Raw genomic sequence first — 72089 nt, forward strand, 5'->3', positions numbered from 1 at the left:
TCCACTGTTGTTTTTATGAAATTGTTTGTAAGCAGACATTACAATAAATGTTAATTACTGTGGTTTTTGTTTCTGGAATCCTGCCTGATGTTTTCCTTTTCAAATTAAATGTTGCTGGCATGCATTAACAGTATTTAGAAGTTAAATAATGGCAAGGATGTTAGATTGAAACCTCTGCTTTGTAATGTTTACATTTTATTTGATCGTAAACAATACCTTTTTCCATTTCTGTTTTTATTTCACCCTTCTGTATAGTTCTGCTGACGGTCTGTTTTTTAACGCATCACTGTGCCTGTTTCTCATTGTTGTGCTTTTAAAGTTGCCATGCCTTAAATTCAGGCCACACTGGCAATTGTATTCATCATTACACTGCAATACCATATTGCTTAATAAGGACATTTTCCAGTGACATTACATATTCCACTGTTTCCACATCTGATTGCTAGCTTGTTTTATCTAACTTCTGAAATACAATACAAAAATGTAATGTCTAGTAAGACATTTAGCCTATTTACATTATTATCATGCCACAAAGGTCAGACTAGGTCTGCAAACTGAATTCGTATCATATATTACTTTGGCCCATGGGTTGGGCAGTGTGAGCAGGATGGCTTCGCAGGGGTGACGTCAGACCAGAAACACACTCCACAACAAGGACTGCCGTTGAAAACTGAGCCGTGGCACTCAGTATATTTATTAATACATAAACAAAAGATTTGAACCAACAAAAGACACACAACAAAAGGCGCTTTGGCCAAACAAATGAATGATGAACATAATGAACAGCAACAAAACAAGTATTGTGCTGGTGTATAAACCAGCACGCAAGCAATTATTATATTCCGTTTACAAACTTTCGTCTCTCCTCTTACACTCCACCTCGAGCGCAGACAGCTGCAGGATTTTATATTCTGGCCGAGGGGTTAACTAGCTATTAATTAATTAAGTTACCTTATTACCCCTTGACCATAGTCTGCACGAGATTAAATAAAGATGCGTGACTGACAGCTAGTTAAATAATCAGTAGCTGATCAGTCACGCATCCTCACAAGGTTTTCAAAAATAAAAACAATAACCTACCCGACGGCGTCTCGCTCGTCCGGCCAAACAATACATAATAATAACAAATAATAATATCGGACGGCTTTTGCAGTCTTATTAATACATAAATCAAAATAATAAACACTCTTGCCACACATGGCCTCAATGGGCGAGACACTTCGTTACAGGCAGGTTTACATGTTAAGGCTAAGGAGTCTCATCTTTAATCTGATTAATATACTAAAAAAGAGGATGGGACTATGCAGATATCCGCAAAAGTCCTAGCCCTTTGTGTTTGTAATAGGTGCTTACATGACAGGTGATTTGAATAAATAAAAAGGCAGCTTTAAAAAGTATTTTTTTTTAAATTTTTTTGCATTGTTATAGCACTTTTTCTACAGCAGTACCTCAAAGCACTGTACAGTACACAGTAGAAAATCAAACCACAATGCATTTGTACAACATATTACACATCTACCACAATCATACAATTTAAATAACATATTTAAAACAGTATAATACTATATATATATATATATAGATTATATATATATATATATATATATATATATATATATATATATATACCACAGGAGTGGTTTTTATACTTTTCCTCGTTAAATAAGATTTGGTTCAGGTGATCCCCTAATCAGTACCTCATTCAGTAGAATGAGGTGTGCCTGTGTTGGAATTCAACAGACACTGGAATGGAATGGCTGCCATACATGTAGAGATGCTGATTTAAGAAAAATTTGCAGTGGTCTCTTAATTTTTTCCAGAGCTGTATATATATATATATATATATATATATATTTACGAAAAAGTTATATCTATATATATTAGATCTATATATCTATCAATATATATATAGATATATAATCTCTTACGAAGAATCCCTTATACACACATACATGTATACATAGATAAATACACTAATCACATAATATATAAAATAAAAATAATAATAATAATAATAATAATAATAATAATAATAATAATAATAATACTAATAATATGCATATAAGTCCATTAATAATAATAATAATAAAAAAGGAAATAATACATAATGCAAAATAAAAGTTACATTAAAGCTGACTAAGACAGGAAAGCCATTTTATTAAAATATGCTTTCAGTCATTACTTAAAAACTGTAATGATTCCAGCTTCCCTGACACATGCAGGAAGAACATGCCACAGTTTAGAAATTTTATATGAAAAAGCCCTCCCTCCCATGGCGATTTTGTTGACCGTAGGAATAACCAGTAGCCCTGCATCCTGTGATCTCAAAGTGCGATTCGGAAGCTACGGGTTAGGTAACTCCTGCAAATAACTGGGTGCTAATCCATTCAGTTAACAACATCTTAAAATCAATTCTAAACTCCACAGGAAGCCACTGCAAAGAGGCCAAAACTGGGGTAATATGTTCACTTTTCCTGGTTTTAGTCAGAATTCTAGCAGCTCTATTCTGAACAAGCTGTAAGTTTGAAACCACACCTTTTGGAGTACCAAAGAAAAGTGCTTTGCAATAGTCAATTCTTGATGAAACAAAGGCATGCATTAGCCTCTCAGCATCAGGTACAGAAATAATAGGTCTAAGCTTAGCTATATTTCTCAAATGACAAAATTATACTTTAGTAATTTTCCTAATGTGATTCTCAAATGATAGATCAGGATCAAAGATGACCCCAAAATTTATCATTTCTAGTTTTAGTTCCAATGAGACACTGCTAAGGTCTAGCTTATGTAAATTGATATTTTTAGCTGATGCTGTGGGCCTACAAGCATGACCTCCATTGTGTCAGAATTCAACATTAAGAAGCTCTGTGACATCCAACACTTGATGTCAGCAAGGCAAGCAGCTAATAGCAGCCCAGCATATGGGTTGCCTGGATCCAGAGACAAGTATAGCTGAGAGTCAGTTCACAGTGAAGTTCGCAGCTTCAGATTTTCCTTGTTTTACATGCAATACTTGAAAAACATTTATTTAATTTTGATTTTCATCTTTCAAATCAGTGTGTTTACTTTTATCGGCCTTCCTTTATTTATTTCATTCATTCATTCATTCAATCAGGAAAAAAAACCCATTGTGACCAAGGCCTCTTTTACCAAAGTGTCCTGGCAAGATGACCAGAAACCGACAGGAGTAATTTCACAGCACTAAAAACAACATCACTCTAAAAGACAAGATCATCATACACGCAATGTGGGATTAGAAAAATGTACACTTCGATAATTCTTGGAACCTACTCATTAAAATACATTTAATTATTATTTAAAAAAAGAACACAATTTTAAAATATAAAATTGTCCAACATTGTCAGCTTTCTACAATGTATCACCTCCCGCTGTAAATCCATTTCAATTTTGCGTGCAGCTTTGTGCCAGTTTCAACACATTGCGGTTTTGGGCATTCTCCATCCCCACTTGCAATAAACCCATATTTTATATATGTGGCATCATATTTTCGGTTGAAGGCGGAGCACTTCCTCGTCTTTTTCAACCCTTCTTCCCTTTCACTGCATTCCTCATTACACTCCTCATCTCTATTACGTTTACCTGAACTTTTACTAGTTCCTAAAAACCGATCCAAAGGCCCTCGCTTCGACATATCTGATCAAATAAAAGCAAATCTTCTGCTTGCCGCTCTCTACTACACAGTACTGTACTCTTTTTCTGTTGAAGGTTTGCGCGCCAACATCGTTATGTTCAACAAAGACCCGGAGCGGAGCTCATGGAGTGGAACCTCTTTACTTTGAGCAGTCAGTAGGACTTTTGAGAGAATGAATTTCTGTATTTTGAGTCCGTTTTTTTTTCACCTAATTTTTTAAAATACCTTAACAAAAAAAACCTAAATTTTTTAAATAAAATCTTACACGGACTGGCTGCCAAGGACCGGCGCCGGTCAGACTACTGGTCTATAGGACAGGACTGGTTCCTGGGAAGAAGCTGTGAATAACCGAAAGTTGTTTTTATCAGGGTTGCTAATAACCGGCATCTACTGTATATGTAAAATCAAAATTAGGACACACCGCTTTCGCTGGACCGCTGAAACACTCATTCAGGAAAGCTTGTTTAAGTTTATAAACTTACTCGAACCAGAAAAACCACGTGGGCTGGAACTCTTTCACCAGAACTTCCACCGCACGTGGAAATATTGTGCTATTTCTTTACCGTGGCTAGTCTAACTCCTCCATCACATCCAGGGCTAATATTGTATTTCTAAGAGCCAAGGTTTTAGCAATGCTCCCCCTGACATGAGAGTGACAACTGGCATGGGAGTGCTAGGCTTCTGTAGCTGCATAAGGTAAATATTTAAGGTTTTTTGTTTTATTATTAAACAATAGTAAGAGCTGTGAAGAGTTAACCCTATTTTATTGATTACATTTAATATACAAACACTAGCGGTCAAGACATCAAACATTGGTTCTTCGGGTGCGGTAGAAATGTAATGAAATCGGTGTTATTGTTTATATTTGCATATCGAGGGAATTGTCCAATTGTGTGTATTTGTATATAAGATTTATTCTAATAAACCTAATCAAATCTATTAATAAAATTATGTTGATTAACACTACAACATTTTAAAAGAAATAAGCTACTTTTAATACCAACCGTATGAACTCTGTAAACAAGAATGCTGGCATGTCATGTGATCTCGTGTCTGTCCAACATGATTTTACAAAGACGTTGAAATCGTGTAATGTATAGTGTTTACCACATTAAACCACCACCGCTGTAATCCACAGCATTTTGTGATTGATGTTAACTAGTGCCTTTAGCACTTACAGCCACAGCAATGGAAGGTTGTTTTATTTGTATTTGTTTGCACTAACTCTCTCTCTCACTTAGATTCCAGATGTGCAGCTTTGACCTACAACATAACATTCCTAGTTCTCTTGCACTGGTCCAACATATTTCCTCCCCACTTTAACTGTTAAATATCCAGATCTAATAAAACAAAGAGCTCCTTTTTTGCATGAACATGGCTGTTAATCACAACAGGAGCTGTACTGTATATTAGAGATTTCAGTGGTTTTATTAGCAATAGTCTGGAGTTGTGTATATCTTGACCATTATGATGTATTTGTAATTTTGTAAAGTACAGGAGCATGAAATCTAGGGCTGCACCGAACACGTGCGCATGGAATTTGAACAACCTCAGACAAGTCCTTTGGAGCTCACACATAGAAAACTGATAATGTGGGAAAGGGTGTTGAAGTACTGGCTTTACTTTATTTCGTGCATGTGTGTATAGGTTACTTTTAGTTTTACATTTTCACTGCCATGTGAGAATTTCCAGCAACATTATAGATAAGCAAGGTGTCTAAAATAATTTCTCTAGATTTTTAAAGTATTCTTTTTTTGTTTTCATACTTCATTGCACCTAGCTTTATTTGTTTTAAAGTTCAGCAATAAGCATTTCTAATCACAAAATTTACAACAGGGTTACATGAGATAAGGAAGTGTATTTCTGTCTCAGTAAGATAGCAATTCTTAAATTTGTCCCTTGATGTTAATCATACCAAACTGGCACTGGCCTGCCGTGCAGGGACTCCACGCTTAGAAGGCGCATCACCAAAATCCAGAAAAGTATAGCACAATGACGGGAAGATGACATCAACATTCTAGATTAAAAAAACGTTCCATTTTGTGTGCCAGAAATCATTGTAAACATTGCCACTTGTGCACTTTCCAAACCCGTTTTTGGAGGATTAAATTAAGTGATTCTGCATTAGCAGTAAATGGATAGCTGGTCATTAATTATGGCTGTAAATTATGTCATTCTTCACAGTTGGCCAGTACTTGGAGTTGTATAATGATGGATGTAGAATGTTTAGAGAATAGAAGACTATTTCATCCATCAACTGTCTAAAAAACTGTGAAACGTCCCCTTTAAAGACACATTCTTTTCAGCGAAATTCAGTAATAAACAGGCTGCTGCTGTTTTTTTCTCATCCATTGGCTTGAAGTCTATACAGCATGGCTGCAAAGCTTGCTGCAATACCTAAAGTGACCTTAAAATGATAACTGAGTTCGGCCAAGCCACCCTGGGAGAAAGATGTAATTGTGGACCCTTCTTCATTCCTGAGAGAGCTATGTTTATTTAATAATCAGGCAGGCAACCCACGGTAGAAAAAAAAAAGAGTCAGGGGTATGAAAACCATACACATTCCTTTTGTGTTTGTTTCACTGCACAGGTTAACAAACTGTATCGATAAAATCCAGAAATAATAACGGTATCTCAAAGGGCTCCAATGTGCACCTACTGTTTCTTCATCAATATCTTTTTTTTTTTTTTCTGCAAGGAAGGCTGTTAAATTTGATCTGGAGCAAAATCTTTGTAAATTGTACCCTTTGTCCTCCATTTAGCTCTCATGCCATATCGGACCCAGTAGATGCAATGTTTGAGTTCAAGAATAACAGACTAAACTTACTGACATAATCATTGTAGCAGCACGTTGCTGTCAATTTATTTACTTTATGTATTTACTTTATGTGTGTGTGTGATAGTCCCCGGAGAGAATGAATTTCTGTATTTTGCTGCAGAGCTCCAGATATTTTATTTTGAACTCAGTACCAGTTTGGGATATGGAAAACAGATTCTTTCTTCATGTCACTCTCAACATATAAAATGTTTGCATAAAATGTGTTCTATCTAGTTGCTCCTGCAGCATTTAAAAAGAGTTATCATTTTTACAAAACAGTATGAATGATATTCACATCTATTCCAAGCCTTGAAAACGGCATTAACCTCAATGTAAAAAACATTTCTTATTTAAGGACATGCTGTTTTAAAATTCACAAATCAGAAAACCAACAACTATTAATGAAGGATCTTGTTGAAATTGCTTAAAATAGTAACTTAACAGCCCAATAGCAAAGGTACTGTATATCTGGAATTGCCCTAGGGCGTCTAGATTACTGTGAAGCGTGGGTGCCTGTTTTATGAGATAAAAATCTGATTTGTAAAGTGATAGAAAAATATGTCCTGATTTAAACCACCTACTGTAAGTTTAGTAATGAGTTTAAAGGAGTAAAATAAGATAACTGAAATGCAGAGTATGTAAAGAAAATATTCATCAGTACTTTTAGCAGTCGTCCCCAGAAAAAGGTTAGACTTTAAGGACAAAGTGAATAATGTATAAGAGAATGCAGAACATGACCTTTGCAAATGTGAAAGGTCATATTCTTACTTTTACAGTGATACATTTTAGTTATTATTTAAACCCTCTTTTGTATTAAACAAGAAGTAATTGGCAAGAGCCATGCTATTTTGAGTAAGAGGTTGACATGCAGAATTCTGAATGCCTTCATGTGCTGCTTGATTTAGTGCTGATTTAAAATGTTAACAAGTTACATGGAGTAGAGTTTTTCTGTACTATATAAAAGAATTGTAGTAGCAGCATGCTGCTAAGTGCTACTACTAATTCCATAATACAATATACCCCGATAAATAAAAACCTTATGTTTCTTTTAATGATCTATCTTTACAGTGTCGGACCACCTAGTGCGAAAGGAAGCCAACTGTTGGAAGATTGGTTGCTACCTCCATCAGAGAGAGGAAAAAGAGACTGGCTTTGCCCCATGCTGTTTCTGACAATACAATTAAAACGGAAGCCCTCTGAACTTTTACAGAGCCTCCCATTCAAGACTTCAGTAACTCAACTATGGTTCAGATCATGGGCCGTTGTATGGAGGTCCTAAATAAGTAAGTATCTACAGATAAAGAAACAAAAGAAGAAACTATTGAGGCATACAGGTTCATTTCTCCCTAAAATTGCATCCCACTGCTGAGGCTGCAATTGTAAAATGCACCATAGTAAAAGCATAGCAAAGTGTAATATTGCAAATATTGCTGGTATAGTTTTTTTCATATGATCACTGTTCCTGGGACAAGCTTGCAAGCTGGGTGCTGAGCTCTTTTAAAAACAATAAATCCTGGTTATTTGGAACACACCTTCTTCCTTGCAACTGACAATTGCAGGACGCAAGATTTAGTTACAGACAAACGTGCTAAGCACCAGGTTAGCCAGAAAGCTCCCATAACAGAACCGATTTATAAAAATGCTATTGCATCAATAGTTTAAATATGTTGTATTTACGTGGTATTTCTTTTTCAATATCTTTGTATTTTACCTACTTCTTCATTTGTGATATCCACAAGTTAATTTTATTTGTAGGCTTTGTTCTAGCCGTGCTGTGTCATACTTCCTAGACGAGCACATTATTGTCATAGCCTGTGCAGAGTTTTCCTTGGAACTGGCAGTTGGACAAATAGAGACAGCCTTCTCCCTGTTCAGTTATGGTTATGTGCTCTTTGGAGATAGATGTAGGGGCTCTTGTCAGAAACATCGGCAGTGTTCTAAATGCCTGTTTTCCTCTGAGCCAGCTCACTGATGAAAGTCATCATTCATAGGGTGTAGACGAACTGTCACCGGTCACCATAGGCAGTCATTGGCCTGTGAAGGGTATGTCTTCATAACCACCTCTGCAGCACCAAGTCAAAGGCATTGATTTAATGAGTTTAATTTGGAAAAGTCCTCAAGCTAGAAAAAAGGTTGAGGTCCGAGAACAAAGTGACAGTTTATTTTAGTGCCTGTCTGGAAGGTATTAATAATCTGATTTAGAGTATGCATTTAATTATTATAGCAGCCATAGTCTAATGATATCCCTTAAGCAGCCATATGCTGATAGCTTTCATTTTAAAGTACTTCTATACATAAAAAGGTTACATATGCAGGTAATTTCACAGACCCTGATCAGCACCAGACATTGACTACTCTGCAAAAGATAACCTTAGACAGCCCAAGATTAAGATCAATATCTTCTGAATACATGTTTTTTGTTTTGTTTTTATAAATCGGAAAGACAACAATCTTAACAGACATTGGTATGGGGGAATATGCTTAGCTGACATAATCTACCAGCTGGAAAAGGTTATACTACTCTATGGGCCATTCTAAAGAACAGACTTCACCCCCAGATTCTCTAAAGGAGCTCTAAAGGAGGTTCTCTAAGAGAGGTTCTCTCAAAGGGCTTGCTAATTCCATCACAAACTCCCCCCCCCCCCCCCCCCCCCCCCCCCCATGTCGAACAGGTTTTGGACCCAAAACCTGGGAATTAAACTCTATCAAGGTCTATTCAAGCAATTATGGAAAAGAATGAACTCTCAGTTCAAGACACAGTATATATTCCTGTGACTACCAAATGCAAGGGGTAGTGAATCCACTGAATTCTCTATTTTTGAGTAATGTGTTGAAACATCTGGAACCCTGTTCATTGCAGAACTGGCTTCACTCGATTACCCCTGCTTCATCGTTTAACCACCCAGCTGCCCATTTATTTAGCCAATTTCCATGTCAAAAAATTGCTTTTTTTATATATACATATTTTTCATTTTTAGCCGTCAAATAAGCAATTTGGACAGTTTTCTAAATTTTTGCTTTATTTTAAAAAATACACACTTATTATTATGAAAAATGGAAATATATTTCAATAGAACTTAAATAACAACAACTTTTCAGAGACATGGGGTCTGTTTTCTTTTAAACAGAATAAATGGACAGATTCAGGGATTGCAGATGCAAATGGAATATCTGCTTTTTATTCTCTTTAACACTCTGTCCCTATGTGCTAAGACCACACCAAAACAATAAACCCCCTTGCTTATATAATGTATCACTATAACCTGTCAGTACCTGCTCCCTCTATCTCCTTCCTACTACAGTCGCTCTCACAGCCATATACCCAGCTCTCGTTCTGGCTAACCCACATAGGCTTATTTACTGCAATTGTAATTTTTTGTCTTCTCTCAACCGTTCTCATTCATCACTCTCCTGCTCTGATGTATCCCCCTGCCTTATATGCCTCTAGCCTAAGCCCACACCCCTCCCAACCCACTCTCTCACCAATCACTGCAACACATCACTCACCAGCTGCCTGGCAACCACGGGAGCTGCACCATTCCTCACCGGACTGGACCAGTATAAACTCAAGAACATTCACCACAGACACAGATACACACACACACGCCCTCCCCCACCAGCATGGTCCCATCCCGGACAATACATGTACCTATTCAATAACAAACAGACAAACAACATAGAAGAGTCCCTTCAAGGCGCAGTGCCCTCTACAGTCCCTCACGTCGCTACAATCATTTATTTTTTCCAGTGGCAGCATTATACAAGTATACATAACATATTTGTTTTTACACAACTGCAGCATTATAATAACAGTGCAAGCAAATAATTGTGCAGTCACATCAGTTTTTAGAAGTTATTTTTTGTGTGATAGATTTCACAGCAGACATCCTTGAAACTCTCAATGCTAAACTTTCTTCGCAAATTTTTAATCAAGTCATTTACCGGGTAAGATTACCACATCAACGCACCAGATCATTGATGTGGTAAACTTACTTACTATCTCGCTATTATATGCATCATTATCTGTAAAGAGTACTTCATCAGCAGAATAAATAGGTAATTTTGATCAGTATCAATCCTGACAAGGAAATAAATACCCTTATATCATTCTCTGAGCTGGCATCCATTTTTTACTTGCCGAATGTGGCAGCACAGCTGTGCTTACATATGGATGGATCGGTCTGTCAAGCTCATTTCTTAGGGACTGCTGCCATCTGCCAGTGAAAAACAAAACAAAAGGTGTTTAGATACATTTATTTAGTGAAGCACGTCTAATAAACTTTGCAGATGCACATATAACACCCTGCATGCTATTCTCATGGGAGTGACAAATTTGAGTCTATGAGTGTGTTGTTGTTGGTAAATAAATAAATACATGTGTAACCTTCCACTGAGAGAAAAAAGTAGTTCCACAGCAACGAAAATTGTTAGCTTAACAATAAAACATGATTTTAAACCTTTTTGTATAATATTTTCTTTTTGTGAAAGCTTCGATAATAGTTTCTTGTTTAGGCTTTGTATTGTATAAAGGTCTAAAATATATATGCAGTCAAAAAACATTTAGCAAATAATACAGATAGTACACAGCGCTTTATTATGGAAAGTTTTTTTTATTATTATTATTATTTTTTTTTATTTGTGTAATGCTATCTTGGTTTTTGTTTCGTTTCCTGAAGTTTATTTTATTACATTTTTTAATGGCCAAATGAGGCAGCACTTACAGTGCTTCAACACAACCTAAAAAGTTTGTGGAAACTCAATTTAAGAAAGCTGTTCAATATCAATAGGCATGCAGAGTCAAATTGGAACTCTCTGGAATATTTAAATATACCCTCCTGTATTGTAATATTAATTAGGTTATTTGCATTTCAAAGAAGAATTTCTCTGGCTAAAAGAAAAATAAATGGAAACACACAAACCTGTAAAGACTACCAAAATAGAGGGAGAAAAAGGTGAGACTTGTTTTTCTTTTTCTATGGAAACTGCCCCAATGATTGCAGACTACTGTAGTATAAAACTTGCTAATCCACACTCTAAATGCGTCTGTTTAGTGTCTTATTTGTGTGTCCTAATTAATCTTGTTGAAACTCTAAATCGGCACACTAACAAGGAAACAAACTTGTCATTGCTACTCCGAACCCTTATTCTCCCTTGTGTTTAGTGAAACAGCTGTTAAACCTGAAAAACAGAGGAACAGAGGAAACGTACATACAATTGCATTTAAATAGAACTAGAGACATTCTCATCAAATTGTAATTTAATTTGATATAGAAATTCTTAAGCACAAGTTTTTGATTGGATCAGCATTTAGTTCTTGGTGGCCAGCTTGTGCTTGAGTTCCAGACTTTTTTTGGTATTGACACCTAATTGGCTTACCAATTAAAGGCTATATCTTGGGGATCACTTGTTCCTCCTAAAACTGCATGGAGTTTTCTAATAATATGCTATTCTGTGCATACTGTTGGTGTCCTGTAGGCCGCAGTGATTCTTTCATACATTATGTTTAAACCCTAATGACATCACTGTGTGTTACTGTGACAGAAATATAATGAATCTTGGACGTAATTCTCCCTCCCGACCTGTGAGGGAGCTAAGCAGCGAAAGTAGAGTCCTTTGGACGGGCTGGCTGACAGTTCTTTCTCGGGGTTGGGAAGTCGGTCAGTCTGGAAGAAGGAGAGACTCCGTTGCAAGAACGTATTGACACGGAAGGGAAACGACGTAGCAGCTGCAGGTTGTAGAGACAGCTGCACTCGTTTACCAAGGGCTCATGCGTGACAGCATAAATGGGGACGGAGAATCACAATGGTTTTTCACATGGTTTTTGCATATTGAAACTAAAAGGACCGTGAGAGACCCAGAGAAACCTATTACAAAGAATATTCTTGAGTGTTTTGTAGTTTGTGTTTGTTAGTAATTGTCTGTGTTTGTAAACCACCAGATGGTTAACACGTATCCGGAGCTGTCACGTTGGGTCAGCACAAAGCCGGAGCAACACTTCACCACAGCAACTATAAATAATTGTTATCACCCACCGCGAGCACTACTGCACGCACCCGGACTGGTGACCGTGGCTAGTATTATTGTGGGGCGGATAACGTGTATTTATTAGTTGGGCTGCAATCCTTGTCTTTTCTACCTCTGTGCTTTACACATTGGTGTGTATTGCCGGAGCCTATTGTTTGGGCACTAGACCGGGAGTTATAAAATAAAGACCTCTTTCCTAAACGAATTACAGTTTCCTGTCTGTGTTGGTTTTTGCACTGCATCACCTCTGCACCTGTTCTCAATCAGCAGCCACTTTTCCATGGTTACTGACATACTTCTTACGACAGAATGGATCCTATTCTAAGAATATGTCTAAATGACAACCAATTCAACTGATCTAAAGAACTCCAAAGCTAGTCTGTTTTGAGTGAATCAGGGGGTAGCCAGGCTATTCTGAATCCCCAACCATCCCCAACACACAAATAGAGCTCATAGATCAGCGAGTGTAATTTACTTTGTTATATGTGTGTCTTTATACATAATTGGCATAGCATATCCACGAGGATTAATTTGCAAGGACTCATTTCCCCCCCCCCCCCCCCCCCCAATATGCATGAACAGGATTAAATACCAGTATTTGGATAAAAAATAAAAATAAACACTGAGTGAAATGCATTAAGAGATAGACGGATAATCCCTTTTTAGTTATTATCTTTATGGAACATGTAACATGAAAAGTATATGGTATATTATGTTCATTAGAAGGCAGTAAAAGTGAGAGGTTTCAAATATATATCACAAATCACAAAATAGCGAAAAGGAAAGTCTTTGGATGGGCTGGCGTGACAGTTCATTTCCAGGTTCGGGAAGTCGGTCAGCCTGGATGAAGGCGAGACTCCTTTGCAGGAACATATTGACCCGGAAGGAAAACGAGGTAGCAGCTGCAAGCAGTAAAAGCAGCTGCAATCGTTTACCAAGGGGTCATGTGTGATAGCATAAAGGGGGCCAGAAAATCAGTAATCTTTTCCTTTGCTTGGTTTTGGGTTAGAAACTGGAAGATGAGAGAAATTTTTGTGGTTTTTTTTGTTTGTTTGTCTGTGTCTGTTTAGTAACTGTCTGTGTTTTCTGATTATAGCACTAGACGACTAAACACAAATCCAGAGCTGTTGCCAAGGGCAGCACAAACCGGATCAACACTGCACTTCAGAGTCACGATTAACATCGTTATCACTGTCGTTCACAAATAAAGCACGGATTATATTGTACTGCAGCACAAGCACTGAGAGCACTTACTTTGGACTGGTGATGGTGTGTGTGTCAAATTGAGTGTGTTTAAGTACTGTGTGTATGATCTACGGGACTGCAACCCTTTTTCAATACTGTGCAATACACATGGTTGTGCGTTACAAGCTTGTCATTATTTATTGTCTGGTCATCAGACCCTTGGATGATAAACAAATAATAAACAAACCATTTCACCCGTACTTTGTTGTCTGCTGGTTTCTTTGGATTATTGCACCAGCACCGCACCTGCTATACACCTGTTCACTATCAGCAGCCACCTGCTATACACCTGTTCATTATCAGCAGCCATTCGGCCACAAGGTGACATGCTTGTTAGATACAGAAGTCCTGGAAACCTAAGATCTGCTTTTTTATCCCATCATAACTGAAACTAGCAAACTTGAGATGCAGCTTTCATATATTACAGGAATTCATGTCAGGGAAGCCATTTGCATTAAAGACTATTTTATTCATATTAAATCATCACAGCTGTGTTGATTTTTTTATTTATTTGTTTTTACTTTCTAGTTTTATAATATCATAGTTACTTGTATATCAATTTCTAAAATATAATTGTGTTTTTCTTATTCGCAGCACACTTTAATTAAGAATGAATTAGGCTCCGTGTTCCTTATTAGTGGCATTCAAGATATTATACTATGGTTCATTTGTAAAGTGTATGCATTGAGACAGATTCAAAATTTAAAAGCAATGTTCGATGTATGCCTGAAAAATAGTAATTTTTTTCTTTATATTAAATAGTTTCATGAATTTGGTGTTCTACCTTCTATATTGAACTGAGTAGTGAAACAAATTATTCAAAAAACTCTAGAGCAAACAATGGGATTCTTTCTTTAAGGAACTAAAACCTCTTAATTACAGCTTTTTTCTAAAACCACCATTGTTCGGTTTTCAAATTAAAGATTGACAATACTGCAGGCATATTTTCCATTCCAAAGGTCAGCCAGGGTGTCCTTTGTTTACCGTGCACCAGCGACCCCTGTAGTCTTGCCCACTTTTTACTATCTAATTTAAGCCTTTTTATGGGGATAGTAGGTTTCAAAAGTAAATAAGCTTATGGTTAAAATGTTTTTGTTGAATATAAAACACAGACTGATCAACAAAGGATGGATTAAACAATTAGCATGATTGTGGGACACTGAGGGGTAGATGTACCAAGATGAGCCAGTCACAGCGCAAACATACTGCAATTTGCAAAGTATACAGTCATATGTACTAAAAAAATATGTTAATGAAAAGAGCCACAACAATTTAAATATCTGCTACGTCTTCTTGCCAAATCTCTAGCAATCAAATAAATAGCGGGAGCTATTACCTACTATTAGCAATTTTAGGAGCCTAGACAATTAACACAAAATAGGTTATGGTCCAGAATGTGTTTGTAAGTTTAAGTACACCCAGCCTTTAGTGAAAATCAGGTACCTTGGTGTTCGCCTCAAAATACATTGAGCACAATTGGCAACAAAAAGGAAAAGCAGACTAAGAAATGCCAGCAACAATTGCAACTGATTAAGACATGCTTTCAAAATGTCTTAAATTGATGCAATTGTAAGTGTCGCAATTGCTGGCAGCTTTAGTACATCTCATAATGAGAGAACCCTGATCTCCACCCCATTTATGAATTTATGTAGGCACGCCCATAATTACATATTAATCCAAGGTTGAACTGCAAAGAAATCCTGCTGGAAAGCATTCCCTAAAGTCACCAATAGCATTGTGCTTGTTTAGTACATTTCACTCTAGACGTCCAACTCTATTGCGACAGGCGCAACATTTTAGAACATCTACCCCTGAAGCTTTAAGTCCTTAAATAGTATTACAAGTAAACACCAATTAATATAATGTATAACAATTAACACCGATACTGGGTATGAATTCTCACACGCAACAGCATAAACCTGACATTAACACTATATTATAACCAGAACCTAATAAGCTGGTTTTCATGCTTTAAAAAACAATAAGTTAGGACTATATTAAGTAACTGAGAATACATAACATTTGAGTCCTCCCAGCTTTAACAGTTGTAGAAAATAGGTCAATTAAAACACAAGAAAGCAAAATATTCCACTGCTCTGTCACTTTCAAAACATAACGCAAGATTCAAGGAAAATGGAGATGTCCTTCAATACTTGTGGTACAAAGGGTTCACATCAGTTTCTGCTATTTAAAACACAGTTTTGGAGACAATCATGTAATATTAACAGGCATTATTGATTGAAATGTGCAGTAAGGTTATGTTAAGGAATATTAGTAAAGGGATACATGGCAAATTGCACTACCTTGTTTTTGATTAATTACACCCACCCCCACCCATTTATAGATGTGACAGGATGACAGAGGGCTGAGGCTCAGAAACAATGTAAAGTCAAAAATAAGTTCTTTATTAAACAAAAATAATCAAATAAATAGGCACAAGGGCCAACAGAAAAGAGGTTCAAACAGAAATAATAAGTGAACTTACAGAGTAAATGGTCAGGTTCCAAGTCTTTTTTTTAAAAACAAGACACTCTTCTTCCAAAACACAAAACTCTCCAACACAAAGCAAACTCCCAAACAAAAAAACACCTCCCAGCCAGGCCCTCTCCCCTGGCTTTTATCCCTTGCGGCTGGAGCCCAATTAATCAATAATTACTAATCATTCAATTAGAGCTCCAGCCACATTCTCACATGTTTTCCTGGCAGGGAGGAATTTAACCCCCTCCCTGCCAGTTCCAAACACATTCATATAGACGGGGCAGTTCCCTGTCACAACACAACATATGTGTGAATGTTTGTATTCATGTTGAAGGTACTTATGGTTCATGCAAGACTAGTTCTGGTCAAACAAATGTTTTAAAACACAAACACTAAGACCTCATGCGGTGGCCTTCCTTAAAAACATAATGATCAATCATGTCTTGGAATCTATTTTAGCAATAGCATCCTTGTTTTTTAAAAAGGTCATACCACGCTAATGATGATATAGTTACACTGTTATTTCTGTTCTAAACCAAGACTTCTTGAAGCTACTTAACTATGTGTTCTATGAATAGTACTGCTGTCCTGTTATACTATAGATATACTATAATATACATGCACTGTATAATGTAGTTTAAATGGCTATTAAATTATACACATGGGGAAGACAAATATATACATATACTGTGCATATACGTTAACACCTCTGTTATCAGAACTAATTAGGACTAGGGGGTTTGGGGATAATCTGATTATTTGGAAAATCGAATTAGAACTATTAAATAGTTGATATGACTTTCCTAATCAAGAAAACTAAGATATACTACCACCGCTTAACAACAAACTGTGCTACAGTGTTCTGTTAATACTGCAAAAGGGCATTTTTAATGACAATAGAGCAGACATGCACTGCACACAACAACACAAGTTACGAGGGGGGTTGTTTGGATACTAGAGGTGTTTGGATAATTGAATTGAAGTTTGGATTATCAATATTTTACTGTATATGTTTTAGAATATGTCAATCAGTGGAAGCTCCTTTAGCAAGCAAGGGAGGCAGTGACTCTTCAAAAAAATTTCTAAGTAAACAAAATATATATGATCTTTGCCTGGAAACAATGTGTTGGTGCTTGGCAAGGATACGGTTAATTTCTGTCCTTGACAGAGAAAAATGTTTGGGAGTAGCAGATCTGATCATGGATTTTAATTGGAGGAGCCCCAGAGAGGTTCTTTTCTCAGAGGTAAGCCTCTATTAAACTCATTTGCTTTTAACTACAGTACAATGGCAGTAAATACTAAACAGATACAATCTGTCCAAATTAATGTTATTATCCACCAAAAACAGCCAATCAATACTTTGCATTGACTTAAAAAAAACAATCCTGTACCTGCAACTGCCAAGTCAGCGAATCACAGCCTGTCAGCTCGACTGGCGCTCAGACAGAGTCTTTTAACAGCAACAAACCGAGAGACATGGGTAGTTCAGTTATATTGTTCCATTGAGATATCTGGCTCTGTTCAGATAAACTATAAGTAACTCTGACCAGTAAAAAAGTTATTTGTTTAATAAAGTGGGTTTTTTTTTCTCGAATTTATGATCCTTTATGAAAACTTTTGGAATTATTTTCCTAAAACTTTTCTTAGCGGAAGGGTACCCAACAAATCACTAAAAGTTGAAGATAAATGTAGATTTTAAAGTGGGTTTTTTTTTTTTTTTTTTTTAAAGAAAATAATGAGAATGTTTTTTTGATAGTGATAGTTCCCTCATGAAAACTCTGCCGTGTGGTAGTTGACCTTGCCTTTCATTAGCCTTCGACCCAGGACACACAACTCCAGTCATGGTCAACTACCACACGGTAGAGCCTTCATCAACAGGTACTTAATTGCATCATTTGGTTTTGCATCTAATTTATCGAAGGAGATATAAAAAAGTGACCAGAAAAAAAGGAAATCCATCATAATGGTAGGAGCATTTGAAAAGCACAATATATTTAAATATATTAGGTTACCACATCCCACTGGATTTTCCGAGTTTATATTGGGAACATTGAAATCATCCATGATTACGTCAAATAACAATTTGCTATAATTTCTATCATGCAGTTCTATATTCATCTAGGCAAATGAGGGGGCTCTGCGGGTCAGCGAATTCACCATATGTTGCTCTGTGATGTAAGCTCCTGATACTATGTAATAATGTTTTTGTTAAAAGGATGTCAATTGCCTGCTCAGTTGTGAATTTTTTAGCCTCTAGTGCCCATCAGTACCGGAGACTCAAATTGATTAAAGGATGGTCATTTTTAAAGTACAGTGTTGTGACTAAATAATACAAATAACACACTGACCTGTGTGTTACTTTAACAAGCAATTTACTGGAAAGTTTGTACAGAACTGCAGGAACTCACAGTCAAACAACTTCTCACTCTTGCATTCAGCACACATAAATGACACCCACCCCACACATCAAGTGCCTCACATACTTTTAAAGATACAGTGCAAATTAACATAACCCTTGAAACAAGAGCATAACACAGTAAACTTCCACTAATTTGAGCTCTGGTAATGCGAATTGAGCTGGAATCTGAACCTGCTATCAGTGTTGACAACCTTGTATTTACAAACTTATATGATAAGTGTGTGAAACATTTACAGTTATCTCTGTTTTATTCAAAAGGATATTACTGGTGTTGATGAAATATAAGTATAAAAACAAAAAACAAAGTCTATACAAAGCCTGGTACAGGTTACAGATGAACTGATATAACCTGGGGGTCCTGTCTTTATTTCCATGTTACTGCTTCAATGGCTGTTTCCTCATTTCTATTGTAAAACCACAAGCCTGTCTGAAAAAACCAAACATGAAACTTTACTTCTGCTTAAACGAAGCAATAGAATCATAGAACTCCACATCTAATTGGAGGGGGTGGGGACTTAGTTATTGGTAAGAATTACTGGGTTACACCTTTTTTGGGTGGAACCCCAGATCCTGTGGGATATAACCTGCCTAGTATATCAATGCCTGTAACTATTGTTATTTTGCTTTGTTCCTGAATAAAAATCTGTTGATTGAAATTACCTGAAGAAGACTGATTTATTATTGTTAATTTATTATTGTTAATCAAACCTTACAACACCAAAATTACTAATTTATATTAACAGAGTCTACTGTATATTCGAGTACACATCATTTGCTAATGTCTTTTTTAATATATATAAATTAAGGGTAAATATTGTACAGCATTATAAAAGCCATAGGTAACCATAGTAAAGAACAGAAAAAAAAACATATTATATGCAGGTTAAAAGTGTGGTGCAAAATACAAAATTGCCATGCAAATGAGTTTTGTATGAAAAAGTTCCACTGATGATACTGGAGTGCTGATAGTTTTCATATCCTCAATGGTGGTTTCTTTAACACAAATCAAGCCTACAGTATAACACATTTAAGTATGATTTAACTTTTAAAGCGAACATACAGCATGTCAGTCTACTGTATCTAGAAAACTAAATAACACAAAATTGTTTGTCTGTGAATCTAAATAACTATCTGAAATGTTCAAATGCCCAAATGGAAACTTTTATCATATGACCTCATGGATACAAGGCAAAATTAGATTATTTATGGTGAAATTATTGCAGATTGGATTACTTTGTTTCATATGCAGTTCCACTGGGTATCCATAATACTGAGGCACCATAACATTCACCTGAATAGACAAAGACTCTAGTCTCTTATCACTCGTCAATATAAACAAGGTAAATGATAACATACTACCTGGTTTTATCATGCTTTATCACTTTTAATTTCTTGGTAGAGGACAAGAGTTCAAAGAAGAGTTCAAAGAAGATTACTCTAGTTCCCTAAATGCTATCTCTTGATCCATGATCATTGATAACTGATAGTCTTCTATGCCTTCTATTGTCAATGGGGTCACAGATACTGCAATTGAATGAGACCTTCCTTGGTATTGTACATTTTTTTTCAGACAGAAATATAAGAAAGAGACATAGTATTTACATTGTTAAATATTTGTTATTGGCACACAAATGCCCTATTTCAGTGATCAAACCAGTGACAATATTACGATCTTTAGATCAATTGAAATGACTCATTATCCCAGCCAGTAAACGTATTGGCTCACTATGATAAAGCTTTTTATTGCTATGCTATTTTACATGCAGTATAATTTGGAAATTCAAAGAATCTGGTATTTCTGGCCGAGATATGATGTACTGAGAATTATAGTTCTTGGAATTTTATCAGTAATATATCAGTAATCTAATGCATACTCGTAAGTGCCCCTGATAAAATAGCCTGTCAATATATAAATACAGCCAAACAGAGACCCTTTTTTTACTTGTACTGAACTGCATGTCTGCTACTGGGAATAACAGTGCTTGTGCCCTTTTTGCACAATCAGAAAATGGACTTGCACAAGTAAAATGGATATCACACCCACATAATACCACTTTAAATGTATAATTTTAAAAGTAATTCTATAAGTCTGAATAAGTTCAATTTTTCTACAGTAAGAGAAAAAAGATGTATGTTTAAACTTTGAACCATTTCCACAAATATGTTTTATTACATTTCTTGATTTATAATTGTGCATAATGTCTCTTTATTGAAACATATACAAGTCACACTGAGGTTTTATAAACAACATCAACTCAACTTTATAAAAAACATCAGTCTTCCCAGCGACAGCGAGTGGAAGCGACAGCGAGTGGGAGAAGTACAGGCGTGGAAAAGTACAGAGCAGTTTCGAAGCAGAAAGGAGAAATTGCATCTTGAATTGCTTTAATCAGAAAACAGAGGACATTGGGGAAACACAGCAGCAGCTCAAAGTCAAACAGCCGCGTGTGTTTTTCTGATAACAAACAAGCTGAAACTCAGAGCAGCTGATTCAAATTCAGCGCCGTTTTGAGACACGGGCGAGGGGAGGAGCCAACAGCACAGCAGAACAACGCAGTTAAACGAGGCAGTCTTCCCAGCGACAGCGAGTGGGAGAAGTACAGGCGTGGAAAAGTACAGAGCAGTTTCGAAGCAGTTTGAAAGCAGGTTGACGGCTGCAGAAGAAACTAAACTTCAAAAAAAAAAAAAAAAAAAAACCCTCAACATGGTCTTCAAGCCAGTAATCTGTGACACCTGCTTGATGTGGGAAATCCGAGAAAACCCAGCGGAGCTAAACCAAGTGTGCGTAAAGTGCCGCGCGATCCAGGATTTGCATAAACTAGTAAGTATGCTAGAAATGGAGCTGGAAGAAGTGAGACAGCAACAGGATCTTGAGGAACTGGCACACCCACAATTCATGGAAGTCTGCATCTCCCCTAACAGACTGAAAGCCACCAGGGAGATAGAAGGTCAGAACAGCTGGGTTGAGCTAGGCAGAAGCAGGGAAAAAAAGAAACTTAGTCAAACACAACCACCAGAAATCAAAACAACCAACAGATTTGAGTCACTTCAGAATTTTGATGAGCAGAACCAACAACAAGAGAATGAAAGGAACAACATCCAGGACCCCATTGACAGTGGTGACCAAACAGCAAAAAGAAGGGAGGTCATGATTGTTGGGGACTCCATATTGAGAAACACAGCAAGTTCAATTCGCAGTTTGGACCCCCTTACTACAACAGTGTGCTGCCTTCCGGGAGCCTTGGTCAAGCACATCACTGAGAACGTGGACAGGCTCCTAGAACGAACAGGAGACGACCCGGTAGTAGTCGTCCACATCGGTACAAACAACATTGGAAGAGACAGACCAAAATCCCTGCAAAACAAATTCAGAGAGCTAGGAAGGAAATTGAAAGAGAAAACCAAAACTGTGGTATTTTCTGGTATACTACCCGCACCTTGCAAAGGACCATATGGACAGCTGGAAATAATTAATCAAAACGCATGCCTGAAGACATGGTGCACACGGGAAGGCTTCACCTATCTTGATCATTGGACCACATTCTACAACGAGGACTATCTGTATAGACGGGGTGGACTGCATTTAAATAACAAGGGAACCAGTCTACTCGGAGAAAAGATCCTCGAGCAGGTTCAGAAGCATTTAAACTAGAAAGGAAGGGGGGAGAAATCAACAAAAAAACAGAAGGGAGACCGCATCAAAACAAGAACAACAACTCAGGTAAGACAACCATTAAATGTATTTATCTAAATGCTAGAAGTATCAGAAACAAAATTCTAGAACTTGAAGCTACTGCACTAACAGGTAACTATGATGTGATAGGTGTTACAGAAACGTGGTTGTCGGAGAGTGATGGAGACGAATATAATATTTGTGGGTATACACTGTATAGGAAAGACAGGCAGGACAGAAGAGGAGGAGGGGTAGCACTATACATAAGAAACAGTCTTGAAGCCCAGCTGTTAAACCTGGACAAAGAAAATAAAACCGAATCAATATGGGTTAAAATAATGGACAAAAATTCAAAGGGCATAATAATAGGAGCATGCTACAGACCGCCAGATTCAGACAGTGAGCACAATAATCTGTTATACAATGACATTAGAAATGCGTGTAGCAAAGGAGAAGCCATACTAATGGGGGATTTCAACTTCCCCCAAATAAAATGGGAAAACCCAGTGGGTAGCATGAAGGATGAAATAGAAATGGTGGAAATGACAAATGACTGCTTCCTAACACAATTTGTCAAGGCACCGACTAGAGGGGAGGCATTCCTTGATTTAGTCTTTTCAAATAACGAAGATAGAATAACTAAAACAGAGGTCAGAGAACCACTGGCAAACTCAGACCACAACATGGTCTCATTTGAAGTGTTTTTTAAATCCCCAAAAGTAATGACTAAAGCTAAGGTTTACAATTTTAGAAAAGCAAACTATGAAGGTATGAAACAGAGACTAACAGAAGTAGATTGGAGTAAAATAGAGAAAACACCCACAGAAGAAGGATGGTTGTTCTTCAAAAATGTAGTACTAGAGGCGCAAAACAATTATATCCCTAAAGTAGACAAATCTAAATGTAAAACTAAATTGCCAAAATGGTTTAATAGATCAATTAAAAAAAAAATTCAGCGAAAAAAGGCACTTTACAGAGCATTAAAAAAGGACCAAAAAGAAAGTACGCAGAAAGAGTACACAGAACTGCAAACGCAAGTCAAAAAGGAAGTTAGAAAGGCCAAGAGAGAAATAGAAATAAACATTGCTAAGGGAGCTAAAACCAATTCCAAAATGTTTTTCCAATATTACAACAGCAAGAGAACATTCAAAGAGGAGATTAAATGTTTAAGAGATACAAATGGCAAAATCGTAGATGAAGAAAAAAAAAATAGCAAATATATTAAATGATTACTTTTCACAAGTTTTTACAAAGGAAGATACTGACAACATGCCCCACATGTCATCCAGTTCCTATCCAGTTTTAAATAACTTTAGCATAACTGAGGCAGAAGTGTTAAAGGGACTAGGAGCTCTTAAAATAAACAAATCCCCTGGGCCGGATGAGATCCTCCCAATAGTACTCAAAGAAATGAAAGAAGTTATTTACAAACCGCTAACCAAGATCATGCAACAGTCTCTTGACACAGGGGTTGTACCGACAGACTGGAAAATTGCAAACGTAATACCGATCCACAAAAAGGGAAACAAAACTGAACCAGGTAACTACAGACCAGTAAGCCTGACTTCTATTATATGCAAACTTATGGAAACTATAATAAGATCCAAAATGGAAAATTACCTATATGGTAACAGGGTCCTGGGAGACAGTCAACATGGTTTTAGAAAAGGGAGATCATGTCTAACTAACTTGCTTGATTTTTTTGAGGATGCAACATCGATAATGGATAATTGCAAAGCATATGACATGGTTTATTTAGATTTCCAGAAAGCTTTTGACAAAGTCCCGCACAAAAGATTAATTCTCAAACTGAACGCAGTTGGGATTCAAGGAAACACATGTACATGGATTAGGGAGTGGTTAACATGTAGAAAACAGAAAGTACTGATTAGAGGAAAAACCTCAGAATGGAGTGTGGTAACCAGCGGTGTACCACAGGGATCAGTATTAGGTCCTCTGCTATTCCTAATCTACATTAATGATTTAGATTCTGGTATAGTAAGCAAACTTGTTAAATTTGCAGACGACACAAAAGTAGGAGGAGTGGCAAACACTGTTGCAGCAGCAAAGGTCATTCAAAATGATCTAGACAAGATTCAGAACTGGGCAGACACATGGCAAATGACATTTAATAGAGAAAAGTGTAAGGTACTGCACGCAGGAAATAAAAATGTACATTATAAATATCATATGGGAGATACTGAAATTGGAGAAGGAATCTATGAAAAAGACCTAGGAGTTTTTGTTGACTCAGAAATGTCTTCATCTAGACAACGTGGGGAAGCTATAAAAAAGGCTAACAAGATGCTCGGATACATTGTGAAAAGTGTTGAATTTAAATCAAGGGAAGTAATGTTAAAACTGTACAATGCACTAGTAAGACCTCATCTTGACTATTGTGTGCAGTTCTGGTCACCTCGCTATAAAAAAGATATTGCTGCTCTAGAAAGAGTACAAAGAAGAGCGACCAGAATTATTCTGGGCTTAAAAGGCATGTCATATGCAGACAGGCTAAAAGAATTGAATCTGTTCAGTCTTGAACAAAGAAGACTACGTGGTGACCTAATTCAAGCATTCAAAATTCTAAAAGGTATTGACAGTGTCGACCCAGGGGACTTTTTCAGCCTGAAAAAAGAAACAAGGACCAGGGGTCACAAATGGAGTTTAGACAAAGGGGCATTCAGAACAGAAAATAGGAGGCACTTTTTTACACAGAGAATTGTGAGGGTCTGGAATCAACTCCCCAGTAATGTTGTTGAAGCTGACACCCTGGGATCTTTCAAGAAGCTGCTTGATGAGATTTTGGGATCAATAAGCTACTAACAACCAAACGAGCAAGATGGGCCGAATGGCCTCCTCTCGTTTGTAAACTTTCTTATGTTCTTAACTTGGCTGCCCAAATAAAAAGGTGTATAGGGTTGGATAATTATGCAGTACCAATCAAAGATAAGTTCATGTCTTACTATTTTTATTTTTTGTTGTTGCCATTAAATGAAGGGCTTCAATGTAATCATGGAAAAGACAGTCATTGTTGTTTTCTGTTTCATTTCTATAGAGTTTTGGTTGCTGATAAAAAGCGTCAGCAGAACCAAGCCTCTTCCTCCCATCTTCACAACATCAGAATCCGTCCCAATGTCTACTCACCTTTGTAATGTTTTGACACAAAACTGCAGCATCTTCAGGTCAGTTGATAAGTACAAAAACTAGAACAATGACCTTGGTAACACACTTCAAGATGTGCTGTGAATGACTTGCAAGTGTAATTTACTCTTAGCCAAATTACACTGATCTGTAATTTTTGACTGGCACATGTTCATTCCATTGAAATGCCAAGAATAGAGTCCAGCGAATGGAAGTTATGCAACATTGAGTAAGACACTATACACAACATGACCATTCTTACATAACAAATATGCTCCCACTGTGACATTGTTTTGGTGTGCTGGAAACAAAAAGACAGTTCAAATGATAAATACTGCACTTTGATAAATAGACCATGCACCCCCCCCCCCTCCCCCACTTGCACCTCTGCTCAAACAACACTAGTTTGGTATTTTTGCTTTTTATAACATGAAAACTCATGTGGAAACTGATGTTGAGAAATAGTTGTGACGCTACTTGATAAGAATATGTACTTAAGTAAGAGATATGTCCATCAGTAGCGGGTGTGCCTTGGGTTGTGTAAATAAATAAAACCTTCGGATCAGAAGCCGCAGCAATCCTTTATTGGTCTGCAATAGTTTAACACAGAATAATTAAATCAGTACTCCAGGTTACCATTCCAGCTGCACAACAGGCCTCTAGCGCTTCCACTGGATTTGGCCTTAATGCATGTAGTATCAATAAAATCACATATTAAAATAACCAATCATAAACACATACATTAATATATTAAAACAATGTTTGCCTCGTTGAACCCTTTTTAGAAATAATAGTTTAAATATAAAGAATAGGTCATAAAATGAGTACTTTAGTCAAGATACAGTATTCCTTTGAATTTAAGATGCAGCTCAAATTTACCACCATCAATTTGAGGAAAAAAATAAAACATCAAATAAATATGCATTTACAAAGATACAACCTCAATTATACAATAAAATGTGGAAAAGTCCGAGGGAGGTGAATACTTTTGAGAGCCACTGTGTATATATATATAAAATGTGCCATATAAAAATGTGAGAAACATCATCCATGTGTGTGTCCATCTTGCTGCAATTATTGTTCTTATACAGTTCTACGGTTATGCACCTGTGACAAAGTGCCCGCCCCTGTGTATATTATCTGTTATGTGTTGCGTGTGGTGTGTTTAAATGTTGGTGTATAGACATTGGTACTCGGGATATAAACGGGTCTGTGCAACACGAGTGTTTAAAATGTATATGTGTATTGAGGCATGAGGATTGCACAGCACTTCACGTGCAAGTAAAATGTAATAATATATGAGCACGGGGAATTGCACTTGATTAATTCACAAGCAGTTGTACCGAGACTCGAATTGAATGATTGATTACCAGTTGAGTCTCGGTACAGCTGCATAAAAGGAGCATGCTGTCACATGCGCGGGGTTGTATGTTCGGGAGTGGAGAAGGGTGGGGTGGAGGGGAGAGAAGCGTAATTAGCAAGTCTCAATTGTTTTGGTTTAGCGTTCGTCCACTCTATGTTTTGTCAGTGTATTCGTTTTGTTTGTCTATTTATTTTGGCCTCATGTGCCGCGTCCTGTTTTTGTATTGTTACAAACCTTTTATTTTCTGCCTGTTCATTATTGAACTGCGCATTAGTGCCTTCACCATTTCAAAGCATGTGTTCAGAGTCAGTTCCTGTTTCTGGTCTGTCGTCACCCACTCCGGCCGTCTTTGTGACAGCACCATACAGCACTGTGAACACGGTTTATATTTTCTGCACTCTTAAATTCAGGATAATTTATACACTAGTACAGCCAGGGTGGAATCATATGCAAAGTTTGAAATGTACACATGTTTCAGCACCAAACAATAATAATGAGAAATTCAATTAGATAAATTGTCTGAGCACTTTATGTCAGTTTTTTTTTTTTTTTTTCACTTGGGTCAAGGTATGTGATTAATAAGGACAATTACAATTAATGTACATTACTTTTCATCTGCAATCGACAACACAATGGGGGAAAAACATATAGTTTATTTACTTATATATATTTTTTTCATATCATTTTGTTTAGAGTGGGGGAGCGGAGCGGAATGAAAGAAAGAGCCGAGCAGAGCAAACAAAGAGTGGAGCAGAGTGGAGGATACTATGAGCGGTGAGTGGAATTGTCATCACTTTGCTCCGCTCACATTCTCTGAACATAACAGTTGCTCACCATTAAAATAGATTGTCTTTAACAGGATTTCCATATCACAGGAGATTAGAAGTGAGTAAACTCTGTACCCTTATATGAGAAGTGGGTAAACGGTATATTGCTCAAATTCAAAGTGGGTAAACACTGTTTACCAGCATATACCTTCCACTACACCACTGAGTAAAACTCCAAAGAAAAGTTTAAAGTACCTGCTATTGCCAGGCAGTCTCCCATCGTATACCAACCAGGCCTGAAAATTATTATTTTATTTCTTAGCAGACACCTGCTGTGAGTTCAGTTTTATTCCCAGTTATTAATCTGATTTGTGTCTATGTTATTTATATGTTCAATATGCATTGTATAATATGCTTCAGCTAAATCGACCAAAATATAATGGTCTAAGGGATTTCAGTCTTTGAGTCTAATCTCACGCACCTGGGTTCAATACCCATAGTTTATAGTACTGTATCACCTGGAATGGAACAAACCCTTATTTCAACCTGTGCAGATTGTTGACATATGTTAACCTATTGGTGGGGTTCAAGGGGCGGAGCTAGGCACCAACAACTTATCATCTCCTGTCATCAATTAAATCTACCTTATTTAAACATTAGTCACCTCTACCTAGCTGTCTTGTGTTTTTTCGTTTTGGCATAAACCTAAGTGTTTTCAAGACCCATTAACTTTCGTATATCTCAATAATGGAATACTTACAGCAGTCGTCATCGGATTCAGAGGATTCCCAGGATTTTCTGTCATTACCAGATCATTCTCCTCCAGCTTCAATCCAGGGTCCATCCAGTCTTTGTTTTTTCTGCCCTTCTGGTATTTCAGTTAAATCTGATCAGGCTCCTGATCAGGCTCTCGTCCAGGTTCCAGTTCAAATGTTGCCTACCGTTCCTGCCACTCAAACATCGAATCGGCGCAGATCCAAGCGACTTCGGCCTCAGGACGCCTCTCCGGATCGATTGTTTTGGAAGAACTGGCCCATGAATAAATTGATAAAAACCCTCTTTAAAAACGGTAATGCGATTCCAGCAGGGAGTGATAGAGAGTCTCTATTCTCTATTGCAATTCAGTCTCAGCAGAACCAGTCTTTCCTCTGGAAAAACATAATCAGCCGCGCCCAGCCATTCAGCATCCTAAAACAGGCAGCAGGCAGTCTATTCCGGATCAAATCACCCCCACAACTAGCACCGCTAACCAGCAGCCAGCCATTGAAATCCAACATTCGCAAATATTTAACGAGATAAATCATTTATGCAGCCTTTTGCCGATACTCTATCTTCAGTCAGTTCTCAACTGTTGGATCTAGAAAAAAGGGTGTCTAATATGGAACAGGGAAAACAATCTACAGCGCTGTCATTAATTCCAGCATCAAATACTGCAACGCTGCCTACAGTTTCTTCCGGTCCAGCCCTAATTTCAGCCAGAGAAGCAGATCCTCCAATATACAACCTCGCTACTGCCTTTACATACGGATCCTCCTCTTCAACTACAGCTAGACGTCACACTATATCTCCACAAATCAGACGTAACATTCTCGAAGGTAAGGACATTAATCTTGTTTCACTATTAATGACGACTTCGGAATTCTTGGACCATAGAGTAGTGGATTGCAGAGATTTGGCAGTAACTCTAAAATCCAGAGATCCCAGACTGCTTAAAAATCTTACATTAGGGGAATTTGACCTTGCTTTCTCCATATTCAGAGATGTGTTATGCTCGGTATATCCTAACCGCAGAGCTGAATTGGACTCCTACGAATACTACATCGTGGAGCTGTTTGTCAGATACGGAGGGACTATGTTTTTTGAGTATCATAAAGCAAAAGCAGCAGCGATATTGGCAGCACATAATCACATCATCAATTGGGCACAACCTGACCCAGATCTATTTAACAGAATTTTTGGTGGTCTAAGAGCTAACGCATGTGGGGTCTGCGCTTCAACAGCTCACTCAACATCCCTCTGCCCTAAAGCTGCAATTGCATCCACTTCTAAAGCACCCGGTTTCACTACTAATTCATACAGATCTTCAGTACCTAATCCTATACATTTTTCAGCTCCCCTCGATCAATCCACAAGGAAAGACAAATACAGGCGCAGTATCAGATCTTCAGGAGGAAGACAAATCTGCAACAATTTCAATACTGGCTTCTGTTCGAATAGGCAATGCAATCGTATCCACATGTGCAGCAATTGCGGAGACGCTCACGCTAATACAATCTGCCCTTTAAAACGCAAGTGACTTTCCCTGATGCTCACAGTCTTTACTCCTATAAACATCCCGGCATTATCAAGTAAATTACAAAATCATCCCAACAGTAATTTAATCAATTACCTGATCGACGGATTAAAAAATGTTTTTTCAACCGGTCTGACTCAAATTCCTTCTTCCTCCTATCGGCATTGCCATGAGGAAAATGTCAGGGGGGGGGGGGGGGGAAGCATCTCATTATTGATTTATCAGCACCACGGGGGTCAAGCACCAGCAGCATTAACTCATTAATTCCCCAAGATCAATTTTCCCTGCATTACATCACTATTGCAGACGCAATACATTCAATTCAATTAGCAGGTCGTGGTTCCTGGTTAGCAAAAGCAGATATATCAGACGCATTTAAAGTAATGCCAATCCATCCGTCTATCCGTCACCTGTTTGGTATATGCTGGGATGGGAAGTTTTATTTTTCCACCCAATTGACTTTTGGTTGCCGCAGCAGCCCGAAGATATTTGATACCCTGTCGGAAGCACTATGCTGGATTCTTCTTAATGTCTATCATGTCCCTGTAACAGGGAGAGATCTGTGCTGACTCTGCTGGCGTGTTCACGGGCTGCAGGAAGAGGGCGGCAGTTGCCCAACAACCGCCTGTGAGTCATGGCAGTGACACGGGGAGGTGGGAAAGTGGGTGTGTGGACTTTCCCCCTCTCTGAATGGCCGAGAGGCGGGTCTTGGGTGATTGTTGGTCCTATAAAATAACGCTCTGTTGTTTCCTCAGGTCTGCCCACTTAGACGCGCCAAGAGTGCGGAAGCTTTGATTCAGGACCGGGAATCAGCCGGGAGAAAAATAAAGATTCACAGCGAGACAGAGAGAGAGAGCGGGGAATCCTTGGGCAGACCCCCGCGTATTGTATAAGAGCAGGCTAGATAGCCGATAGAATAGGACGGTGATCTGGGTCGTGCGGGTAGTGGCGACCGGGATAACGCTGCCGAGTGCAGCACCTTTTATTTGTAGTTTTATTACTGTTTTATTTTCCCTTGTTCTTTTCGCCTTCTGTTTTCATTATTATTTCTTTGAGCACCTGCGAGTGCACTTGCTGTTCGTGTACCAGCAGTGGTATTTCCGTGGTGCTGTCTATCATCGTTGATAGTCAGCCCACGGTCAACAGTGCCCTCTGCCGGAGAAAAATAAGAACCGGTCCAAAATAAAACTGGGCACCTGTGTGGTGTTTCCAAGTACACCTGTCTGTCTCCTGGTCAGTGAATTACCCACACCCCTTCCACAGTCCCATTCTTGCTACACTTGCTGGACGATTTTTTAGTAATTTCTCCTCCTTCAGATGCACCAGCAGAAGCGATTTCCAATCTCAAAAGCTTATTTTCTGAAGTTGGTGTTCCGCTTTCAGAAGAGAAATCAATTGATCCCCTTCATTCTTTGGAATTCCTTGGAATCATTCTAGATACAGAAAAGTTTGAAGCTAGCCTGCCTGAGTCTAAACTTAACCATATTCGTTTGCTCATTGAGGATTTTCAGATCAGTAAAACAAAAAACGGGCACTGCTTTCATTGCTGGGTTATTTTAACTTTGCAATACGTATCATTCCACAGGGGAGGACGTTTATATCTCGACTGCTAGCGCTGGCAGCAACAGCAAAAAAAAAAAATCTGGACTCCTATATAAATATCTCCTCAGAAGCTCGGAAAGACATTAAAATGTGGTCTACTCTTATTCAGCACTGGAACGGTCTCTCTATGTTTTATGATGATTTCATTTCAGCTCCACACGATATGGCTTTATTTCTGATGCCTCATCTCTGGGATTCGGAGGTCTATTTAACAATCAATGGTTTTGCAGTACATGGCCTGAGGAAATCAAAAACATATCTCCTCATCTAAAATCCACAGCTCTGCTAGAGATATACCCAATAGTAGCAGCTGCCCAGCTATGGGGTCATCTCTGGTCTAAGAAATCAATACTATTTTACTGTGATAATTCAACTACAGTGCATATTATAAATAAAGGACGTTTCTCTTCTCCTCTTATCATGCAATTGCTGCGACAGCTAGTATGGATTTCAGTCTCTAATAATTTCCTAATACAAGCTCGCCACCTACCAGGCAATTTTAATAATGCAGCTGATGCTCTTTCTCGTTTACAAATTTCCAAATTCCACAGTTTGCTGCCCACAGCTTTGCAATATCTAGCAGCAATGCCACAGTTCAATCAGCTGATTTTCAACTAAATCCAACTATTAATAAACTTCTTAATTCAGCTCAAGATTACATGGCATCAGCACTTGCCCCATCTACCAGATCCTTGTACTCTACAGGTTGGGCATGTTATATAACTTTTTGTTTACAAAGCAGGAGTAATCCTACTCCATTCAACCAGGACTGGATCATGGCGTTCATAGTGCATGCAAAGGACTCTCTACATCTGGCACCAGCTACAATCAGACTATATTTGTCAGGAATTCAGCATCAATTTCGCTTGATGTCCATCAATTCCCCAACTCTATTATCAATTCCAGCGGTTCGTCTCCTTTTACGAGGAATTTCCAAGTGCTCTCCGGCTCCTTCTGCTCACCTGCCTATTTCTATAGACTTTCTCAGTAACTTGATTTCAATTCTGCACCATGGCTGTTTTTCTCAATTTGATGATTTAACTATGGAATCTGCATTTTTCGGGTTTTTGAGATGTTCTGAATATACAGTACCTTCTATTACCATCTTTCCTACCCTCGGTATCCGCTGCAGTGACCTCAAGCTCATCCCAGATTCTCATTTCATCTTATTTCTTCGCATTTCAAAAACAGATCAACTGCGGCAAGGACAACGTATTCAGCTTTCTAAGATCAACTCTTCTCTGTGTCCCTTCACTTCCATGTTGAAGTACATTGCAGAACGCAAGGCCATTTCATCCTCCGACCCTTTGTTTATCAATTCAAGCTGGTCCATTGTATCAAGGCATTGGTTTTCAACACACCTTTCCACCGTGGTGTCCAGAGCAGGTCTTCCTTCACAATTCTACACTCCTCATTCATTTAGAATAGGGGCAGCTACTTCAGCTGCAAAAGACAACATTAACCAGCATTTAATTAAAAATATGGGGCGCTGGACTTCATCAGCAGTTGAAACTTATATTCGTTCTTCATCATCTGAAATATCCTCCGCACATCAGTCCATTGCTAGTATGTCCGGAGTGGGGACGACCTTTCTGCCTGAGCCACCAAAGATTTCCCCCTAAGAAATAAAATTAAAAGAAAGGGTTTTTTTTCTTTCCACTGTGCAGAGGGTCTTCACACAGTCATTAGGGTACAGTCTACTAACCCCTTTGTCACGTTAAGTGTTTGTTTTCTTTCGTCTAAATGTTTTCTCTTTTCTTCTTTCTTATGCATTGGCGGTTCTCTCTTTTTTCTTCTTCATGTTGCATCAGCGGGGAGACGGGGGTCCATCTTTTGAGGGGTTAGTGATTCCACTTTCTCCAACCCTTTGTTAAGCTCCGCTTCATTTACCTCATAGCGGAGGGTTCTCCATGAGTCAGAGGGGACCCCCGCCCAAACCCTTCCATCTGCATGTATGTTTCTTTTGGAATTCTTCTTTCAGGTCTGATGCCTCTATGTGAGAGTCCTCAAGCGGTGGCATCCCTCGTGTTTGTCGGGTCTCTCAAAGATGGTGGCCCCTCTCCTGTTTGTCGGGTCTCCTCAGCAACGGAACCCCCCTTCTATTATGTTGGGCTTTGAAGAGGCGGAACACCATGCATTATATGTTTTAACAAATACTAACTTTATGTTTTCTTTCCAGTTCGCGAGCCTCTTCGTATGTCGGGTAACCTCAGAGACAGTGCCCCTCTTGGTATGTCGGGTCACCTCAAAGATGGTGGCCCCCCTCCTGTTTGTCGGGTCTCCTCAGTGACGGAACCCCCCTACTGTATATGTTGGGTCAGGAAGAGCCGGAACCTCTTTTGTGTTAACAACACCAATTCATGTTTTTCTTTCCGGTTCGCGAGCCTCTTCGTATGTCGGGTAACCTCAGAGACGGTGGCCCCCCTCCTGTTTATCGTGTCTATCGATCAAGGAAATGTTGGGCCTTGACGAGGCGGAACCCCTCTCTCCATGCGTATATGTTTACTAACTCTGTCAATAAACACTATCAGGGACCATAGCTCCGCCCACGTGAAATTCAGAACTGGGCAGATACATGGCAAATGACATTTAATAGAGAAAAGTGTAAGGTACTGCACGCAGGAAATAAAAATGTACATTATAAATATCATATGGGAGATATTGAAATTGGAGAAGGAATCTATGAAAAAGACCTAGGAGTTTTTGTTGACTCAGAAATGTCTTCATCTAGGCAATGTGGGGAAGCTATAAAAAAGGCTAACAAGATACTCTGATACATTGTGAAAAGTGTTGAATTTAAATCAAGGGAAGTAATGTTAAAACTGTACAATGCACTTGTAAGACCTCATCTTGAATATTGTGTGCAGTTCTGGTCACCTCACTATAAAAAAGATATTGCTGCTGTAGAAAGAGTGCAAAGAAGAGCGACCAGAATTATTCCGGGCTTAAAAGGCATGTCATATGCATACAGGCTAAAAGAATTGAATCTGTTCAGTCTTGAACAAAGAAGACTACGTGGCGACCTAATTCAAGCATTCAAAATTCTAAAAGGTATTGACAGTGTCGACGCAAGGGACTTTTTCAGCCTGAAAAAAGAAACAAGGACCAGGGGTCACAAATGGAGTTTAGAAAAAGGGGCATTCAGAACAGAAAATAGGAGACACTTTTTTACACAGAGAATTATGAGGGTCTGGAATCAACTCCCCAGTAATGTTGTTGAAGCTGACACCCTGGGATCCTTCAAGAAGCTGCTTGATGAGATTTTGGGATCAATAAGCTACTAACAACCAAACGAGCAAGATGGGCCGAATGGCCTCCTCTCGTTTGTAAACTTTCTTATGTTCTTATGGTCTTATGAAATTATATATATAATCTTTGTTCACTAAATAGAATGCTCTTGCTGATAAGGAAGTTTCTTCCATAACTAATTGCATTTAGTACTCTCACATTCTTACAACATAATATGCAACTAAGATTCAACCTCTTGGGATTAGTATTAGGCAAATTCAAGCATACTCTTAAATTAACTTTTCAAAATAAACAACACATTTTAACACATGTGCCCACTCAGACATTATGCATTTAATTGAAGTTAAATCAAACCACTGCTAGTAAGATTGTTCTAGTGTAGCTTATTTAACCATGACTGCAACCACCCTACTTGGCAAATACATTTTTAATAAAACTCACTTTGTTGCATATATTTATATTAACTTCTTTACAGTGCACTTCACACTAAGAGTGAAAATAATATAATAAGTATTATGTTTGTCTTTTATGTGGGTCAGATGTTACGTTGGCTCTTCTGTTCACATGCAGTGGTTCAGAAGAAACTTTGAAGCTCTGTTATATTCCCTTTTCTTGAAAGAATGGAGGTATGTTCCTACGAGTGCAGCTATTCTAAATTCACTATATCCAGCTCCAGCGAAGTTACATACTGCATATTTGCAATTGGTAAGATATCCGTTTGTAAGATGTAATTAACTAATGTTATCTACTCTGATATCTCAATTCACCCGGTGTTAATTTGGATATGGTATTTTACTGGTGGTTTTACTCATTTGAGCAAGCTATTATGTAATAAATGTCCAGCAGATGATGTAGTCTGACTATTAGTTCTGGATGTAGTAACTCTAATCAGCCACTAGGCTACTGTAATTCTAAATGTTGACGCAACTACATTATTTTATTTAAGTCGCTTAATTCACTGCTGTTCCTTAAACAAGTATAATAGGTTCTGGAACCTGTATAGCCAACTCTGACCAGTTTCAAAGAGTATGTAGTGGAGTTCCGAAAAAATACACGTTTCACATCCCCACATGTTGCTACAACTGTTTAAGTAATGTACCTGTCATTTTACTTTTCATTGTAAACATCCTGACACTTTTTTACACTTACAACTTTTCAAAATGGCTGCCTTAGTGCACTGGGGTTTGAGTGCACCAAGAGCAAGTGCTCTGTCTTTTCTGTTCCGTACCACATCATGGATCTCTATTGCTGTGTTACCTATTTGACAATGTGGGAAATAATCCTTACACTATCAGTGCACTAGAGCTAAATATTAACAATGAAAAGAAAAATTACATGTACAGTGCCTATAGTAAGTATTCACTCCCCTTACGTTTTCACAATTTGTGTTACAGCCTGAAATCTTGATGCATTTAAATGGGATTTTTTTTTTCTTTGATTTACACAAACTACTTAACACTTTGAAGAGGCAAGAGAATTTTTATTGTGAAACAACATTTAATAATAAAAAAACTGAAACGTCTTGGTTAGATAAGTGTTCACACCCCCTGAGTCAATACTTTGTAGAACCACCTTTGGCAGCAATTACAGCTTGAGTCTTTTGGGGTAAGTCTCTACCAGGTTTGCACATCTGGATCTTGCAATATTTGTCCATTCTTCTAGACAAAATTGTTCACGCTCTGTCAAGTTGGATGGGGATCGTTGGTGGATAGCAATCTTCAAGTCTTGCCACAGATTCTCAATCGGATTCAAGTCCGGGCTTTGACTGGGCCACTCTAGGACATAAACTTTCTTCTTGTTAAGCCACTCCAGTGTCGAAAGGTGATTCTCCGTTCACAGTCTTAGATCTTTCGTAGACTGAAGCAGCTTTTCCTCAAGGGTTTGCCTGTATTTAGCTCCATCCATTTTGCCCTCTACCCTGACAAGCTTCGCAGTCCCTGCCAATGAAGAGCATCCTCGTAGCATGATGCTGTCGCCACTATGCTTTACAGTAGGGATGGTGTTACCTGAGTTGATTTGAAAAGCTCCTTGGACTTCATGGTAGTATCTTTGCTTTGAATGCACTACCCAACTGTGGGACCTTTACAAAGACAGGTGTATTTAATCTGAAATCATGTTAACCACTTTTATTGCAGACAAATGGACTCCATTTAACTTATTGTGTCAATTGCTTGTACCTGAGCTTATTTAGGAGTGTCATAGCAAAGGGGGTGAATACTTATCTAATGAAGACATTTCAGGTTTTTATTTTTAATTGATTTGTCCCCCCCCCCATTTTTTTTCACACATTGAAAGTTTTGATTAGTTGTAAATCAAAGGGAAAAAATATCACTTTTAAATGCATCAAGGCTTCAGGTTGTAACACCACAAACCGTGAAAGCGTCCAAGGGGGGGGTGAATACTTCCTATAGGCACTGTACATTATTTTAACAATTGTAGCAACATGTGGGGATGTGAAATGCTGCTACTTACTCTTTAAACCTCTGTTGATACTGTGACCATGTGGTAACTGCTTATTTAATACTACACAATAGGGTTAGCCAATGCTTGGTATGTTAATATTTAGGTCAAATGAGTATTGGAAAGTGCTGGAATTTGTACAACACGTAATTACTGTAAATCGTGCCAACATGTGTTGTGTTCTCAATACCCGCCTTCAAGTTTATACTTGCTCTGAATGATTTTGAGAAGACTAGAACAAATACATCTCCATGACATAATCTTGTTTGTTTGTTTTAATTTGAAGTAGCTCTCTGAAATTATGCAAATGCACAGTGACTCTGTAAAATACAATAAAGAATACTTCTTTCCGCTGCTGGCACTGAGCACATGTTGTTGCTTTCACTTGCACTATTAGTCTGGATACGTTCTACTGCCATGCCAGGTCACATCTATGCATAGTAACAAGCATAGATCTTACTGTGCTCTAGTAAAAACCTGGACTGGATTGCAAAGACCATCGGAGCTAGTTTTTGCTATACTGCATTCACTCATTCCTAGTTAATGATTACAGCTTTCCTGTACAATCTCATTATTTTAGTCCACTATTGGTACAGTTTGTGTGTCAGTGGCATAATTTGTATGCTTGATTAAATACTGCATCTGTAAAAATCTCCCAAGCAAGTGAACATTTCAACATATGTAAGTGTTTTTACAGCTGCTAACAAAGGCTGCATTAATTAAATAGAAACTAAGTGATAAGGTCTAAAGAAGATGAATGTCTCGTCTAGGCAGTGAGCATGTATAGAAATACAGTTCCTGTACAAAAGCACACAGGCTTGTATTTCAAATAACAGGATGTAGAACATGTCTGGCCTTGGAGAGAGATGAAAGTGCACTGTAATACAATCACTAGATGTGGGGGGGGGGGCTTTTCTGTAACTACAACATTTCACAGTGGGTGACAGAAGCCAAATGAAACAGAAAATTTAAATAAAGCTGCAGGCTATTTAGTGACAATGATTTAAAAAGCAATTTGGCATAAATGGAATGGATAGCCTGTTACTGAACAGGGATAGAGTATCAGAAAAAAGCTGCAGTTGTTAAATGTATTTCTTTTAAGTCTGACCTTCTAATCTTTAAGTGGTTTTGAAGTTATTGATGTTAATACAAAGGACTTCTCTGCACAGAAACCTTTTATATAGGCATGTACGATGAATACAGATTCATCGCTTCTGTATCCTCTTTGGTGGCATAGAAGCAACAGTATGATATGATCATTTTGACTTCATACACCTTTTTCTAGTCCAATATTTTGCTCAAATAGACTTATATTATTGATTGAGTACTATTATTATTATTATTCATTTATTTGGCATCACCTTTATCCAAAATCAATGACTCAGGGGAAAAAAAAAAAAAAAAAATCATTGCCTGCCACTTTGATTTTTTTTCTCTGTTGGGCCAGAAATTATAAATTAATTATAAATTAATTTTATGCCAGAACAGGGAGTGATCCATCTAAAAAGTGCAAGCACTAATACAAAATAAATCTGGCCTCTACAGCAGCTCCTTATGGTGTTTTTACTGTATATACCTCCATTGTTTCTTTCAGGAATAGAACATTTCACAGAATAAATCAACTTAAGCTGTTCAGCTGGACTTGTACAAAGGTCCTACTGTTATTTAGATGACACATTATTTAAACATGCATTCATTTGTTTAAGATAATCTGGCAGTTCTGTGAACGGGTGAGTATTTGGCCTTCTAAAACAATTAAGATGTATGACCTCAAATCACTTCAGCAGCAACAGACCAACATTTTCTTGCCAGAATTATGCTATATTAAGCGATCCAGTACAGTTTCAAATGCTGTTAAAACCCTGTTACTGCTGTAAAAGTTTCAAGTTTTTACAATTCCAAAGGTGTTTTCGCACAGAGGAGTTATGATGGCTCAGAACTGCCACTGAAGTGGCTTATAGGTCTGGGTGAATTGCCTATACCTCCATGAACGGTCATAACTGCCTGTGTGAAAGGCTATATCGCCACTGAAGCCTGGATTGAAAGTCATCACGTGTGACTGTATACCAGACCTGTTGGGTATTTTTGTCGTTGGTGTTACACGCTTTCATTTTTTTCAAATACAATGGATAGTCAAGAACGAGATAGTAATTGGAGACCACAAGCAACCTATATTAAAAGTAATTTTAAAAAGTGAAAACATATTACATAGTTTCTTTAACATACTTTCAAATTAATACATGGCACATTCATATAGGTATATTTATGTATTTATCTTTTTTATTTTTAAATAAGTCTCTCTAGCAAGTAAAACTGTACTGTTAAATTTCTGTCCAACTATTCCAGTATAACCGTAAAAAAGTGTAGGTGATAGTATAGCTTAAAGCGGTCTGACGATTGAATCAAGGAGGGGTGAGGTCTGATGTCTGACAGTTGAGTCAAGGAGGGGTGAGGTCTGAGGATGTACTAAAATGAGACCGTACCAGAGATTGAATAGTGTTTGTTGGGTTGGTTTTCTAGTAACTGAAAACATTGTATTCTGGGAGATTTAGTTGTTAGTGGAAGTTTTAGTGGAGGCAGGAAAATTGCTATGCATATTAGATATTATGCATTAGATTTAAATTAAATGTAAAAAACGGCAGGTACTCTGGTTATCTGGAACGTTGGCTCTAACAGAGAAATAAAGGAGCAGTTGAATAAAATCCCCAACTAGGTAGCACTCTCATGGGCAATTTTGAACAAAGTTATTAAAGGATATATGTACTGCTGTGGAATTAACTGGGAACATTTTTCTAAATTTAATTTATATCCTGAACATTTTCCAAACTGTTCCAGAGTGGACAGAGTGGGAGGGAGGGAGGAGACAGGATGATAGGGAAACCTTTTTTTCCCACCCTTCCCAAACTATCCTATGAATATCACAGTTAATAAGAACCACATAGAGCAATCACTATAGATAGGTTCATTTCTACATAGAGGTAGTCTTTGTTACTGGTTTAACTGCATAGTTATCCATTTGTTCGTTCAAGAATATCTTAAATTTTAGGAACAATGGAACAAACAAAGAGATGCTACCCACCCACCCCCTAGCCTCATTGTTTTTGCCAGTTGCTGCTTCGGAGTGATATCATGATCTGGCTGCCCTGTCTGACCCACTTTGCCTGCCAGCCGCTGCAGTGCAGTTACACTGAAATTTAGTTCACTCTAAGTCGCTGGGTTCTGGTACTGCCAAAGTACTGCCTTAAAAGGTAAACCTTTCTGTACCCTTGTGGAGACACAGATGGCGCACACATGTACTGTACACCCACAGATTGGTGTATTCCACTCTTTCAATAAAGCCCCTTTTAATAATCGTTGCTTGGCCATCACATTTTTATAGAGTGCAAATCTCTTTCTCTCTCAGTCCAGATCCTCAGTGTGTTTAGACTGGCAAGAGTGTTCCACTATGTACATCAGCCTTTTTGTTTTTAAAGACAAAACCATGCCAGGTCAATTGTATGCACTGTTGTGAACAAGTTGGCTGCAGTGGTGACGTCAGACCAAAAACGAGGCAGGACACAGTAAAGTTCAGTGCAAAGACTAGTTTTATTAAAAATCTAAACAAACAGTGGACGAACAACAAAATAGTATTGCAAGTATTAGCAATTGTTATATTAGTGATAATTGTCTCTCCCAACTCGCGCTCTTCACTACGAACACTCAAACTTGAGTGAGTGCTTTGTGCCTCTATATATACAGCTGTGCCGAGATTTAATTACTATTTACTCATTCACTTGAATCTTGGCACGTGAACTAATTTGTGTAATCCCGTGCTCACATACTATACACATTTTAATCTGCACGTGAAATGATTGTGCCATTCTCGTGTTTAAATACAAATATACATTTTATTACACTTGTGATACATAAACCCCACATTATATGCAGTGCACCAATTCATATACACCAACATTAATACACAGCACGCAACAAACAAACATAAAATACACACAGGGGCGGGGCGCACTGCCACACCCGTTGGGGGGGGGGGGGGGGACAACAAAAAAAGGATTGAACAAAAAGCTACATTGATCAGGTGCACAAGGTTAAAAAAAATAGCTCCAACGGTTTCCCTAGAAACACAGTAATCTGTGTTTCTGGAGTAAACAAAGCATTAAAGCACCAAGCCATGCCGACCAGTTTGACTTACAGTAGAGTGCTTTCAGAGAAACCTTCTCTGGATGACGGCTGCCAGAGCACATGAACAAACTTTACCATTGTATGAATAATGTGCTTAAGGGAAGGGCGATGCTGACTTCCTTGGCTCAGTTTCTGTGACAGTAGCCTACTTTTTAGCAGAGTAAGTAGTAAGCAAGAACTATAAACTCACTAAAATTCAGTATGCATCTCTGTAACTCCGATGTTGTTATTATATCTTATCTGTGATGCTTTCTTAAATATCAAAATATTTTGAATTGTGATTTAAGAATACTGCAATACATTTATTTGGTACCTCTCACCCAGAGGATCCTCAGAAGGGGAAGACTGTTAATGTTGCGCCTGGACATTGCTGAACGGAAGAGAACTTTACCTGAATTTCATAGCCTTTGAAAATACTGCATAATACATGGGAATTAGACTGATTTGTCTATAACCATGAATAAAAATAAAATAAAATACAAAGAAGTAATACTTTTTAAATCACTACACCATATCATTTCTCATTCATGTCCTGGAATAACCCTAATCCATCCTGTAATGACTGTAAATAACAAAAAAAACCCTTGTAGCAAAGAACTGTGGACAGATTTTACAGTGTGCTGTTTCTGTCTTTGACTTCGGGGGGGGGGGGGGGGGGGGGGGGGTGTTACCTCAATAGATTTTAAACTGAATGAAATTGTGGTTGAAATGATAAGAACATAAGAAAGTTTACAAACAAGAGGAGGCCATTCAGCCCATCTTCCTCGTTTCGTTGTTAGTAGCTTATTGATCCCAAAATCTCATCAAGCAGCTTCTTGAAGGATCCCAGGGTGTCAGCTTCAACAACATTACTGGGGAGTTGATTCCAGACCCTCACAATTCTCTGTGTAAAAAAGTGCCTCCTATTTTCTGTTCTGAATGCCCCTTTGTCTAATCTCCATTTGTGACCCCTGGTCCTTGTTTCTTTTTTCAGGCTGAAAAAGTCCCTTGGGTCGACACTGTCAATACCTTTTAGAATTTTGAATGCTTGAATTAGGTCGCCATGTAGTCTTCTTTGTTCAAGACTGAACAGATTCAATTCTTTTAGCCTGTCTGCATATGACATGCCTTTTAAGCCCGGAATAATTCTGGTCGCTCTTCTTTGTACTCTTTCTAGAGCAGCAATATCTTTTTTATAGCGAGGTGACCAGAACTGCACACAATAGTCAAGATGAGGTCTTACTAGTGCATTGTACAGTTTTAACATTACTTCCCTTGATTTAAATTCAACACTTTTCACAATGTATCCGAGCATCTTGTTAGCCTTTTTTATAGCTTCCCCACATTGTCTAGATGAAGACATTTCTGAGTCAACAAAAACTCCTAGGTCTTTTTCATAGATTCCTTCTCCAATTTCAGTATCTCCCATATGATATTTATAATGTACATTTTTATTTCCTGCGTGCAGTACCTTACACTTTTCTCTATTAAATGTCATTTGCCATGTGTCTGCCCAGTTCTGAATCTTGTCTAGATCATTTTGAATGACCTTTGCTGCTGCAACAGTGTTTGCCACTCCTCCTACTTTTGTGTCATCTGCAAATTTAACAAGTTTGCTTACTATACCAGATTCTAAATCATTAATGTAGATTAGGAATAGCAGAGGACCTAATACTGATCCCTGTGGTACACCACTGGTTACCACACTCCATTCTGAGGTTTTTCCTCTAATAAGTACTTTCTGTTTTCTACATGTTAACCACTCCCTAATCCATGTACATGTGTTTCCTTGAATCCCAACTGCATTCAGTTTGAGAATTAATATTTTGTGCGGGACTTTGTCAAAAGCTTTCTGGAAATCTAAATAAACCATGTCATATGCTTTGCAATTATCCATTATCGATGTTGCATCCTCAAAAAAATCAAGCAAGTTAGTTAGACACGATCTCCCTTTTCTAAAACTATGTTGACTGTCTCCCAGGACCCTGTTACCATATAGGTAATTTTCCATTTTTAATCTTATTATAGTTTCCATAAGTTTGCATATAATAGAAGTCAGGCTTATTGGTCTGTAGTTACCTGGTTCAGTTTTGTTTCCCTTTTTGTGGATCGGTATTACGTTTGCAATTTTCCAGTCTGTCGGTACCACCCCTGTGTCAAGAGACTGCTGCATGATCTTGGTTAGAGGTTTGTAAATGAAATACAAAATGCCTCTATACATAGGAGGTATAGTCTGTCACATAACAATGAAACACAAACTTAACTCTGATCACCTACTAGAAATAAGTAGTCTCCCACTGCTAAAATCTTGTATTTAGAGAATATTAAATAATTTTGGTCATGCTTACCTTGCAATACCTAAAATCAATGTTACTGTAAGACTAAATCTTAATTTTAAATTAACTACAACATTTGCAAGGTCTTTAATACACTGTACATTGATTGTACTAGCATAAAGCCATTTAGATAATCCCTTTCTAGATGAGAGAGGAGTTTTGATGTTAAACTATCAGTTATCTTGCCTTTGATCCTCTTCATGTGAACTTCCAGACAGTCTGGCAGTATCCCTCTCATGTGTTAGGGCTCTGGGACAATTTTAGGGCAAGATTTAGAGTCCGCCTTTGAATTTCATCGATCATGCTATTATAGGAGTAAATCAAAGCAGTTAAACTTGGCTTCTCAGAGATCTGAAGGTCAAATTTTTAAAAGAGGAAAAAAGCTAAACAAAATAAAGCTTTGCTCTAACTAGAGCATTGGATTCACCTTGATTCACCCCACACGTCTATCTGTGAACAAGTTGTGAGTAACTCTATACAAGCACTAATTATTCAAATAGCGTGGGTAACTCTATACAAGCACTAATTATTCAATATGCATGCTGGTCTGGATTCTGGCCCCTGTTCTTTTTTAGAAGCTCGCTTTGGGATGTGCACTGATGCCGCCTTCGGTGAAAGTTTGAAGGTCAAGATAAAAACAAAATGTAATGTACTCAAGAACAGCTTGCCTTGCCATACTTTCTTTCAGGCACTTTGTGGGAATTATTTTCACAGTATGGTGAAATTACATTTTCAGTAGAAAATGTTACAAGCTTTTTTATAGGCAAAGGGTGAATGAAGCAAGGCTTGGAACAATGCTGTAGTGCCACAGGTTTAAGAGGTTAGTCAAGTTAAGAGACATACTGTATACTGTAAGACACCTAAAGTTAACAATTGTAAGGCAGGCACCTTTAAACGTGTAAACTGCTTGATTTAGTTTACTAGTAAGAAACATTTAGAAAATCCATAAACTATAAAATGAATAAATCATTTAAAACTGGTGTATTTTTATATCATATGGTAATCACCTACTGACAATGGCATTTCAGCTCATTGTTAAACAGACTGACTTTTTGGTAAAAAAAAAACAAAAAACTGTCTGGCTGTAAATGTACCAGCACTCATATACAAACACTTGTTAAGAAACTACAGAGTCCACAATGCAGTAGAAAGTACTGCACTTCTTGTCAGAGCCTAGCTTATGGAATTTAAAGGGCCTTGTATGCAGTGGCACTGGAACCATTTTTAAAGTTGGGGTGCTGAAAGCCATTGAACAAAACTGTAACCCCTGTATATGATGGAAGCAAAGCACGCCTAGTTCCAGCATCCATGACTGTATGTCATCATGATGCAGTGTCAACATTTTAAAATTATTTTTCTCTGTGTGAAACAGGAGACGGTATAGGAAAAGGTAGGCAAAGTTTAACAGTTGTTGTTTTAAATGACGATATATTCAACCTCCAATACCATCACTCAAAAAGTAAGCACTTTTTTTTTTAGTAAATCTAAAGCAGTTTTATTGCCAAAATAATATTTGACTATTTGTATTCTTAGTTTGCTTTTGTAAGTTACCTGTTTATTTGCAGAATGTTTGATAATTGTGCTTACAATCGTGCTTTATGGTAACAGGCCATGAGGTTTTCTGAATGCTGTGTATTAACCCACAGAAGTACTTTAGTTCAGATAAATGTCCTTATGTGTCCACCATTATTATTTTTTTTTACCACCTTACAAAAACGGTGTACTGCTTGGTTATGTAGCAAATGTGATACTATTTTAAGTCAGGAAACGTGTTTTTTTAATTTTAATTTTTTTTTACTTTTGCTAAATTGCATTACCTTTTACGTTGCACACAGTTCTGTGCATGGGTAATTGCGACAATGTGCCCACCCCTGTGTGTATTGGTGTGTTATATGTTGCGTGTGGTGTGTTAATGTTGGTGTATAGGTATTGGTGCATGGGATATAAATGGGTCTGTGTAGCACGAGTGAATTTAAAATACATAGCTGTATTTAGGCACAGGATTGCACTTCACATGCATTTAAAGTATTTACTAGTATGTGAGCACGGGGTTGCACAAATTAGTTCACATGATTAATAATTGAATCCTGGCACAACAGTATACATAGATGCACATTTCACTCGCTCTGGGTTGTGTGTTAGGTGAGAGGAGAACGGGTGAAAAAACAAAAAAAACTAAACTAAATATTACTTTTAACTCACAATATTTGCCTGTTAGTCCACTGTTTGTTTAAGTGTTAGTCCGTTTTTTTTGTCTATTTATTTTGGCGTCAAGTGCCATGTCCTGTTTTTGTTTAAATCTTTTATTTGTTTCATTAAAACACTGAGCGTAGCCATTGCATTTCAATTTCAACACCAGTACTGCCTGCTTGTGTGATTCTTTCTGGCCTGACATCACCTCTACAGCCAGCCTGTTCACAGTAATATATTTAGATTTCATTTTGCTGTTAGGTCGTTAACAGGGAATTTTACATACTACTACAATACATATGGATATAAAAGTATGTACTGCATTAAAGTCCATGTGTCATCTCTTTTGGCAAGTGTTATTTTCAGAAGTATATATTTCTGAATTACATTCTTCTGTTGAAAATATAGTACTGTACCAACAAAACCAATATAGTACATCTAAATGGAAGCCTACTTATTTTAAAATACTGTCCTCTCAGATATGTATATATGGCGAGATGAATGTATCTGTGCAACTGAAAACAGTCTACTTCAAATCACTAAGGGGCTATTCAATAATTCCATAATTCTCCTCAAGTGGGTTGGAATAAACTTCAGTATACAATTGCTTAGAAACCGCAGGCAATAGTTTCAGCAACCATGCAAATATATTTTGAACATGTTAAAAAAAGCATGTTAACTTTTGCAACTACAGCCCAAGTCCATTATTTATAACCAGTGTTGGGCAAAAAATGGAAACACTTGAGATATGCAACATGTACTTTTGTGCAAAGGAACTATCCCTCTCATAATTCATTTATTTGTATAGAAAATTGAATTCCTGAGCTTTTCTGCAATATATAAAATCTTCACCTCCCTGTGTTTCCATATTCAAGAGATGGCAGTGAGAAACATAGCTCCCCATTTAATTTGGCTGGTGAACATGGTAGACTGATTAGTTTGGTTGCTCCTATTCAGTGAGGGTAAGGTCTAAGCCAACATACATTTATGTTAAGGCTAGTTTTACACGCACTACAATGAGCACTAGTTTCTGGCTTCTCAAGGCTTACAGGAGCAAGCTAAAAGTATGAGGCTGATAAAAGGTCTGGTTTAGGCTGTGTAAATAGAGTGCAGGAAGACGTTAATGGTCATTTATTTTCTTTTTTTAAACATATATTGGGTAATCATGATAACAAAATCAAGTAGTTTCTGTATGCATTGACCACCTGAACTAGATGGTTGTTTTTGTGAGAAAAATCATCCTACATGGAGTAAGCCAAATAAGTCACATGATCTCAGTATTAGGCTAGAGGTTGAGGACTCTGGCAAGTTTTGCCTGGTTTATATAACCCTGCACATGTTTGGTATAGATCTGAATTAATCTGGAGGATTATATCTACCGTAAAGGGCAGCGTTTGATAAACATTATTCAGAAATGTGCCTACGGCTCAGGCTTACCTGTCTGACCAGAGCAACCAGCCAACATATAAATTGCGCCCCCTCTTTTTCTACACACTCCACTTTCTGTTAGAGTGCACATATAAATGCATATTGTCCTCAAGCTGATTACTATACTTTTTTGTCAGGTTACCTTGAGAGTGCTCCAATATGAATATATTTTAAAATATGTAAATAATGTTATGTAAATCCAGCACCTGTCTGTAGAATCTGAGTTATTTTAAATGAATAAGCATCTTGGTATTTTACAGCTACAATCATTCATATTCTTCATGTTTTGTAAAAAAAAAAAAAAAAAAAACACCTTTGCTTTTTAGGAAATGAGCAATTTCAAAGCCCACATGTATACTGCAGAAATAATACTACCCCCATATGTGCCCCTTACTAATGTCCATAGCAGCCAGTGTTGCCAGGCAACAGTTAATGCAGTACTTGGTCCACAAAAATGCTATGTTCTTAAAAATTAACATTTCTGCTAAATCTACTCCCCACATATTAAGGAACTAAATACCTTTTCTGTACTGTTAGAAAACAAAACAAACTGTTTCAGTGTTGAACACATCCTATCATACACTTAAAATGGTGTATATCTAGTCTCTGTAGCATTACATTTAATTTATTCCTAAATGATTCATTATAAAAGAATATCATTTACAAATACATGTCTGATAGCGTGCCTTAAAATTGATATGGTTTAATGCGTTCTAATAGTAGATGAAGTATTAAAGACAGTGTTACTATACAGAATGCTTCAATCTTTACATCTATGTTTCAAGATGTTTAACTGGTCATTATTTAGATGGCAGTTTCGTCTTAAATTCATCCATTTTCCAATCCGTTGCATACCATATGAAATCCAAATGAGAGCAATCTTTAAGTCATACCACATATTCTCAATTGGATTGAGGTCTGGGCTTTGACTAGGCCATTCTAAGACATTTAAATGTTTCCCCTTAAACAACTCGAGTGTTGCTTTAGCAGTATGCTTAGGATTATTGTCCTGCTGGAAGGTAAACCTCCGTCCCAGTCTCAAATCTCTGGAAGACTGAAACAGGTTTCCCTCAAGAATTTCCCTGTATTTAGCGCCATCCATCATTCCTTCAATTCTGACCAGTTTCCCAGTCCCTGCCGATGGTGTTCTCGGGGTGATGAGAGGTGTTGGGTTTGTGTCAGACATAGAGTTTTCCTTGATGGCCAAAAAGCTCAATTTTAGTCTCATCTGACCAGAGTACCTTCTTCCATATGTTTGGGGAGTCTCCCACATGCCTTTTGGCGAACAGCAAACGTGTTTGTTTATTTTTTTCTTTAAGCAATGGCTTTTTTCTGGCAACTCTTCCGTAAAGCCCAGCTCTGCGGAGTGTAGGGTTTAAAGTGGTCCTACGGACAGATACTCCAATCTCCGCTGTGGAGCTTTGCAGCTCCTTCAGGGTTATCTTTGGTCTCTTTGTTGCCTCTCTGATTAATGCCCTCCTTGCCTGGTCCGTGAGTTTTGGTGGGCGGCCCTCTCTTGCCAGGTTTGTTGTGGTGCCATATTCTTTCCATTTTTTAATAATGGTTTTAATGGTGCTCCGTGGGATGTTCAAAGTTTCGGATATTTTTTTATAACCCAACCCTGATCTGTACTTCTCCACAACTTTGTCCCTGACCTGTTTGGAGAGCTCCTTGGTCTTCATGGTGCCGCTTGCTTGGTGGTGCCCCTTGCTTAGTGGTGTTGCAGACTCTGGGGCCTTTCAGAACAGGTGTCTATATACTGAGATCATGTGACAGATCATGTGACACTTAGATTGCACACAGGAGGACTTTATTTAACTAATTATGTGACTTCTGAAGGTAATTGGTTGAACCTGATCTTATTTAGAGGCTTAATAGCAAAGGGGGTGAATACATATGCACGCACAACTTTTTCGTTATTTATTTTTTAGTATTTTTTTAAACAAGTTATTTTTTTCATTTCACTTCACCAATTTGGACTATTTTATGTATGTCCATTACATGAAATCCAAATAAAAATCCATTTTAATTCCAGGTTGTAAGGCAACAAAATAGGAAAAATGCCAAGGGGGGTCAATACTTTCGCAAGCCACTGTACCATGCAGATAAGTTCAAGTGAATGTTGTGTTCTGTGAGGCCTACAGTATTCCACTGAACACAACAAAAGGAAAAATGAACTGAAATCTCAACATTTATTATCTATGTATATAAGACTGGTTCAGATTAGTTGAATAATATGTTAGTCAGTTTACAACTTTACTTATACCGTATGTTTTCTCTGGAGTGGTCAGTTTTATATTATAAAAATCATTGTGGGGGCAGATAAAGAGTGTCTTATTGATGGGATTCATTGTGAACAAGCCCTTGAACATCCTGGTCAAGACTTTTTTCCTTAAAATAGAAAACATTTAAAGTACCTTATTTTTTGTCTATATAACAATGTCTATACAACGGGGTGAATAACAGCATTGTTGTCATTCACGTATTTGTCACTAGTATATATTTTTTTTTCTTCATTTGATTAATGCACCTTTGTCGCAGGATGCGTGAAGGCATCCCCGGGCAGCCTGTAAATTGACTTTCCAATGGTAAGTATTCAGCTGCCGTTGGTAGCTGATCGCTCTGATGTTCCCTCCCCTGCACAGAAAACATATGTTTTGATTTCACAATGGTCAATGTATTATTATAATTATTAGTATCCTCTATTATGCCTGGTTAACAAATCGTACCCTTACACAACTGTACCCTTCACAAAGCATTTTCTAAATGGAGATATTGCAGTTTTGTCTTCATTGATTAAAATCACTTTTGACAAATTCTAATTATGATGACCTGTTAATGGAGTCTGTAATTGATCACTTGCTGTAATTGATAGTTGTGATTTATATATAAGGATATTGAACAATGTGTTGCTGCTCCTTTTAAATGTGCAGTCAAATAAAAACTCATTGATTTCATGTGTATCTATTGTCTGTGTTTTTCTCGTTGACACTGTTCCCTGTATTTTAGATCTGTATCTAAATAGAGCCTGATAAGTGATCTAATATTTTGTTCTGTGCTCTATTGGACTGAACTGGCATAGTTGGACTACATATTAAAAATAACCCCTCTATTTGTAGCGCCACGCTATGGATATACTGGACTATACCACCCCCTTTTAGTATATAGCAGAAGGGAACTTCTAAGACTAAAATTTAAGACCAAAATCCCCACACAAGAACCCTTCAAATAAATGAAAGTACAAAGGTCGGTACAGTTTGAAACAGAATTTATTTATAAAATGGGAACAACCCTAAATTGAATCAAACACAGGTTAAAAACAATTACAAAGCACTCTATTCAAATAGGGAGTATTTAATGGTAGCAAAAGCAATAATGTTTAGTATAAAGGTTCAAATAGATAGTATTTAATGGTAGCAAATTCAGTAGTATTTAATTGTAGAGATTGTTGAAGGCAACCAACCACCAAAAGCCAGGAGAGCAATAGAGCCACCTTGTGAACAATCACACACAATAAGAAAAGAAACACTCAGTGTTAAAAAATAAACAAGGAAACGAAAATAATCAAACTCATACTACAAAGTTATCAAAGGTGCATAAATCAACCAAGAATAACACAATATAACTTGCTTGGTGCAGTGCTCCACCCAATACCAAAATCCAAAGCAAAACACCCTGTGGCCATCACTGTCCAGGCAATCGGGAGTGAACCGTCCTCACAAAAACTCCATAAAAGGTATTGTTTCAATATAAGCTATGGACAAACAGTACGTAAAGCTATTCACAGGATTCTCATGCAGCCATTAAGAGTCACACACGTTTATAAAGTTGCTATAGGAAACCTTATAAAAACTATCTAAGAAAAACAGTGGAAGGCACTCACTGTCCTATGAAAAGAAAACAAAGGCTTGCAGCGTCTCCACACACAAGTGCTATAAATTTATCGCTATACAATTAAAAAAATCACAATACCTCAGGTGAGCTGCAATCTCTAGAATACATAAACCCACCCTACACACTAAACAAATAAAATTACCTCCGGAGAGTCCACATTCAAATCATCTGATTGCCCGCCCTACAGATACCGGAACTAAAATAAAACCGCAATTAAAAATAATTCTCCAAGTAAAAGAATCGCACTGAGCAGAGGGGAAATATAACCAACCTACCTTAATTCGCCAAACGCTAGACAGACACCCGGGAAGACAGCTACCATGGGAAATGTGTACTATTGTATAATGAAGGCACACACTGCTTTTAAAAGGTAAGTCTAACCAATGAATCAACACATTTGTGTGTGATCTTGAAATCTATCACACCTGTTAATTGTGCAGATCAATTGTGCTTGTTAAGTATGGTAAAATCAATAGCACCTACTACATGTTACATCGACCCAGAGAATGCTGATGAGCAGGTAAATGGGCCTGCAACTGAGTGCCTACTTCTATCAAAGTCGGCTATCTTTTATATATGAAATTCATTTCATGCTACTTACATAACAAACAAAAAATAATGTGCTAGCGGTATATATCACAGGTGTTTCACAATTCTTTTCCAACCCCTGTATTTCTGTATGCACAGGTTTTTATGCATGTTTGTAAGTGCAGTCAATTCTCATAAGATCAATTTCCTAATACTACAAATTTTCTGCATGGTCCCGGACAAATTGAGCAGTCGCTTATTGTAAATTACTTCTTATAATACGAATTCATGTAACATGAATTTCCTGTTAGTGCAAATTATTTTTGTCTGAGTCCCCCCAGGAAAGAAAAATTTGAATAAAACCTATCACCCTAGTTCAAACACTTCAGTGCAAAGAGTATTTGGAGATGTATTAACTTGCATCCAGATTAACACATTTTTTTCTGTATTTTAGTGCTGTTTTGGGACTACTGAAACTATGATGCATTTTGAGTTGCCATAGTGCTCACAGATCAATGCCATTTCCATGAAGCAGTGCAAAAACTTGCACTATCATTGTAGACAAAAGTGGAGGTGGTGAAAGTGGTGAATGATGCAGCACTTTACAAGAAAAAGAAAGCTGTTGCTGCAGATAAATACCTGGATACAATAATATAGGCCTATGAACAGCAAACTGTGGATGTAAGTCGTAAGCATGTCTGATTTGCTCAATACCTTAATAATGAACTTTTACCTCTGTGGTTTAAAACTGTCGTGATCAGAACGGGGCATCCAGGTTTCAAGTGCTGGTCACTTACAACTGTATTTTCAATAAAATGCACAGTACTTATGTATAATACTTTTCATGGTTCTCTAACTGAAATTTGACTTCAGTGTTAGAGTAACTTCAATAAAAACTGATGGTATGCATTAGACTCCCAATAATACAAATTACTAATGATAACATTTTTTTGCTGGTCCCTAGAAATTCGTATTAATGAAAATTGACTGTATGTATGTATGCAGTATGTATGTACATAGGTATTTATGAATATATGTATGCAGGACTCCAGATACGCTGTGTACTGAATGAACCAACGTAGTACAAGAAGCTGATAACATGCAAACTCAAACTGTGCAGCAAAATCGCTCTGCATATTCTTTATACATTCAATTTACATAGCATACCTAATTCATATGAGCCACAACATTAACTGACCTACTGGAATGAGTAAATAGAAATATGCATTTACCATAGTTTAGTGTATTAAGGTATTGATATTTGTTTCTTATGTGATAAGAAATGCAGAACGTAGGTGCTTTTTGGCTTTAGTGAGTTGCTGTAGTTCTAGCAGAGTCAGAACAAAGCACAAGTCTGTAGTAAAACAGGATAAGTCTGTAGTTCAGTTAATAAAGCTGTGTTGATGAAGACTGTTGGAGTCCATTTCAGTCAATACACAACAATTAACTAATTTCTAAATTAATTTCTATTTCTGGAAAAAAGAAATAGAAGGACAGACGGCAGCGGGAATAAAATAACTACAGTAAATCGACACAATTTGGAAGGATTGATGAACTGAAGTTGGATACTGAAAGTGGTCAGCTTATGTAGAATGCATTGAACAGTTTTTCATTGCAAACAGTATCGAAGATGAAAAGAAAGTGGCGACTTTACTCAGTGTATTGGATGCTTCTACCTATGGGTTATTGGTAAACTTAGTGCAGCCACAGAAACTGCAAGATAATACTTTCGATGAGATTGTAACAATCCTCCAGAGACATTTTGAGCCGAAGTTAATTGCCAAGTGCTTTCATTTTCATCATTGCAGCCAAAAGGTGGGTGAATCAGTCACTCAGTAAGCAGCTGAGCTGAAACAATATTCAGTGCATTGCGAGTTTGGTGCACGCTTGGATGAAGCACTACAAGACCGTTTTGTTGGTGGAATACTAGTTGAAAACACAGCCACGAAATAAGGAAAGGTGCAGCCTAGTAAACAATCCAAATAGGTTGATGCGGAAGGTGAAGAGGAATATGCAATGTTTTCTCTGTCGGGCACTGGAGAGAAATCCCCATTTAAAGCTAACTTTAAAGTTGCAGAAAAAGATTTCAATAATTTTGCAAGAATTGTGTGAAGATGTATTTTTCCTCTTGAGAAAGCTAATGAAAGACTGAAGACTTACACTGGAGAGGCAATGCCAGTTTTGGGAAAGTTTTCAGTGGCAGTAGGTTATGGTGAGCAGGAGGAACATCTTCCTTTAGTAGTAGTAAAAGGGGCAGGGCCAGCTTTGTGTGGGAGGAACTGGCTACAAAATCTTAACCTTAAACTGGAAGCAGATTCAGTTGGTGAGGCAGGTTAAGATGAATGAGCCCAAGACAATTAAATATCTGTTGAATTTATATCCTGAAGTTTTTAAAGATTAATTGGGCACACTGCGGGGTGTCAAGACATCCATACAGATCAAACCCTCTGCTCCACCAAAATTCCTCAAGAACTGCCCACTGCCTTTTGCAATGAAGGAAGCTATAGATAAAGAGTTGTAGAGATTAGAAAAGGAAAACATTATTACACCAGTGAAACATAGTGACTGGGCAGCTCTAGTTGTGCCTGTCTTAAAAAAAGACAAGCCAATTTGCTTGTGTGGAGACTGCAACACACATTTCAATCAAGCAGCAACCAAAAATTGACTTGGCTGCAGTATACCAGCACGTTTTGCTAGACAATAATTCTAAAAAGTATGTCTCAATTGACACGCATCGTGGTTTGTTCATGTACAACCACTTACCTTTTGAAGTCTGTGCTGCACCATCCATCTTCCAAAGGATAACGGAAAACCTAATGAAGGACTTGAAGGTAGTGGTATACTTAGAAGATCTGCTTGTCACTGGATGCACTGAGGAAGAACTGAGAGAAGCTGCAAATGGTGCTTCAGAGCTTACAAGAGAGTGTTCTCCGTGTGAAGAAGTCCAAATGTGAATTTGGGAAGAGGCAGGTGGAATACCTTGTGCTATGTGCTGGGCAGCTATGGAATTCATCCATCACTGGACAAAATACTAACTATTAAAAATACACCAGCACCCACCAATGTTAAGAAACTATGTGCATTTGTGGGACTAGTTAATTGTGGAAGATTCATTCCAAACCAAAGCACACTGTTAGCCCCACTCTACAATCTGCTGAAAGAGCAAGTCACTTGGCAATGGAAAGGTGCAGAGAAGGATGCTTTTAACAAATGCAAAGCACTGTTGACTTGTGACATTATGACCTGAATCTGCCAGTCAGCTTAGCTTGCGATGCTTCAGCTTATTGCATTGGAGCAGTGATTCAGCACATCATGCCATCGGGTGAAGAATGCCCAATAACCCAATAGCCTATGCTTCATGAACTCTGGCTCCAGCAGAGAAAATACTCTCAAATTGAAAAAGAAGCCTTAGCCTTGATTTTTGGAATGATGAAATCCAATCAGTATCTGTGGGAGAAGCAGTTTACACTAGTGACAGGCCACAAACCTCTACTTAACTTATTTGGAGAGCATAAGATTCTTCCAACAATGGCAGCAGCACACATTCAGTGTTGGGCTATAATTCTGTCAGCTTATGACTACAGTATTGAGTACCATTCATCAGAGCACTGTTGTAACGCAGATGCACTGTCACGCCTTCCTTTACTGGATATTAGTGATGCTGGCACAGAAGCAGTTTAAGTGCACATACATGCTGTTCTAGATGAGCACTTTCTAGAAGTACCAGTGAACGCCAACCAGAGTCATCGTGCCTTCTAAGCTTAGAAAAGCAGTGTGAAAGGAAATACAGTGCCTATAGAAAGTCTACAGTCTACACCCCCTTTCAAAATTTTCACCTTATAGCCTGGAATTTAAATATATTTATTTTTCCATTTATCTACACATCCTACCCCACAACTTCCAAGTGAAAAAAATATTCTAGAAATTTGAAGAAAATTAATTAAAAATAAAAACATAAATAGCTTGGTGACGATTATTAAGAAGTGGAAGGTGTATGGCACCACCAAGACCCTGCCTAGATCAGGCCGTCCATCCAAACTGGATGACCAAGCAAGAAGGAGACTGATCAGAGAGGCAACTTTGCAAGAGCTACAGGCTTTTATGGCCAAGTCTGGTCAAGGTGTGCATGTGACAACAATATCCCAAGCACTCCACAAATCTGGCCTGTATGCTAGGGTGGCAAGGAGGAAGCCATTACTTTAAAAAGCCCACCTTGAATCCCATTTGAAGTATGCAAAAAAACATTCAGGAGATTCTGTAGCCATGTGGCAAAAAGTTCTGTGGTCTGACAAAATTAAAATTGAACTTTTTGGCCTAAATGCAAAGCGTTATGTTTGGTACAAACCCAACACAGCACATCACCCAAAGAACAACATTCCTACTGTGAAGCATGGTGGTGGCAGAATGATGTTATGGGGATGTTTCTCATCGGCAGGGACTGGGGCACTTGTCAGGATAGAAGGGAAAATGAATGAAGCAAAGTACAGAGAAGTCCTTGAGGAAAACCTGCTGCCGTCTGCAAGAAAGCTGAAACTGGGACGGAAGTTCACTTTTCAGCATGACAACGACCCAAAGTACACAGCCAAAGCTATACTGGAGTGACTAAGGAACAAAAAGGTAAATGTCCTTGAGTGGTCCAGTCAGAGCCCCAACCTAAATCCAATCGAAAATTTGTGGCATTACTTGAAGATTGATGTCCATCAACGCTCCCCAAGGAACTTGACAGAGCTTGAACAGTTTTATAAAGAAGAATGGTCAAATATTGCCAAATCTAGGTGTGCAAAGTTGGTAGAGACCTATCCCAACAGACTCACAGCTGTAATTGCTGCCAAAGGTGCTTCCACGAAGTATTAACTTATGGGGGTGGAGACTTATCCAATTATGATTTTTCAGTTTTGTATTTAATTTTTTTTTGTTTTCTCAATAAAAACTTTTTTGGAGTATGGGGTGTGAAAACAAAATATGAAAAAAGTTCAAGGGAGTATAGACTTTCTATAGGCACTGTACATGCTGGGCACCATACACGCAAGTATGTATGGTGGCCAAACATAGACAACGATGTGGAAGGTGTTTGCAAAGATTGTGATAGTTGCCAAGCTGAACAAAAGGTACCACCTTAAGTTAAACTAAAGCTTTTGTTTGTTGATTTCTGGCAGGTACAAATAAAATGTTTTCTCTTTTGTAAGCACTGGTACACAAGTTCACAAACAATTGCAGAACATTACAAAGACAGCTGTTCAGAAAGACAATCATCAAGTAAGTGACCATTGATTAATTTTTCTCTGACAACAGCGGAACCATTTAGAAACCCCATGTGGCAGAGCAAAGCTCTGCCCTTTTTAAATTGGCAGGGATGGGGTTAATTTCCCCTACCTGCCTGGGTTTATTATGTTCAGGTGGCTGGGGTTGATTAGTTGATTAGGTTAATTAACGATCAATCAGCACCCAGCCACCTGACATAAAAGGAGGCCTCTGCTTCTCATTTGGGAGGAGGGAGCTGAGGAAGCAGGTTGGTGTTTGTGGGGGTTTTTGTGATTTGTGAATTCTACATCCAGTGAAGGCATTGCCAAGCCTGGAAACCTTTATTTTTGTAAGTTTGTTTTTTATACTGTTTTTTTTGTATTTAAATCCCTTTATTTGGCCCTTGTGCACTTTTATTTTGTGTTATTTATAATAAAATAGTTATTTTTTTGAACTTCAGACTGTCTCTGGGCCTCTATCCACCTGCCAGCCTGCCACACCCCAATACTTCTTTTTTTTTCTTTTAATTTTTTTTTACCAGTCTTAAACAATTTCATACCATTTACTTTTATATCAAAAAAATTAAAATTTATAAATAGCTGCATCTATAAGGCACTTCATAAGATATAAAAATGATTACCATAAATTTGTTTCTTACCCTGTGCACTAGTGCTCAATAATACTAGGCCACTGCACATAATCAGTTATCTGCAAGTGTTGCATTTGTTTTTTCAGATGTTAGATATTATTATTATTATTGTCATAATTACTATTATACAATATACCATTATCAAATAAACTCCATGGCCCAAAACTACCCAAAGAAAATAAGCATGAGCACGGCTTTCGTATTGCTGACTTAAGAACAATAACGTCTGAGTACAGTAAACCAGTACAAACACATTGTGTGATCAAGATTTGTGATAAAGAAATCAAAAGAATGAATCCACTCGTCCAGCTTTTTTAGGTAAGCTTTTGATTTTCAATTTTATTTTAAAAGTAATTTTTAAATGCACATTACTGGGTAAGGGCATCTGCCAAGAAATAACAATAATAATAATAATGTGCAGTTCATAAGGAGGTTAGGCCTATTTAATTTCACAAAATCAGGGAAAGCATAAGTGTTTATTTCATGAATGAAGTTGAAGAGCTCTGCGTGACCGTGCAAGTCATCTCGGCCCTGTAATATAAACAATGCTTTATTATAGAAGTGGATGGGAAATGGTAAACACTATTTGCAAAATATAAATGGTACAACAAACCAAATATAGAAATACACTTTTTTTATTGCCATAAATGAACTGCTAGCCGGGGTTATCTGTATACCAGAACAACATTCAGAATTGCCGACCTGCAGACAAGGGGGAGTGTTGTTTGCATTCCTGATGCCAGCGTGGTTATTTTCTCTTGCTGGAAGTTCAAACCATTTTGGAATCGTGCCTCAAACCACTTATTCTTCCTCCCCACAATTTATTTCATTACACACCACACTCCTGCTGTCCTTATTGCAATACAGACTACTCAAAATGTCGGAGAAATTCGTAGTGATCATTTTCACAGTCTGAAGCCATGTATATCTCTCATCTGTTCCTGGTATGTGTTCCCCTAGTGATGTCATGCCGACTTCGTGCATTGTGCATCGGTGGATTGTCTGTATTTTCCGGAATTATTGATAGCTTTATGTCTCTCAGTGCCGTAAAATTGATCATGGAAATTAAATTTCTTGCTCGTTGTGAAAGTAAAGCAAGTCCAACCCCAAAGCCAAAAAATGATTTTTTATGTGAGATAGGGACATTAAGTTAGGCATGAAGAAGCTCTCAGCTACATCACTGGATTTAGAAGACAAGATCTCACTATTTTTGTTGCAGTACCACACCACACCACAGGATAATCTCCTGCTGAATTGTTCTTGAATAGGCATGTTCGCACTAGGCTTGACTACATTAAGCCAAACACCACTTTTGCAGTTCATAGGAAACACTACTTACAGAAGTCTTACCACGACCAACATGCTGTAGACAGACCTTTCAGAGTCAATGACACTGTGTCTCTAAAAAACACAACAGGAGAGGGTCCAAAGTGGATTCCAGGAATTGTGAGTGATAAAACTGGACCAGTGTCTCACAAAGTTATGGCACAGGACACAGATGTCACCTACCATAGACATGGTGATCATCCAGCTTCAGTTTGACTGACAATACAAGTGAAGACACACCTGTGTTGGATGGATTCAAACAGAGAACCGGTCCAGTCAATGAAGGTTGCACTGAACATGAAATCACCACAGCCAGTGTGATATCCAGTCGTGCTGATGAATCAAGTGAACTGCGTCGACCTAAGAGAATCGTCAGACCACCGCAGCGCTACAACCCTGAATAAAAGACTGCAATGTTCCTGTTGGACTGCTTTTTTGTTTAAAAAAAAAAAAAAAAAGTTTTGTTATACAGTAATAGTAAAGTGTGAATTACAGTAGATATACACAGGTAGGTGTGAGGGGGGTGGGTGTGAGGGGTGTTCTGTATTAAGGTATTGATATTCATTTCTTATGTGATAAGAAAGTAGAATGTAGATGCTTTTCGGCTTTAGTGAGTTGCCATAGTTCAGAACAAAGCACAGGGCTGCTGTAAAGTAATACACAATATGCAACACATAGTTTTATCATGTCTTTTTTTTTTTATATGCGTTTATTATGGTTTCAATATGTTATATTACTCTTTTCTGTGCTTTTTCTCTTTTAGGTCCTCTCGTTCTCATCAGCCCAATCTTCTCGGACCTAATTGTCTATCAACTATTTCATTATCCTGACTATCCCACATGACAAAGATAGGACTAGGGTAACAAAACAAAATTTTACAGCATTACCTGATAACTTTTTATAACTGTCATAATCATTCTTTATTATTTCCTTTCTTTTTCCTTTTTCCTTGAAAGTAATTTCCTGCTCCTTTAATATGTTTCTCATGATTTTATTATTCATGTGGTTGTTTTTTTGTAATGTATTTTTATATTTTGTACCACAATAGGACAAACTGGATGCCACAAATTGACTGCAATATATAATTGGATATAAAAGAAATACATGTACAATACTTAGCATGGACAATAACTAGTTTGATAGCTAGAGGGCATAATTCAGATAGAGATGCTTTTTCTGCAAGTGTATTGTGCTCATTTAATGTGGAAAGGGTAATTCTGCATTCATCCTTTAAATAGCCAAACATTACAGATATCAGACAAGGATATCAAGCCTACTTACAATGTAAAACTTTAGGGTCAACAACTTCCTCAGTGTGTCAATTTCTTTGTTTAATGTCCTTTAATTTCTACCATTCAGGTCCATGAAGCATCTGATTTTTTATTTATTTTTTGTTAAAAGTAATTCAGTTATCCAAGTTGAATTTTGAGCAGGCTCTGTTCCACTTTTTTTTTTTTTTTTTTCAGAAGGCACTCATCCTTTTACAGTATGTCAAAAGCAAACATTCCTGAGTATTAGGCAGATTTGAGTCATACCTTATCATCCTGCTTCATGAGAAATTTAATTTGATTTCTGTAATTTATCACTTGAGGCAGAAATAGCTGCTTTACCAATTTAATACAGCCAGCTGCTCCAGGCTAAGATCAGACCCTTCACACTATGGAGAGGGCCTCTGATTGGTTGGAATAAAATCAGCAGTTGTTGTAGTCTTCTATGAACTAAGCAAAGCTTTTCGTAATAGCAACTAGAGCCATTACTATGTCAAACCAGTGTTGGCTCATTCTAGACTCTGATTGGAACAGCAGTATTGACCTGCAGAAACTTTGAATATTCTGAGCAAAGATACTCCATATTGACTTGTGTGAAGGCTAGATAAATGAGACATTGGGGTAACAAAAAACAGCAGTCTAAGCCTATGGATCACCATCATGCAGTTCAACTCAGGATGAACATATACTGTACAGTACAACTGTACACCAGCCCCACTGGACTGCATTAATGTTTCATTGGTGCCTGCTAATTTCATTTTGAACAATCATTTGCAAATGTTTAGTTTAATTTTCAGTTTTAAATTACACAGGAATAACCTAAATGTTACAAGTGTGGGGATCAGAGCTTGGGAAAATATTGCTGTCTGGATACAATCGAATATATACTGACTATAAAAGGGTAACTAAGGATGTGAAAGTACTTTCTATATACTTGAGTCTTTAGTCTCACACAAACATTTGTATTTTGTTAACCACATCTTTTTCCTGTATGAGCTAAGCTGATATCACATAGTGGCCATATTCTTTGCTTCTGCTTTTACTGTTGCTTTTTTAAATGTAAAAACTACTGTATTTACATTTTCAAAACTCACCCTGGGTATGTCATGCTGAGGCAACATTACAAATAAAGCAATAACAAATGGATACATGTATTGTACTTCTGTGCATCTACAGGAACACCAGTGCTTCATGAATTCAGCTTGATTATTTTATAGTATGCAAATTCTATATTAGTAATTGTTCATTTAATTTAGTATTAGAATAATGTGCCTAGTTTATTTATCTGATGCTTATATATGTTGGCCAAACCAACACATCTAGGAATTAAAATGAGTGTGTTCTTTCCACAAAAGGAACACAATGTCCTGACAAGACAGTATAATGAATCTTTAACAGCCTGATCAATTGCATGTTACATGGTTGCAGATTAGAAGCTTTGCAGTCAGTGTAGACTTAACAGCAGGCAGAGATATTTATTTAAAAACAAACAAAAAAAAAAAATTGGTCTTGTAAAACTTTCTGGTCAAGTCCAGGTTCAAAGGAATGTCCTTCCCAGGAATAAACATCTACCGTTCTGTTAAATACCTTGTCCAAAACTTGTTGAAAACCCAATCAAAATGCTATAGGATATGGGGTGTATGTTTTAAACTTGGCAGTAATATGATAACCAAGGGGTCCCTGAGTGGCTCACCTGGTAGAAGCGTAGCCGACATGGGGTGTAGGGTGAGCCACACAGCGCAGGTTCTCATCCCGGTTGTGTGGAGTGGCCGGTCTTCGCTAGGGACTCCGAAAGGAGCATCACATTGGTTCTAATGCTCCTGAGGATTAGGAAGGCAAAAATCATCAAGGTGTGTTTCTCCTCATCGCACTACAGTGAACCCTGCTGGCCAGGCACCTAGTGAGTTGAATGGCGGACACCTGCAGGGCTGGCATTTGTCCTCCAGAAGTCAGTAGCTCACTGACATCTGATCGTGAGTTCCTGGGTGAAACAGGAAGATGGCTTGGTCGTGGGATCGGAGGACATCCACTGAACCTTCGGATCTCATGAGCCATGTGGGGAATTGCTGCAGTGAGGGGAAAAGTGTCATTCCAAATTCAGAAAAGAAATCAGGGGTAAAATAATAATTGGACACACTAAACATGATTACAAAGCATGCCTTGATTCAGTGAGCTTACTTTCAGGATTAACATGTCATACTTTCACTTTCAAGTTTAGCAATTCAATATTTCCCTGCATGATTTGTCATCTGTTTTGAAAGCAACTGACTGGGTTTATTGTTATAATTGTAGGATTAACCTTGGACCTTGTTGGTCGCCTCTGAGCTCAGTCATACATGACTAATACTTACAGTAAGCCTGAACACATCAGGAAGAAGGATGAGCTTCAAGCATCAACATTTGATCCTGCAGCTCCAGTTAGAAATGTATATGAGGGTAGCAGTTCTACAACCTTAATGGGAAGGCAGAGCATTTATACAATAAAAACTGTCTAGAAGAATCAACGTTGGTACTGCCCTGGGAACAGAAGCGAGTCTTATATTGTTTTAAACAGCTTATATTTAATTATGGACATTAAATTGTAAGTAGCACTACATTATTGTCAACTGCAGTGCGAGCACTATTATCAGATGATGTAAATGCAATTTGACACAAATGCTTTATTATAGTATAAAAAGAAAGAATCAATCAAAACACAAGTGCAGAAATTGTTCATATTTTATTAAGTGTTAGCTTATGACGATGGTTGCGAACAACATGAAACACACCTTTTTATTTATTAAAGGGAATGTTAGAGTTGAAAGGTCCCAATATCCAATATCACATGACTAAAAAACACAGAAAAAAAACATGACTAAACAACACAGTATGAATAAATGTGGAATGTTTCAATAATTCATTTTTACTGTATATGAATTAAATTGTTGTTTCTAAGTGTTTATTAAGTAATTACATTGGTGTTAATGGAACGTAAAATAAAGCCGAACTAACAGTAAATAATTAAGTTAATATAAAATAGACAATGCATCTACAACAATGTTCCCACAAACCTCAGTAAACTACATTCCTCATTTATATTGCCCTTTCTGGTATTGTAAAGGAGGTTCATTCAGGAGAGAACACAATACTACAATAATATAACCCAAGGGATCTTCAAGGCAAATATACTGTACACACTAGCCGACTAGCATGTGTGTGCATGATTATGCTGTATGATTTCGATTTTTACTACCCTTACATTTAGGGTGGTCACACCAAATATTGATTTGATGTAGATTTTTCTTCTGTTCACTCACTTACTTTACTTACTTTACAGAATTTTGTCACACTTGCCTAAAACTTTTGCACAGTACTGTACATATATATATATATATATATATATATATATATATATATATATATATATATATATATATATATATATATATATATATATATATATATACACACACACAGTGTCTATAGAAAGTCTACATGTGTCAGTGCCTCAGAGTTTCATGTATTTCAATGCAGATTTTTTCCACTTATCTACACACCATACTCCACACTGTTAAGGGGAAAAAAGTTTTTTTGAGAAAAAAATTATACTATAAAAAACTGAAAGATCATAACTGGATAAGTCTCCACCCTCCTGAGTTAATATTTGGTGGAAGCACCTTTGGCAATATTTGACCATTCCTCTTTACAAAACTGTTCACAAAACTGTTCAAGCTCTGTTCCTTGGGGAGTGTTGATGGACATCAATCTTCAAGTAATGCCACAAATTTTCGATTGGATTTAGGTCGGGGCTCTGATTGGACCACTCAAGGACATTTACCTTTTTGTTCCTTAGCCATTCCAGCGTAGCCTTGGCTGTGTGCTTTGGGTCGTTGTCATGCTGAAAAGTGAACTCTGTCTCAGTTTCAGCTATCTTGCAGACAGCAGCAGGTTTTCCTCAAGGACTTCTCTGTACTTTGCTCCATTCATTTTCTCTTCTATCCTGACAAGTGCCCCAGTCCCTGCCAATGAGAAACATCCCCATAACAAGATGCTGCCACCACCATGCTTCACATTAGGGATGGTGTTCTTTGGGTGATGTGCTGTGTTGGCTTTGTGCCAAACATAACACTTTGCATTTAGGCCATAAAATTCCATTTCAGTTTCGTCAGACAACAAAACTTTTTGCCACATTGCTACAGAATCTCCTACGTGTTTTTTGGCATACTTCAAATGGGATTCAAGGTGGGCTTTCTTGAGTAATGGCTTCCTTGCTACCCTACCATACAGGCCAGATTTGTGGAGTGCTTGGGATATGGTTGTCACATGCACACTTTGATCAGTCTTGGCCATAAAAGCCTGTAGCTCTTGTAAAGTTGCCATTGGCCCCTTGGTAGCCTCTCTGATCAGTGTCCTTCTTGCTTTGTCATCTAGTTCGGATGGACGTCCTGATCTAGGCAGGGTCTTGGTGGTGCCATGCACCTTCCACATCTTAATAATCGCCTTGACTGTGCTCCAAGGGATATTCTAGGGCTTTGATATTTTTTTATACCCATCCCCTGATCTGTGCCTTTCAACAACTTTGTCCGGGAGTTCTTTTGAAAGCACCTTGGTGTTCATGGTTCAGGCTTTGCTTTGAAATGCACTACCCAGCAGAGGGAACCTACAGGAACTGATGAATTTCTCCTGACATCATGTGAATCACTACAATTTAACACAGGTGGAGGCCACTTAAGTTGGTGTGTGATTTTGAAGGCGATTGGTTACACCTGAGCTAATTTAGGATTGCTATTACAAACATTTTTTGCTGCATATATATATATATATATATATATATATATATATATATATATATATATATATATATATATATATATATATATATATATATATATATATATATATATATATTATACCATATACGTATATATATATATATATATATATATATATATATATATATATATATATATATATAATATATACAAGTTTTCCTACAGAACTGTAGCTTCAGCAATTTTGATCCTTACAGTGAACGAAGGCTAAAATACCAGCACTTTAGGTTAATTATAAAAATATTATCTTATCAAAATGTTTAGTTCAGTACATTTTTTAAATACTAGTAGTAAATCTACAATACTTGCCCACATTTCCCACGACATAACATTCTAATAATAATAATACTACTGTACTACTATATAACGGGTTTTGTTGTCTTTTGTGCTTTGCAGTGCCTTTAGAGATCAAATAGATTCTAATTCATCCGGGACTTTCTGGAACTGCGTTATGTCTCACAGCAAGCTGATGTTAAGTGTATATTTGTCTTTTACAAATTTGTGGAACCAGCAGTTTTTTTTTTTTTTGTGGAACCAGCAGTTTTTTTTTCTTTTTAATATTTATAGCCAAGTGACTGAAAAGTCTAAGATTAAAACAATTTGCTATCTGATAACCAAACACGAAGAAAAAAAAAATGTAAAAATTTTTTTTTTTAAAAACCTGTGCTTTGCTAAAGAGCTTCATTATTTATTTACTGCAAAGGGCTGCATTTTTTATTTGTAGTAGCTTCAGTATTTTTTTTATAACCTTGCATATAAAATAACCAAAGTATAAAACATTATCATTTTATCAGTCAAATGGCAAGAATTTGAAATGTTGAATAAAGGGAGGTCTCTAAACCACTCATACTGTATGTTTATTCTTTCCTATTTGGTCAAAGAACCTTGCCATGGGCACAACCAGCAGATCTCAGAAAATAAAAGATTGCAAGGTACAGCCGTTACTATAATAGAAAGTTGTCACAAGTGGGATTTTCACTGCTTTCTCCTAAGCATAAGGCATAGCTTCCAGACATGTTTCCAAGCAAAAAGAAAAATCTGTGTTTTTGGTCAAATGGACTTAAGAAGGCAATTTACCCAGCCTTTAAAGTCGTACAATGTTTTAGACTCACACTTCCTGTAGCGCGTGGAATGTGTGTGGTATGTGTGTGCGTGCTGCATCACATAAATAATGACTGTGGAGAGAGAGTGACCCAGCCAATGAGACATTTAAACAGGAGACAAGTGCTGTATTTTCATTTTAAATAAGTTATTTATTATAGAGATCATCTCTGATTTTAATTCAGGATTAGTCCACTGAGATGCAAACACCACATTCACAGGGGTTTCTTTTTTTTTTCCTAAAACATGATTTGGTGTGAAAATAGAAGATCTCTTAACGTGAAAAATTGTGCAATAATTTGTAATAAAAACAAAGTCATTATTTTGCCAGGAGTACATGTTTAATAATTAAGGCCCTGTGTAAATCGTGAAGAAAATTTCCGCTTTTTAATAATCCACCAGTAGATCTGTACACTCCTGGTGTGGGTTAACTATTTTGTAACAATACATGAAAGGCATTCTGCAATTGTGACAGACAGTGAAGGAATTCGAGCTGAAAATCTCACTCCTGACCACAAAAAGCACTGTGTAAAGTTGGTGGTATGTTTCCACAGGTCTCAAAACGATTTAATTGGTTGAAATTCCCTCATACAAACTGGATGTATATCATAATAATGTCTTCAATTAAAATATCTGCACAGAATGTAATAACAAGTTGTAGCTTTATCCTTTATTTGCTTGTATTGTTGCAGTACTGATTTTTAAACATGTTCAATGATTTTGTACCAGTGTAGCTCACATATATGTTCTGCTGTTGAATCTCTCTAACCAGTTCAGTCACCATCAGTCATTGTTACAGTTAGTCCTCAATGGTTTCTAACATGTTTCTAAAGTTTAGGATATGAAGTAGAAATCAAGTGAAAGACCTAGTTTCGAAAACATGGGTGGTGAGCACTACACAGGTAAACTATGCCAGGTTATATACTTTTTGATTTTGGTCACTGTTACTTTCTAAACAAACATTTATAAGAAACAAGAAAAGTTTGGGAATGAGAAAACGCCTTTTGGCCCATCAAAGCTCGTCCAGTGTTAGCACACCATTCTCTGCTACTGAGGGGGAAACTAATTTAAAAGCACAGAATCTAGTCTTTTTCTAAATGTTCCCTGTGTTTTAGCTACCTCTACTTCACCTGATAGGCTATTCCATGCATTTACAACTCTGTGTAAAAAAGTGCTTTCAACCTTCTGTTCTAAACTTACTTTTATTCAGCTTCCATTTATGCCCTCTTGTTGTTCTCTCTGTGTTACATTTCAAGTGGTGTTTTGGGTTAACTTTATCTATGCCATTTATGATTTCAAAGACTTCAACCAAGTTCTCTCCTTCCCACCTTTTTCCAGGCTGAAGAAATTTTATTATTTTAACCTGTCCTCACAACTCATGCCACTAAGTCCTGGGAACTGCCTAGTTGCCCTTTTCTGTACCTTCTCAAGTGTAATGATGTATATACAGTGCTGAGAAAAAGTTTGTGAACCCCTTAGGATTTTCACATATTTCAAACCTAAAATGTTATTAGATCTTAATCTAAGTCTCAATAATAGATAAAGATAACCTGATTAAACAAATGACACAAAAACATGATACTTTTTTAACATTTATTTATGCACAAATTATTCAAAATTCACTATCCATGTGTGAAAAAGTATGTGAACCTTTAGATTCAGTAACTGGTGGCACCCCCTTGAGTAACAATGACTTCAACTAAGCGTTTCCTGTAACTGTTGGTCAGTCTCTCACACCGGTTTTGAGGAATTTTGGCCCATTCCTCCTTACAGAACTACTTTAACTCGATGACATTTGAGGGCTTCCTTGCATGGATAGCTTGCTTCAGGTCCTGCCACAACATTTCGATGGGGTTTAGGTCCGGACTTTGACTAGGCCATTCTAAAATGCGGAATTTCTTCTTCTGCAGCCATTCTTCTGTAGATCTGCTTGTATGTTTAGGATCATTGTCGTGCTGCATGACTCACTTTCTGTTCAGCTTCAGCTCACGGACAGATGGCCTGTCATTCTCCTCTAGAATCTTCTGATACAATGCAGAATTCATGGTTGTATCAATGACGGCAAGCCATCCAGGTCCTGAGACAGCAAAGCAGCCCTAAACCATCACACTCTCACCACGATGCTTGACGGTTGGAATTAGGTTCTTCTGTTCGAATGCAGTGTTTGGTTTTCACCAAACCTAACATTTCTCACTGAGGCCAAAATTGTTCTAACTTCGACTCGTCTGTCCAGAGAACATTGTTTCAGAAGTCTCGTGGATCATCAATGTGCTCTTTGGCGTACTTCAGATGGGCAGCAATGTTCTTTTTAGAGAGCAGTGGTTTCCTCCTGGCTATCCTTCCATGAACATCATTATTTTTCTGATAGTTGAGTCATGAACATTCACATTAGCCAAGGCGAGAGTGGCCTGCAGATCCTTGGATGTGACTCTGGGGTTCTTTGTGACTTCCTTGCTGATTTTCCGGTTTGTTCTTGGAGAGATTTTGGTAGGACGACCGCTCCTCCGTAGACTGGCTGTGGTCTTGAACTTTCTCCATTTGTAGACTGTCCGTCTGACAGTGGATTGGTGGAGCTCCAAATCCTTAGAAATGGTTTTGTAACCCTTTCTAAACTGATGAGCATCAATAACTGTTTCACTGGTCCTCAGAGGTTTATTTTGATCGTGGCATGACGTGTTTCCAAACACCTGTATGGTGAAGACCAAACTCACAAAGTTTTTGATCTTTAAATAGGGTGGGGCGTCCCAAACTCACTCCTGAATATTTACCTAATTATTTAAACACCTGATTCTAATTATCCCCTTAACTGAGCTGATAAAACCAGGGGTTCACTTACTTTTTCACATACCCTGAATCGTAATTATTCATTGTTTGTCTAATTCATACATCATTTTGTTTCAAAAGACATATAATTGGATAATATAAACCCTATTGGATATTTAAGAATAGACTTATTATTATGGTTTTGATTCAAGAAGGCTATCATGGTAAAACTATGGAATTTCCATAATTATCATTGTGGTTCACAAACTTTTTCTCGGCACTGTGTTTGTGGTGAGGCGACCAAAACTGAACACAATGTATTCTGGATGGTGTCTAACGCATTGAAAAATCTTAGCATAACCTGTCTAGACTTGTATTCCATGCTTTTTGCAATATAGCCTAACTTTTTCCTTTTTAATTGCCTTACCACATTGGTGAGATAATTAATTATTACTTAATAATGACACCACAATAACCCCCCAGATCGTTTTCTAAGTCCTCATCGCCTATTTCCACTCCATTCATTTTATACTTATAACATGGATTTTTATGCTCAGTATGCAATACTTTACATTTCTTAACATTAAAATGAATTTGCCACAAGTTTGGCCAGTTACAGAGAAGATCCAAAGCCATTAGAATTAGCTGGACTGCAGGTTTAGAGTCCACTACTCCCCAAAGTTGATGACTTCACACTGACCTTGTCATCAAAGGACAAGCTGTGGCTGCTACTTTATAACAAGAAAAAAAACAAAACACTTAATTCAGTAAGTCCATCATAAATAAATATATTTTAAAAAAGCCAAAATATACAACAATGTGGTATTGCAACGTTAATCATTACACTGCACATATGTTGTGGATCAATAATATCACTGTAAGTAACATTTCATTGTCAACTAGCTTCTATTTTAAATGAACACACTATTGCTGTATATGACACGTTATCAATCAATCTGAATTTCTAAAGCAATGCTGATGCTGAAATTGTAGTAGAAACTATGTGTGAAACTTTTAGACTTTCCTGGAATCTGGGAACAGGTCTGCTACAGATTTGCTGAACTAATCACAATATGCAAATGTCTCTGCATATGTAATTTTCTTAATCTCCGCTTTTCCTTTGGCAACGAAAGATATTATTGAAGCGCGGGTTTTCCGAGTGTCGCTGGCTTTTTAGTGTGTTTGTGATCTCTCGTGCTTACCACACACATCATCATTCTTGCTTCCATGTCCCACTGTTAAAATCAGTCCTGCATAACTTACAGAAAGTATGTATTTTGAACTTTGTTTAGTATTATGTGAGAATATGTTGTCATCCAAGAAGCTTGACATTTGGATCAATACAGTAGTTTAGTTTTCTTTACTGGACCAGGTGAGCTTATTGCACGTGCATTCATGGTAAATGGGCAACTACAGAATGCATGCCTGCCACAGGGCTCCCCTGGGTCCTAAACCCTGTTAGGTACAGACGGGGACTGTAGTAACCACACACTGGCCATGACTTTAAAGGTTTGCTGACATAGGAGGGGGTTTAACAGTAGAGTTTTGAGCAAAATCCGAGAGAAGTGTCCAAAAAACAGAAGAGTCCCAGCAAATAAGGGAGAGTTGACAAGTTTGACAGTAAGGGTCCAAGTACAGACCCTTGTGGTACCGCATTAAGAACATCCTCGATCTGATTTTACATCTCTTGCATTTTTCTGGGATTTTTGTGTGTCTAGGCATGTTTTTACATGGTGCCGCAATTTGCAATTGTGTTTTAGATCGTTCCTATCTAATTGTAATATAGCTTTAAATCCCACGAACAAGTCTCCATCGCGCAAGCAGAGTCTCCAGTCGAAATGTAGGAATTTGCTGCCACTCAGTGGTTGGGATGCATTTAAAGTATTCAGATTGAATCAATGTGGATACAAGTCAAGAATAATTGACAGTGCCATGGGGAAGGTAGTTTGTTTTTTTTATTTATTTTATATATATATATATATATATATATATATATATATATATATATATATATATATATATATATATATATATAAAATGGGAAAGGAGTAAAGTCAACATGAATTGAGTAACCATTTCCAAATGTTTATTGGCTATACATCGATTTCATTTTTTGTTTGTATCAACAGTGTTTTACATCTGTTCCATTGAACTTCAAATGTCATATCCTCCAATTCCCCTGCCCAGTCTATTTCTCTCAGTTCCTGTCACATCCCTTCAAAGTTAGCCTTTCTGAAATTATACACTTTAGTTTGTGCAACCTTTTGAGCCCAGGTGATTTCGAATTGAACTGTGTTATGATCACTTGGGGAGCTGTAACATAGCCCGATAGAAAAAACGTTTGTGCTTTTACCTACCAGCTCAACCCAAATTGACTTGCTTTGTTTTGTAGAGGTGAATCAATGTTTTTTCTTGTAGCCCATCCCTAACATATAGAGCTACACCTCTTCCTATTCTATCGAGTCTATCTTTTCGGAATAGTTTTTACCCCTGTGTGACCAGGATGACTGTAGTGTTGACGTCAGACCCAGAAGAACAACACACAGGACAGAGACGTGGAGTTTTGGTGAAGCTGAGCGCTTGCTTGCGCTCAGCATTTAATTAAAGAACAAACAGAAAATAAAGATGCTGAACAAAGCAGAACACGGCACTTGAGCCAAAATAAACAGACAAACAAAACGTACTAACACTAAACAGACAAACGAGTGGATGAACAGAAAACAAGCACGAAATAGCAATTGTTATTTAGATATCTCCTTCTCTCTCACCCGTTCTCCACTCACGAACACACAACCCAGAGTGAATGAAAACATGCTGCTTTTATGCAGCTGTACCGAGTTTTGATTGCTAATTAATCATTCAATTGGAGTCTGCACGTGAATTAATAAGTGCAATTTACCATGCTGACATATTATTACATTTTACCTGCACGTGAAGTGCTGTGCAATCCTCGTGCCTAAAAACAAATATACATTTTAAGCACTCATGCTCGTAACGTTTATATCCAATGTATTTTATACATGAACACCAACATTAACACACTACATACAACATAAAACACTAATAAACACAAAGGGGCAGGGCACTCCACCACACCCTGTATGTGGAATTATTCTCCATCTTCAGGACTAAGCCAAGTTTCTGTGAATCCAAAAAGGTCATACTTTTCAGTTGACATGTGTGCTTCTAGTTCTGGCAAATTATTTCTGATGCTT

Source organism: Polyodon spathula, chromosome 2 (assembly GCF_017654505.1).
Source record: "Polyodon spathula isolate WHYD16114869_AA chromosome 2, ASM1765450v1, whole genome shotgun sequence".
NCBI classification, from domain to species: domain Eukaryota; kingdom Metazoa; phylum Chordata; class Actinopteri; order Acipenseriformes; family Polyodontidae; genus Polyodon; species Polyodon spathula.